The 72,089-nt window shown below is 44.4% G+C and overlaps 1 long non-coding RNA gene across 1 annotated transcript; it reads right to left on the bottom strand.

The window, feature by feature from the left end:
* Nucleotides 1-19,545: 19,545 nt before the first annotated feature.
* On the bottom strand, nucleotides 19,546-58,772 carry LOC117310557 (uncharacterized). Its single transcript, XR_004524708.2, has 4 exons — nucleotides 57,803-58,772; nucleotides 53,470-56,520; nucleotides 53,157-53,254; nucleotides 19,546-23,960 (listed from the first exon to the last, which is right to left on the bottom strand). It is a non-coding gene; the product is annotated as an uncharacterized lncRNA (long non-coding RNA).
* Nucleotides 58,773-72,089: the final 13,317 nt, after the last annotated feature.

The following is a 72,089-nucleotide window of genomic DNA, read 5'->3' as shown; positions in this document are numbered from 1 at the left end:
TTTCTCCTTGTACAGATCCTAAAGTCTACCCTCGGGTCAATTCAAACCATTGAAAAGTTTTGGAGTTTAAGAGAAGGGAGACGTCACAGCTGGAGTTCAAAGTGCTGGCTTCTCGGGCTTCCCTGGTGGCGCAGTGGTTGAGAGTCCGCCTGCCGATGCAGGGAACATGGGTTCGTGCCCCGGTCCGGGAAGATCGCACATGCCGCGGAGCAACTGGGCCCGTGAGCCATGGCCGCTGAGCCTGCTGGCTTCTCACAGGAAAGCTTTCCCGATATTGCTTCCGCTCCATGACGGTGGTTTATATTAGGCCCATAAAAACTGGGACCTTTTTTTTTTTTTTTTTTTGCAGTACGCGAATGTCTTGACTTGAGATGGTCAATGAACTCTTAACACTGGCTAAAACATTTTCTTCACGAGCGTGTGTGCAAATGCCTGTAAAGTGGTAAAGATCTTTTTGTCTTATATTTTACGATCTTGAAGTGAAAGTCACTTTAGTGCTCCATAAATTGTAAGAAAATTAAGAACAGTGGTAAAAGATAGGCAATTGAGGAAAAACATATAATACTAGATACACCTGTTTTCCAGAAGGGAGTAATTCTGCTTCCTCCACATTTCGGTAATATTTCCAAAAGGATAATATCCCCTAAGAATGAAAATGCATATGGACTTTCTCTATTTCTTGGAGTCCTGTCTAGCAGGTTAAATCTGGAAAAGGAATTCTCTGCCTGTTCAACAAATTATTGTGAGGGATATATAAACAGAGCCGTGCATATGTGCCTCTCATTCCATCCACATTTCGGAAGACAATCCTTGTTTCTGAACATAACTTTAACCCAAATGTTGCCACGAACTCAATATTCAAGTTTTAAAAGAAACTGTAACTATGTTTTGAGTGCATACCATTGCTAACTATTTCCATTTTCAATATGATGACAAAGATACAGGGCTTAGGTGCTTGCCAATTTTGAACAGTTCCTTGGGATCCAGCTAAGTCTTTAATTTAGGATCAATTACTCTACCAGGGCACAAGATTGTTCTGATTCCCCATTATAATTCCCAGATAGCTTGGATAGGAACCATTAGCCGTGAGTGCTTGTGTCTGGAACACCCTTTATTTTGCATTTGAGCTGTGTCCTATCCATGAGCTAATATGAGGTCGTTTGCAAATTACTGCAATTTTCATTTTTAAAACCAGTGTTTTCAAGAAAAATAAGATAACCTTACATAACTCAATAGAAAACAAAACAAATGATCTGACTAAAGATGGGCAGAGGAACTGATGAGACATTTCTGCAAAAAGGACATATAGATGGCCAACAGGTTCATGAATAGAGGCTCAACGTCACTAATTATTAGAGAAATCAAAGCAAAATCACAATGAGGTATCACCTCACACCGGTCAGAACGGCCATCATCAAAAAGTCTATAAATAATAAATGCTGGAGAGGGTGTGGAGAAGAGAGAACCCTCCTACACTGTTGGTGGGAATGTAAACTGGTGCAGTCACTGTGGAAAGCAGTATGGAGGTTCCTCAAAATATTAATAGAGCTACCATATGATCCAGCAATCCCACTCCTGGGCATATATCTGGACAAAACACTAATTCCAAAAAGTACATGCACCCCTATGTTCATTGCAGCACTATGTACACTAGCCAAGACATGGAAGCAACCTAAGTGTCCATCAACAGATGAATGGATAAAGAAGATGTGCTATGTGTAGATGTATGGTATGTACGTATATATATATATGTGGTATGTATATATATATATATGTGGTATGTGTGTATGTGTATATATATACGTGGTATGTATGTGTGTATATATATATGTGGTATGTATGTGTCTGTGTACATATATATATGCAATGGAAAATTATTCAGTCATAAGAAGAAAATCCTGCCATTTGGGACAATATGGATGAATCTTGAGGGCAATGTGGTTAGTGAAATAAGTCAAATAGAGAAAGACAAGTACTGTACGCTTTCATTTATATGTGGAATACAAATAAAAGTCAAACCCATAGAAACAGAGAGTAGAAAAGTGGTTGTCAGGGGGTAGGGAGGTTGGGGGGGGGAAGATTGACAGGTGTCCAGCTCCTAGTTCTATGCCTCAAGAAAAGACTTTCCCAGCCTTTCTGTGTTGAGGTGAACCTTTTCTTCCTCTCAGAGGAGTGGTGAGGGTTTTTGTTCTCCGTGATGGAAAAGGAGGCATTCCCTGTGGAGGTGGATGTCTTAGGTTGGGGTTCCATCAAAAACAGAGCCTGAGCCAGGGACCTGGGTGAGGTCGTTTATTTGGGATGTTGTCCTAAGAAGCTGGTGTTAAGTGAGCCAGGAAGAAAGGGAAAGGAACAAAGGTGACTCTGGTCCCACTGGCAACTCTCTCAGCATCCTTGTAGAATGAGTTATCAGTTGGGATTAACATACACACACTACTGTATATGAAATAGGTAAGTAACAAGGACCTACTGTAGAGCACAGGGAACTCTACTCAGTATTCTGTAATCTTGGGAAAAGAATCTGAAATATTATAATAAGGGAGAAGAATAATAACCTATATGGGAAAAGAATCCAACAAAGAATAGATGTATGTATAACTGATTCACTTTGCTGTACACCTGAAACTAACACAACGTTGTAAATCAACGCTACTCCAATAAAAGTTTTTTAAAAAAGAATGAGTTATCAGGACCGTGTCCCCCACAAGGATGGGACATCTATGCCCCAAACCCATCCTTGTTTGTTGTGGATAATACAGGGGGCATTCACGATCACCCCCCACCCCCAAAAGTTTGAGTTTCCACAAGCCCTGAGACAGAACATCCAAGGCAGCAGGCGATGAAGATGGACATGACCCAGGAGAGGGTCCATGGACAGTACACCAACCCTTTGTGACTGTGGGTGTTACCTCGGGTTGCCAAGAGCAGGGAAGGAAAATATAGGCGTTTCAACATTAATACGCTCAGATACTTCTTCGCGTGAGTTGCAGGTAACAGAGAAAAGGCGGGTGGATTTGATGGAAGGGAGGTGAGGTCGATCTCAGCTGAGAGAATTTCTGTTCCTCTGTAAGACTGAAGTCGAGATCGTTCGCATAGGATCATTGAGGTTTTAAGAAAACGGGGAGACGTGGAAAACAATGACTTTAAAAAGTGGGGAAAGAACTGTACTGGGAGGAAGAGGATACAACAGACAACTGGGCACACTGGTGTGATGTTTCTCCAGCCCACAGCTGTTACTGACCACAGTTCTAGGCCTCCAGAGGCCAGATGAGAAATTCAGGCAAGGCTTTATTGGGACCCCTGCTACAGCATGGAAAAGGTAACAGGCTCCCTTGCTCGCTTCCCAAGGCGGGACGAGCGGATTCCTTATGCGGGGTGTGGGTAGGTGTCCAGGGGTCCGGCTGGAGGGTCTGCCCACCCCTCTGTGGTCTTGTGTGCAGGGGGCATGTGCAGTGCCCTGCTTTTGCTCCCGACCCTCTGCTTTTGCTCCCGGCTCTTCAGAAGTGGCAGTTGGGTTTTTCTGGGTCTCTTTGTATCTTTTTGTCTATAATTTGCCCCAACTGCGCATGCATGCAGTTATTTTTAGTCCCTTCTAGTTTCTTTGTATCTTGCTGCTGGAGGAGAGGTGTGTCCAGGTGCAAGCCCTGCAGCAAAGGGTCCCAGGTCCCAGTCTGTCTCACACCCGGCTCATGGGGAACTGGCAGTCCGGATCTTAGCACGCTTGGTGTTGAATTCTGCTGTCTAAGAGCTTTGGGTGTTTGCAAGGCAGTGATTACGGCTCTCAGCCATGAAGTGGACCGTAAGTCGTGGAAATACAACCAGACTGGTCCACGTATCGGTGCCCTAGAGATGTGGGAGGACCCTGGAGATGGTGACCCAAGTCGGGGTTAGAAAGTGGAGTTCTGGGAACCATTATTTCCGACATGGTGCTGGTGATGACCATCCTATGTGTGACCCAGAAAAGAAGCAGTGGGAGAGGCCAAGGGAAAGATGGCTTGGGGCTCATGAGATCAAAGACAACATAGGGGTAGCAGGCGTGAGTTTTACAAACTTCGCAAACATTAGAATTCTAACGACCCAACTTGAATACCACTTGCATTTTAAGTTGGCTCAAAGAAGCCATAAAAATAACTGAGCGCATTTCTAAGGTTACCGGAGAGAGAAGAATCTGTTTTCTTCATCCCTCTGGCATGTGGAGTAGGTGTACTTTATTATGATGATGACTGTTACGCATATCTTCGTTGCCAGTAAGAGCATATATTTTTTCTTTGTGGAAATATATAAACTTAAAAGGAAGGCACTGACACTTTAGATTATGAAAATACTTTAGGAACAGAAAACGTTAAATTATTTTCTGTGTGTGCTTTTTGGCTGTGCCTTCGGAACTGAAAAGGAAAAAAAAAAAAGGTGACGCGAAGGCAAAAGCTGAAAGAAGTAGGAGGGAATGCTGAAAATTCAATGTTTGGATTCCGTTCACAATAAACGAATGCACATGCATTTCGACAAATTTAATTCTCAGAGAAATACTTTGTTTTTTTAGAGTATCTTTTTTAATCCAGGAAGAGAAAACAGCAGGGGAATCGCAGCCTGGTTTAATTCTTCTTCCTCTGTAAATAGACCCCAAGGTTATGATAACAGCTAGGTCTTTGGCAGCCAAGTTGCTTCAGATGGTATAATCTTAATGAAGTGTTATTAAAAGTTTAATCGCGGTAAATGTTTCCTCCTGGTACATAGTAGCTAAATCTCATCGGGACCAGAAAGTCTGTTTGTGGAGGCAGAGATGTGTCCCTCACGGACAAAGCCTTGGGGTGCTCAGGGAGGTTTAATGGGGAGTCCAGCCCATATGAGGAACTCCACGTAGACCCCACCAGAATCTTCCTCTTCTGCCCACCCTCCATCTACCCACCCATACACCGATGGACGCACACCTAGAACCAGCCCAGTAAAAACAGCATCGTGGGTCATTACCCAAATCGGACTCGCGTCTCCAGAGATTTACCACCCGTGGGACTGAGACATGGACCCAGTGAGTCCAGTGGGAGCCTGAGGCTCTCATCCACATCCAAGTATAGAACTTGTTCTCTCTTGTTCTACGCAAGCGAAGCCATCAGACGGAATCCCTGCTGGACCACACACGATGGACCGACGGACAGTGTAGCCGTCTACTCAAACTGCCATGACAAAGCCGCACCTCTCGCAAATGCGGATGATAACAAAAGTACTTCCTGGCGTAGTGATAAATGGCAAGCGGTTAACGGCGCTTTCGGAACGTAATAAATATTCATTTCAGGTTTGACGACACTTGGTCAAACAATAGTGTTATTTTCTGTACATAATCTCAAAAAAGACCCGGTCAGACTGCTACACGGAAGCTGGGATAAGGGATTTTTTTTTCTCAATACACAGTTTAGTCTGGGGTTTCTGCGATGCTAAGTTTTGCCATTGTCTGTGGGTGGATGTGGCCTGGAGTTGAGAAGCCAAGTGGTGTCAGATAAGAAAAAAAGAGCCATTGTGTTCGTGGAACCTTAAAGCACGCTTTTCATTGGGTGACAAGAGAGAACAATGGCAGATCCTACCCAAACTGCTAACTGACACTGAGTCTTAGACTTTCCAGTTTTTACAGGTCCCGTGTGGGGAGGATATGAAATATAGGGCACCAGTTAGTTCTGCATCATGTCAGCAGGAATTCGTGCAATGAAGGGAAATCTATGAAAATATCCCTTGTTAAACTCTGCTTGTCAGGGACATGTTGGGACTGGGCCCTCAGAGCATCTGAATGGAAATGGATTTTCTTTCAGTTTTAACATGTCTTTAAGAGCACCAAAGATATCTAGATAAAGCTACAACGATAATCACTGTTTGGTAAGAAAGAAATTTGCCACACACTTTTTACTTTATTTTGTTACAAGTATTTTTTTTTTTTTTTTTTTTTTTTGCGGTACGCGGGCCTCTCGCTGCTGTGGCCTCTCCCGTTGCGGAGCACAGCCTCCGGACATGCAAGCTCAGCGGCCATGGCTCACGGGCCCAGCCGCTCCGCAGCATGTGGGATCTTCCCGGACCGGGGCACGAACCCGTGTCCCCTGCATCGGCAGGCGGACCGTCAACCACTGCGCCACCAGGGAAGCCCACCTCTTGATCTTTAAAACATACTCAACGACAGAGGATGTCATACCTCATGCACCGACTACTATTTACAATAAAATCCTATTTCGTAATTTCCATTGAAACATTTTCCAGATATTCTGAATAAATATGTTATTGTAGACACTCCACAGCTGGTAAAAACGTTATTTTAAAAAATGTCTTCAGGTATAAACAGAAATAGTTTTACCTATTCAAGAATCAGAACAAATGTATGCATGGGTTATGGTAATAAAATGAGTCATTTCTTGGAGAAAAAACGTAATTCCTAGGCAGGCAGTACACGGATTTTATAAACGGTGGGATTCTGTTGCTGGACGTGAGACCCAAGGCATGCTGTCTTGCATTCCCATTTCTTCTCAGGTGATGCTCTAGATGACTCTGGTAAGACGGATATGGCAATTCTGTTATCTTCCTCTTCCTGTCTTTCCTCTTCCGGCATGTGTATTTTTCTCCCCTTATTGTATTCTGTACAAAATATATGGGAAGGGATAGCTAGATGAAAGACTTGGGAAGTCAAAGCCAAGATGCCAGAGGTTATGACTCCAATGAAGACGGCAATGGACCAAACAAAAAATAAAGCACTAAGGGTCACCATACTTTTAGTTGGTCTTCTTTCTTTAAGACATCTAGCAGACTTTTATGATAGGTAGCTCTTCTTTTTCTAAGTATATACTTCTAGCAGAGGCAACAGGATTTCACAGTTTTTGTACTGTGAACAACAGAAGCACACTTTTACATATGATCAGCATGTAAAAATAACTGTAACTTTTCCCGAGGTAGAATGTGAATGTATAGGAATCTCTATTCGTTTATGGTCAAGTACAGACTTACAATCCACCCACTTCCTGATGCTAAGTGGAAATCTTACACGTGGGCTTATTTTAGAGTAACACCTGGATCCTGTCTTATGAGGAAAAAAAAGGGGAATCAAAGATACCGCGTCATACACTTGAAGCATCCTTGTAATTTCCCTAGATGACTGGAGAAATACATTGCTAAACGAATGAGTTCAAGCAGATATGGGCCTATCTAGTTAACGTCAAGAATCCACTAAAGAAAAAAAAAACCACAAAAGAGATTGACAGTTTAAGGTACGCCTATGTCTCTATTTTATGTAAATATATTGAATGCGTAAGTTATATATATATGCAAGATTGGTAAATGATAATCTGTAATTTAATATATAACTATGTTATCTATTTAGCTTATGCTTACATTTTATATTTGTGTTTTTAATAAAGCATTAAAATGTAAAGGGTAAAATGAGCAGAACTTTGAAAAAAAAAATCTGCTCTTAGCAGAAGACAGGAACAACGTAAAATGATAGTTAGAAGGCATTTTCCGCCCTTACCTTGGCACTGACACTGGACTTCATGAAAGACATCTATTGGCGTCAACAGCCACCCACAGCATCATTTGAGTTGTATATTTCCACTCAAATGTCAGTGCTCCTTGGTAATATAATTTGTGTTGGGAAATTATACCATAAACACTATAACCCGTGGTTCTGGAAAACCACAAGCAACTCCAGACTGCATGCATAAGACCCAAGGAACCCAGAGACAAAACAGGGTTAGCGTTATTTTGTGAAAAGGTGATCTTCAGACTTTCATTCACAAGCCTTCGTGCCTCCGTGAAAGTTCCGTATCAGAGCTGTTTTCATCTTGACTCAGCAGAGATTTAAGGGAGCCCTGTAATTCCTCGGGGCCGAGTGTTCCTGTGAAGTAGAAAGCCGAAGTCTTCGGGAGGGGAGATGGGTTTCCCGCGTTTGTGGTGAACAGCTGTAGGGACCAAATTCACGGGAAGGACCATCGCCTCTTCAAGGTGCCCCAAATCAGACAGACTTGGACGGGGACAGGCTGCTACAGTCTCCCTCCAGGGCAAAGTGCCAGATAGAACAATGGAAGGAATTTTCAGGAGGAAGAGAAAAAAACAGAAGCAAAAAACTCAACCCAGGGGGCTTTTGTGTTTCAACATAAATGGAAAACAAATTTGGCCCTGATGACAGGCAACCCTCCAGTGAGGGGCCCCTTGGGGATCAGAAAGGACCAGACCCTTGTGTTCTTTTCTTGCCATCTGAGTTTTCTCTATCTGTACAAGTTTGGAGGGTTGCTCCAGCCCAGCTGGGATGAAGCCAACGTGAGCACACAGGAAAAAAGGGAACCCAGAGTCTGGGGAAGTCAAGACAGCTTGGCTCTGAAAAAGAGTATTTCTAGCTGTCTTTAAGACCGCAAGCAACTGATAAGGTCAGACTTAGGGAAGAGAGCATCATTAACATTTCTAGCATTGAATCCTATAGAATCAAAGTAGGTGGTATCTTTATTTTAAATTTTAACTTTTTAATTAGAGACAGACAAAAGTTAGCATGCCTAAAATATTACAGATATAAGAACAAATGTGAACACATTTAAATGACATCTTGCTTCAGAAGGATTACGCTGATTTCAGGTTTATTATAACTTAAACCAATATTTTCAATTTTAAATGGCAAGCTTTAAAAGGTTTCAACTGTACAATTAAAGCACTGAAAGTATACTCGTATAGTGGTGAGGATAAAAAAGCAGGCTGGGGACTTCCCTGGTGGCACAGTGGTTAGGAATCTGCCTGCCAATGCAGGGGACACGGGTTCAAGCCCTGGTACGGGAAGATGCCACATGCCGCGGAGCAACTAAGCCCGTGCGCCACAACTACTGAACCTGCGCTCTAGAGCCCGCGAGCCACAGCTTCTGAGCCCACGAGCCACAACTACTGAAGCCCTCGGGCCACAACTACTGAAGCCCGTGTGCCTAGAGCCCGTGCTCCGCAACAAGAGAAGCCACTGCGGTGAGAAGCCCGCGCACCGCAACAAAGAACAGCCCCCGCTCGCCGCAACTAGAGAAAGCCCGCGCGCAGCAACGAAGACCCAACGCAGCCAACAATAAAAACAAATTTTGAAAAAGTAGGTTGTATTAAATACTTTAAAGTGCAATTAAGTAAATCGTAGACTTTACTTTTCGAATCTAATCGCGATTTTATCCTATTATTTTCTTGCTTTAGCAGGTTTTTGGTTTAGATAAGTGAAATGATGAGTTGAATAAATTCCTATGCTCATATGTTTGTATAGAAACACAGAAAATGTTTGCAATAATAAGATGAATGCACGTGATTGATATTTTAGCGGCTGCTTTATGGTAAAATACACTTTATAGTGTATTTTGTTCTGAAGTAGCTTTGTAAAGCATGAATTAAGCTCACTGTGGTGTGCCCACTATAGGCATGCAGTTGTATGAACTTCCATCTCTGCCCTTCTCTGATGTTTTGCAGATATTTCCCAAGTTCTTGGACCTCCACTGAGGGTGTGTGTGTGTGATGAAAGAATTCATCTTATCAATAAAACTGGGAGAAAAAGAAAGAAGAAGAAAGCATTCCATCCTTCCACCATGTATATCAAATCATCCCAGTATACACTTTAAATATCTTACAGTTTTATTTGTCAATTATACCTCGAGAAAGCTGGGGGAAAATGAATCTTTTCCACCCTAGGCCAAGGTTTAAATATGATTTTTTTAAAGTTTTACATGAGATGTTTCATTAGAAAAAAATGGCAATCCATATCTAAAACATTGAGGTGTAAACTTTGTAAAGGCAGTGAGAATTTCTGGGAGATCTGAGGATGCTATAAGGTCAAAAGACTCACCCCGGGTGCTTACCTATTTTTGCCCACATTCTCCTACCCGCATGGGCAAAAATGCAACAGCAACTCCAGGCGGGCGTCTGGCATGACCCAAGCTGGGGTTTACTAAGTGCTTCACAGCAAGTATAGATAATTCTCATCGCCCTTGACAAGGTGGGTCTTAGTTCCCATTTTGCAACTGATAAAACTTACCCACAAAAGAGACAAGGAGTGTCCTGTAGGAGCAGGTCAGGGTTTCAAACCCAACTCAGATGGATTTAAATCTCAAGTTGCCATTTTCCTATGAGACATGCCCCTCTCAGCAGAAGGCATGACCGTGTTCTCCTAGAACATGGAAATACAGCTCCAATCTCCCAGACCCATGCCGGAGTAGGTGTTTTTGACGTTTTGCCTTTTGCCTTAAAGATACACGTGCAGGGCTTCCCTGGTGGCGCAGTGGTTAAGAATCCACCTGCCAATGCAGGGGACACGGGTTCGATCCCTGGTCCGGGAAGATCCCAGATGCCACAGAGCCACTAAGCCTGTGTGCCACAACTACTGAGCCTGTGCTCTAGAGCCTGCAAGCCACAACTACTGAAGCCTGCACGCCTAGAGCCCGTGCTCCGCCACAAGAGAAGCCACCACAGTGAGAAGCCCGCATGCAGCAACAAAGACAAATGCAGCCAAAAATAAATAAATAAATATATATTAAAAAAAAAAAAAGATACACGTGCAAACTATGTCCGCCTACCATTTATCTGTTTGGTGAACTAGTTATTGATGCGAAATGAGACATGTAGCCAAGTCCCTCCAACTGGGAGACAAGAGATGCTCACTGAGCTTTCAATGGACGGTAACCACGGGAGGAGATGGATCCCTGAGCGAGGAGCGTAAGTGAGTTCTCCCCCCTGACGTTTCTCTCCTTCCCTCCCTTTACTGGGACTGACAGAGACTCAAGGACACTCTCTTGGAAGTGCAAAGAATAAAACATGTGAGCATGTTTTCGGTTTCCTTTGGCATCTGTCAAATAATTCTTCTACGCCCCCGTAATGATATTAAGAGGGAAGGGTTGCATTCTTTGATGGAGACAAAAATAAAAAGTGTTTATTTCAGTGTGTCTGTACAAACCTAAATTCCCCACGCAGATGGGCAGCTTTGCGGAGGGAAAAATCTGTGCCGTACCCTGATCTCCTGTTATGGACTGAATTGTGTTCCCCCTAAATTCATACGGTGAAGTCCAAACTCCTAGGACCTCAGAATGTGGCTGGATTGGGAAGTGGGGTCTTTAAGGAGGGGACGAAGGTAAAATGAGGTCATTAGGGTGGGTCCTGATCCCAAAGGACTGGTGTCCTTATAAGGAGAGATCAGGACCCAGACGCACACAGAGGGATGACCCTGTGAGGACACAGGGAGGAGACGGCCGTCTACACGCCCAGGAGAGAGGCCTCGGGAGGGACGAGCCCTGCCCACGCCTGGATCTCAGATTCCAGCCTCCAGGACCAGGGGAAATAAATGTCTAATGTTTAAGCCGCCCCATCTGTAGTATTTACCCTAGCAAATTAGTACCTTTGCCTTATCAATAGTGATGTTCTAGATACATCCTGCTCCTGTGTCCATCAACCCTGCCTGCACATGCGTCTAATCGACGGGACTGTTAAGGATTTCTGGGATCAATATTTCACCCTCGGGCCAGGCATCCTTGGCCAACCACAGTACACCCCGGGGCTCTCAACTCTGGGTAGAAACAGACCATGATGGTCCCAAGGAGTTCACATTCTCCAAGGTTCTCTGGGTCCAAAGTTTTCTGTCCTCTCCCCATTTTCCACTCAGCTTTCTCATTTAAATTCCCAACATACAAATGAACTTATCTACAAAACTGAAATAGAGTTACAAATGCAGAAAATAAACTTATGGTTACCGGGGGTAAGGGCGGGGGAGGGATAAATTGGGAGATTGGGACTGACACACACACACACTACTGTACATAAAACAGATAACCAACAAGGACCTACTGTACGGCAAGGGAACTCTACTCAGTACTCTGTAACGGCCTATACGGGAAAAAATCTGAAAAAGAGTGGATAGATGTGTTTGTATAACAGATTCACTTGCTGTACATCTGAAACTAATACAACATTGCAGTTCAATTAAACCCTAATAAAATTTTTTTAAAAAGTAAAGGACCTAAAAACCAAAAAGTCCCAACGCATCTCCCACTTCCTGGCCCTGTCTGTGTCCCTGGGGAGATGGAATTAGCCACATCCAAAGAAAGCAGAGTGGGTGGGACTTCCTGACATCACCGTCAAGTGCATTTTCACCCCGCCGCTATCCCATAATCATCGCACGTCTGCAAATGCCGTGAGTGCGCTTTGAATGAAGTCTGCGTAAAAATGTACGGATAATGATCAAGATGAAGTGATAAAGGTGTAAGTGATAGAAAGAATCAGAAGAGGAATGTCTCCTCTCCCTGGGGAAAAAATGTGTGTGAGTTTGTGTGTGTGTGTGCACGCGTGTGTTTGCAGAGTTTGTGTGTGTGTGTATGCACGCGTGTGTGTTTGCAGACGAATTCTAGCAAGGATTGCATGGCTTGGTCAGGGCTCTGACTGAGCATCATGTGTTCAGGGTTCAGCCACGATGTAGCCTGTGTCAGTGCTTCCCTCCTTTTCAGGGCTGAGTCATACTGTGTGGAAAGACCACCTTTTTTATCCATTCATCTGTCGATGGACACTTGGGTTGCTTTTGCCTTTCGGTTTTTGTGAATAGTGCCGCTATGAACATGACTATTTGAGTCCTTGTTATCAATTCTTTGGGGTATATGTACCCAGCATCGGCTGGGTCGTATGGGAATTCTGTTTCACTTTTTTGAGGAACTGCCAGACTGTTCTCCATAGTGGTTGCACCATTTTACACGCCCACCAGCAACGCACAAGGTTGCGATTTCTCCACATTACTGACAGCTCTTATTTTCCACGTTTGTGTTTTGCTTTGTGTGAAGTGGTATCTCATTGCGGATTTTATCTGCCTTTCTCTAATGACTATGACTGTTGAACATCTTATCATGTGCTCATTGGCCCATCTTCTTTGGAGAAACATCTATTCAAGTCCTTGGCCCATTTTAAAAATTGTGTTGTTTGTGTTTTGTTGTTGTTGCCTTGGAGGAGTTCATATTCTGGACACGAATCCCTTATTAGATACATGATTTGCAAATATTTTCTCCCACTCTGGGGGTGGTCTTTTCACTCCCTTGAGAGTATCTTTTCTTTTTTTTAACATCTTTATTGGAGTATAACTGCTTTATAATGGTGTGTTAGTTTCTGCTCTATAACAAAGTGAATTGGCTATACGTATACATAGGTCCCCATATCCCCTCCCTCTTGCATCTCCCTCCCACCCTCCCTATCTCACCCATCTAGGTGGTCACAAAGCACCGAGCTGATCTCCCTGTGCTATGCGGCTGCTTCCCACTAGCTGTCTATCTTACGTTTGGTAGTGTATCTAGGTCCGGGCCACCTGAGAGTGTCTTTTGATGCACAGAAGTTTTTAGTTTGGGTGAAGTCCCATTTAATTATTTCTTTACTTCTTCTGTTGCCTGTGCTTTTGGTGTGAGCCAGAAAATTATCGTAACTTTTTGGAAACGCTTTTTTTCAAGATAAGCTGATGTGCGTCCAGAGTGGAAAAAGTGAGATCTCGTTGGACGTCTCTCTCCCCAGGAGTTCCTGGGTACGACCAGCTGTCCAGACTTCCGAGTTGAGGGGCACTTTTGTCCCTTCTTTACCTCTGCTGCCTGTCACAGCCCAGAAGACGGCAGATTCCCCAGGAGGCGGCAAGAGAAGCCGGTTTTGGCAACTGCGCAAATGGTCACTGTGGGCTCTTCCTTTACCATCAGGAAGTGACTTGACAGGAGACGGTTTAACGATAGCCCCACTGCACTTACCATCGGCCAAGCATGCCAAAGGCTCCACGGGTCACTTTGGGAAAGTTCCCTGAGTGGTTTTTTTTTTTTTTTCCTCCAGAGAGATGAGTAAGTCTGGACTGCTGACGAGACCCTCTTTGTGGCCCCAAGAGGTTATCTTAAAAAAGGATGCATTTGCAAAAACAACATTTTCCAACAGGCTACATCTTCTCCCCTGGAGAAGCTGCGACATTTGGAGATGTTACAAGGGCAATGCAAACGCCCCGGGGGAGGGCTTTTGGAAAGGAAGGTGATAGATAAAGCCGAAAAAGGGGCTGAGGTCTCCTCCCAGCTTTCTGCAGACACCACTCAGCCCTCGCCTGCCTTTTCCAGGACCCATTACATCACCTCCCCTGGAAGGGCTAAGGCGCAGCTGTCTGCCCAGAGGTACGGAGCTGAGCAGAAACCTCCTCCAACATGATAAATCTTGGCACTGCCGTGTCTAATACCTGAGCTGTCTGCCTCCACCATCCGCCCCGGGCAAGGGCGCATTCCTGTCTTGTGATTTTTAGGGATGGTTTTTCTGTTCCCACATCCTCTGTAGCTCTCACTGACTAGGTGCTACGCTCACAATAATTGTCACCATGATGCGTTTTTTTTTTTCTTTCTTCTGCTCCTGTAGACCTGACCTGCATTACCCCAAAATCTATCTCTGCAAGGAGAGCATGATTCAAAGTTATATTATCCGTGGGACAAAGCTATCCACGTATCTCCTGGCTCTGAGTTTAACCATATGTAAAATTTGGAAGTGCCTAGTATGTGTTTCTTATCTTTCTCAGAGGTCACCATGAGCTGGATGATGGATAGAAGTGATGAATTTGGGCTTCAGGACGCTTCTGTGTGTGTGTGTGTGTGTGTGTGTGTGTGTTTATGAGACAGTGTACACTTTAGACTAGATTAACCAGGGTGCACATGGAGATATCCAACGGAATCTTAATGTCCTGCAGGGAAATCCATTACCAACACCCATCCGTGATATTTATACATGAACACATTACTGTGGGTGTGTTTGTTACATGAAGTTTGAGATACGGTCTCTAGGCATTGAAGTAAGTTCTCATTTATCTGTCAGACATTTCTTTGGGTAAACGTTTTTTTTTTTCCTGTTGGAAATATGTTTGAAGGTGTGGTGGAACTCAGGATTTATCTTAACATAAACCTCTCAAACTGTCCTGGGAGATGGATTCAAAAGTCTCTGTTCCCAACCTAATAACAAATGCCATTGAGATGTGCAGTTCACTCCACAAACGAGGGACATTTTAATGAGCTTGTTCTTTTCCTTGTTATTTGGAACGGCATTTAGGGAGTGAGACAGAATGCAGGAAAAAATGGAGATGGGAAGGAGAAGACTGCTTTTGATGATACACACAGACAGGTAAATACACCCGCCCATGCGTACATACATGCATACATAAAGTCATGCAGAAACGCATGCGTACACATACACCCAAACGCAGGTACAAACACAGATGCGTACACGCAAACCTAAACACATGCCTGCATACGAACACATATGCACACAAATACATGTGCATACACAAACACACAGATACAGACTCATGCAGAAACATACACATTCAGACACCCAGACACACAAAGGTTAAAGACGGTAACCCAGGCCAGAGCCACGTGTGGGATGTGGCTGAGACAGGGGAGGGTTCTCGTGGCTGGCCTTTCGGCCCTGACCAGGACATCCAGGAGGCAGGCAGACTGCAGGATGCAGCCCCCAGTGCTAGCCACGTGCAGGTGGACGAGGCTGGCCTCGGCTCCAACAGGAGCTCAGGGCAGCTACTCCTCAACCCAACCCCAGCCCCAGATTCACGGCTTCATCCTGTGGTCGGAAGGACAGCTCTGTGCACCTAATCTCTCGGCCACACATCAGCTTGGAGAACTCCTGGAGATGGATAAAGGACCACCACGCATGTATTCAAAAGACACCCAGGACCCCTGAAGAGAATCACCTGTTTACCCTAAATCTACACCTACCATCCTCCCAGCTTGGCAGGAGGCTGGCAAGCCCATCAGAGTAGCTGACAGATAAAAACACAGCACAAGCGGTGCTGAGTATGTCTAAAAGTGAGTCTGGTAATCTGGGCATCTGACCCCATCATAACCGAGCTCCTACTGTGGTCCTGGAAAGAACACTAGTGTCCACTACTTATTGGTGACCGATGGTTACCATGGATACCTCTGTCCAGCACATGTGCAGACTCAACTTTTCTCCCACGGTCAGGCACATACACCGCTGTGAACAATCATGTTACAACCCAATCAAATGGGCACCAATTGTTTTGGATCTTAGTTCCCCGACCAGGGATAGAACCCATGCCCCCTGCAGGGGAAGCGTAGAGTCTTAACCACGGAGGTCCCAGCAACAATTTTTTAAATTTGAACTCCTACTGGGTTCAAACTGCTACGCTGACCCACATGCCATGCCTGGAAAGACACTAACACCTGAAAAGAAAATAAAACCATGTACAGGACTGCCTTCTGCATTGAACTCACATACGAAAGAAACTGAAAATAAAATTTGCAAAAGAAATTTGAGGTGGGCGACCTGATGTGGATGATTTTTCTTTTTTTTTACTTCTGACAAAAACTTTACAAAGTGTTTTATTAGGCTAATGAAGGGGTTGGTGGGGGGGAAATCTCACTTTCAACACACAGAAGGTGTACCGTGGTATATTTCCATCTATTATGGACTGAGTGTTGGAGTTCCTCCGAAATACATAGGTTGAAGCCCTAACTCCCAGCACAGGTGTATTTGGAGAAAGGAAGCAATTAAGGTGAAATGAAGTCATGAGGGTGAGGCCCTGATCCAATAGGATTAGTGTCCTTAGAAGAAGAGATACCTTCACTCTCTCTCTTTCTCCACAATATGAAGACACAACAGGAAGGCAGCCATCTACAAACCGAGGAGAGAGTCCCCACCGGAAACCAACCACTGTGGCCCTTTGATCTCAGACTTCCAGCCTCTAAGACTGAGTAAATACATGTCTGCTGTTTAAGGGCCCCCCATATGTGGTACTACATTATGGCAGCCTGAGCTGAGTAACATACCATCTCTGGGTGTTTAGCACTATAATTTTCTATCACTGGGGCAAATGGATTTTGTAGACCACCATACCCTTGTGTTATAGGCCCCTCAAAAAACTGAGTGAGCACTGGCTGGACACGGAGGCTTTGCAAAGACCCTGACTGTCCCTGACTATGGTGTTTGGAGTGGGTTTCTGCCCTCAGGAGCAAGGGAAAGCACATAGGGACACGTGTAGGCTGTGTTTTACATTCTTCAGCATTTGTTTTTGCCCAGATGACCCATGAGTTTGTTTCTCACTGGTTTTCTCTGGGTGGGTGCTGGGGTGGGTAACATTCTCTAATTAATTACACCTGCCTGGACCCTGGCAGCCCTTGACTTGCTGCTCTCACGGGTGGGAGGGCTGTGCTTTGTTCATCGTGGTGGGTGATTCTCTAATAAAATGCTCCTTGAATTGACACTGACAGATCAATGATGCAGGAGGACAGAGTCATAGACAGAGGGGTTGGGGGACACTTGGGTGCTGCCATTTTGTGGTGGACTTTTAGTTCTGGACGAAAGTAACCCTCCATATAATGTACCTCCTAGGACTCTGCATGACCCTTTGTGCTCTCACGTCTCGAATTTTAATAAGCATGGTTTGAATATAAGTGCGACCATGGTTCCAAAGTAATTAACACAACAGCACAGTGGAGACCTAGAAAATCTCTATCTATCTATCTATCATCTATTTACTTATCTCTATCATCTTTCTATTTATCTGTTTAGCTATCCCTGTCATGTCTCTATAAACTATCTATCTCTACCTATTTCTCTATTTCATCTATCATTATCTGTATCTATCATCTATCTATTTATCTATTATCTATCTCTATCATCTTTTTATCATCATTTTTCTATCTACCTATCATTTATCTATCATCCATCCCTCCATCTATTACCTAAGTATCTATCTATCTATCCTCTATCTACCTATCTATCCTCTATCTCTCTATATAATCTATCTATACATCCATCCATCCATCTATCCATCTCTTTTCATCCATTTGTCTATCTGTCCATCCATCCATATCTATGCATCTATATATCTCTCCACACATCATCTCTCTCTCTCCACCCATTCATCCACCCATCTATTCATCTACCTATTCATCCATCTATCCTTCCATATCTATCTATCATCTATCTAGTTATCATCCCTATCATCTTCTATTTATCTATCCCTGTCATGTATCTATAAACAATCTATCTATACCTACCTCTCTATTTCATCTATCTATATCTATCATCTATCTATCATCTCCTTGTTTATCTATCATCTATCTCTATCATCTTCTCATTATCTGTCATCAATCATTTATCATTTATTTATCTATCATCTATCCATCTAGCTATCATCTATCAGTCATACATCTATTCACACCTACTATGGAAACTGCTTCAGTATGTAGTCAGTTAGAGCTTCCACATGCACAGATTTCATTTGGGTTAAGCACTCTGAAGTGTGAGTTATGGATGATTTCAAAGAATGGTGGGGGTCAACCCTAAAGCATCTCCCAGGTGTGCAGGAAGAGGGCTGGACACTCCAGCCCACAGCCCTACTTTTCTGAAGGGGGACACTAAATGGCTACGCCCCCCAGGATGTGTCCTACGAGCTTTCTGAAAGTGCAGTAACTGACGTTCAAGGTAATGCCCCCTTGAACCCTCTGGTCACTGCTATGCATCAAGCTGATTATGACCCAACATATCTGAGGAGCAGACGCCTCCCTGAATCTCCAACTGTTTTCTCTGTTCCATCGGCTCTGTCCCTGACACACACCTGGAGTACCGTTCAGGACCGAGTGCCAGGAAAAGGATGACCTTCTCTGTGCATGCAGGGGAGGACTGCTTCCCATGCCGGATGCAGCAAGTCTGTGAGTTACCTTCAAGCTACCACCAACTTTAGAACAAACAACTATATTTAAACCAACACATGGAGGGGAAAAAAAATACATGTTAAAATATACATCTAACGGTTACAGAGAAACAATGCCTGAATTGTCATGACTTCCAGTTTATACCCACCAAATATAATTTCTCTAACAATCAGAGGAAGGAAACTCAGCTTCAGAATTTCCCTGGGACCAGAGGAGTGACTTTCAAATAAGAGTGCTTTAAACTCCTCCGACGGGGCTGAGTTGAAAACCATGCCTTTTACTCTCTAGGAAAATCATGGAGCATGCTTCTGACTCAGGATACACAAAAGGACCTAGTTTGACGTTTGATGAATCGACATCTGACTGCCCTCCTAACAGAAACATTTCCAGGGAATCCATCTCCTCCAATGTGCATTTTCTTCCCCCACGGGAAACTTTTCTTGGAAGTTCCTCATCTGCTACTTGAAAATCTTTGCACTTACATTGAGCTATTGGGGTTGGTGTGGGGATCTTGGGCTCCCAATGCACAGGAGTCTCCAGGCTTTCATGAGAAAAACCTCTCTGCCAGACCTTAACTCTAGATCTACTCCCAATTTTGTCCCTATCATGTCATTTTGGGTAATTTGAGTAACCTCTGAATGTGAGATCATCACAGCAATTTACTTCCTAATTTCTCTCTGTCCAGTTGCATCCGAAGAGTTGTGATGCACTTGGCCGCAACTGGAATTCAAATCTTCCACCTCTAGAGTTTTCCCTTGACATTCATCAGATTCCCTATTCTCTTCCTTTCCCTGATGGCACTGATGACAGGTAAGGAGCTGTTCCTGCTCAAAAATCACAATCTGTACAGTCTCCATGGGCAGAACCAACTGGGATATCTGGTCTACCACCTAACTTTTATGAGTCCTTGCAGGATTTTGCCTGCGAAAATGAATCACTGTCTCACCTTAAAGCTATCTCCTTTCTCGAAGTAGGAGGCATCACACTCTCAATACGATTTAGGCATCCATGGACTCCTTCCCGTTCCTACAGGTCACATTTCCATTTTTACTAAACTTCTGCCCACACTGACGTATACGCACTAGGTGGTCAAACCGTATTTGTGCAATAGATGTGTTGAATTCCAAGCCCTGTCTTCATCTGATGAAGAAATGCATTTCACAGTCACCCAAAGACCTGACATCATAACTGATGAGAGTTCTTGGTTTGATTATTATTTTTTTTGGCATCTTTTCTTTCAGCCCTCCAAGAAGATTACCTTTAAAGTATTTTCCTTGGACGGTTTCTCTCTTATTTTCTTCGTTGTCAATGACCAACATATTCTGTTCTCTTAAATATTCACAGCTCCTTTCCCCTTTGGGGGTGGAGGGGTATAATCATAGCTACGTTCCCAGGTTCATTGTTTTTCCTGTTTCAGCATCCTTTTTGGTTAATGAACACAGCTTAGGAACACTTATAAGTTTGGTTCAACATTCCAATCTGTTTCAATAATCCTTTCTGACTTTTCTCAAGGAAGCAAGGGATGGTTAAGTGTTTCCAGGCCTGTGGAGGCTCTCCCGGGCATATCCTAAGAGAAATGTGGACTCTTCTTGGGCTTTTCCTGAAATCCAGCTCATGGTCTCTCCATGCAGGTTGAGTCTGCTTATCTGAAAATAACATTAGACACACTCAAGCAGAACGGTTCGCTCCCTGAGCTGTTTCCTCCTCACCTTTGACAAAAGGACAGGTGATTCAAGCCAAGGTGCCTTCTAACCAGCCACTGGCAAGATGCAATCTCTCTAGTCCATTGTGGGACTCCCCCAGTTTTCTTGCCTTAAACCCTTGTAAATCAAGTGAATTTTTTCTTCCACCTTTTCTCTCCTCTCTGTTTCTTCTGTTCCGTAACCCTGCCCCTTCTTGGGGAAGCAATTTTTTTTTCAGTTCTAATTAATTAGCCTTAGACATAATAATAAAGTTAAACCATATCCATTTTCTGCTAAGTTTAGTAAAACAAGGTTTCCTTCTTTTACTATTCTGCTAAATTGTCTCATAGTTACATACAGAACGTACAATTTAAAAAACAACTGGGGCTTCCCTGGTGGCCCAGTGGTTGAGAGTCCGCCTGCCGATGCAGGGGACACGGGTTTGTGCCCCGGTCCGGGAGGATCCCACATGCCGTGGAGCGGCTGTATCCGTGAGCCATGGCCGCTGAGCCTGCGTGTCCGGAGCCTGTGCTCCGCAACGGGAGAGGCCACAGCGGTGAGAGGCCCGCGTACCGCAAAAAAAAAACAAAAACAAAAACAACTGTACTTGAATAGGATATGAGAGTGCTCAGAAGCTCCTTCTTTTAGCTAAAAACAAAAATATCTCTTATGTAAAATTCATGCTGTTAAATTAGGACCAAGTTTCATATTATTTTGGTTGATTCTAAATCAGTGGTCTTAAGCAAATTTTGAAACCTTATATCCCTTCTCATAAATTTTTGTTGACCTCTAAAATTCCTCATCATTCTCAATAGTTGTAAAATATACAGTTTATAGAAAATTGTGAACATTGACATGAAAATTTCATCAGTCTTTGAAATGGATCCATTTGGATTCCCACCGTAATGCATATGAAAATACTTGAACAAGCTCATTTTAACATGTCAGAAGTTCTTCATTTTTTTTTTCTCTGAAATTCTATTTTCATATCACTTTTCTTGGGGAAGCAGTTTAATGATTTACACTTCCCTGTAAGAAAAATCTACTCCAATTAGCATTTTTTTCTTCTTCCTGTTTTATTGAGATATAACTGACACACAGCACTGTATAAGTGTAAGGTGTACAGCACAATGATTTCACTTACATACATCGTGAAATAATTATCACAAGTTTAGTGAACACCCATCATCTCCTATAGATACGAAATTAAAGATATAGAAAAAAATTCCGTTTTGTGATGAGAACTCTTAGGATCGACTATCTTTACACCTTTCATACAGAAGACCCAGCAGGTGTTCATTCTACTTTTCATGTTGTACATCACAACCACAGTACTTATTTATCTTCTCTTATAACTTATTTATCTTATAACTGTACCTTTTGACTTCCTTCATCCGATTTTTTTCTATGGGTTTTTGAAGTATAATTGACTTACGACACTATGTTATTCCTGGTACACAACACAGTGATTCAATATTTCTAAACATTTCAAAATGGTCACCATGCTAAGTCTTGTTACGATGTCACCATACAAAGTTATCACATAGTCATTGACTACATTCGCCACCCTGCACTTTTCACACTCTTGACTCATTTATTTTGTAACTGAAATGTCTTTCAGGCACAGGGTTTTGCACGCATTTGCCCTTGGTTACATATTGAGGCAACATCATGTTCATGACCATAAACTACAGAGTATCCTAATTTTGTTGGCTATTTGAGAGTGCAGTGTATTACTGTAGGAGCACTAATGCATTTTAACAAGTCCTGATGTGAACATGAGCACACTGCCAGGATTATTCTAATGTGTACGAGCCAATATGTTTATATATATACACCTTCTAACACATATCACATTAAATCCATGCATACAGTTTAGGACAAAACCAAAAAAGGACCCTGTGTTTCCTGTATCGTATAACACGGCGGCATCTGGTACGAGTTTCAGCCAGGCCAGGTCACGTCCCTGACCACATGTGTTATTTAAATAAGACTTCCCTTCTCTCCACTGCTCTGTGAGGTACAGCAGCTGATACCACTTTGACATTGAGCTTCTGATTGCAACAAGGAAATTATAGAAGATTCAGTCCTAGGGAATTCCCGGTGGTCCAGCGGTTAGGACTCGGCACTTTCACTGCCGTGCGCCCAGGTTTGGTCAGGGAATTAAGATCCCGCAAGCTACACGGCGCCCTCCGCCCCCCACCCCAGCCCCCCGATAAAAGATCTGGTTCTGAAAATAAAGTCTTTGGGGAGGAAATATTGCCTGAATGTCGTGGGATGGTTTCTGTCTTTCGCACAGATGTCTGTGTTTTCTGTGGACACCCAGATTCCCAGCTAACTGAAGGGAATTTTGTCTCTCCCTTTTCCAAAGGGAGCCAAAGGCATCCCTGCAAAATATGCAATACACACAGGAGGGCTGGCATCCCAGAAATGCCACAGCAGCCCAATCAAAGATTCTTTCCACTGCAGCCTTTCCGTTAGCTTGGTTGCAGTGACTGATTTCATGGAAGAGGATGAGCGACCTCTTCTTCAGCCAGCTGCATGGAGCTGAACATTTGCAAAGCTGTGATGGCCTTAAAGATGGATCTCTACCTCTGATAAAATGACGCACGCACCCATCTTACGGCAGAAAGATTGAGTTGCACCTTTCTGCTTCTAAGATCTCTCAGCCGATCCTTCTGGTCCACAGAGGTGGTTTGAGAGAAAACATCCGGCTTCCAACAGCTAGTATTTCATTTCCCACTGGTTGGCGCAAGTGGACATCATTGCTGGTGGATGGGATGTTTCCTACTGAAGCCGAATCTGGCCTCCGTGCCCTGACACCAAATTAATTTTTGGAGACCAAGTTTGGGGTGAAGCAGAAGAGAAGAGCTTTATTGCTTTGCCAGGCAAAGGGGGCCACAGTGGGCTAATGCCCTCAAAACTGTGTGTCCCAGGGACTTCCCTGGGGGCACAGCGGTTAAGAATCCGCCTGCCAATCCAGGGGACGTGGGTTCGAGCCCTGGTCCGGGAAGATCCCACATGCCGCGGAGCCACTAAGCCCATGCGTCACAACTACTGAGCCTGCGCTGCAGAGCCTGTGAGCCGCAACTACTGAAGCCCACGTGCCACAACTACCTAGCCTGCGCTCTAGAGCCTGCAAGATGCAACTACTGAGCCAATGTACCACAACTACTGAGCCCGTGAGCCACAACTACTGAAGCCCGCGTGCCTAGAGCCCATGCTCCGCAACAAGAGAAGCCACCGCAATGAGAAGCCCGCGCACCGCAACGAAGAGTAGCCACAGCTCGCCACAACTAGAGAAAGCCCGCGCGCAGCAACAAAGACCCAATGCAGCCAAAAATAAATAAATAAATATTAAACAAAACACAGAAAACTGTGTGTCCCAACCTGGAGGTGGTTGTGAGGAGTTTTACAGCGATGGTTCAAAGAGGGCGTGGTCAGCTCATGGGCACTCTTCTCATTGGTTGGTGGTGAGGTCATCGAAGTCAGCATCATTGACCTTCTGGTTCCAACGGGTCTGGGTCTGCGTGCTGGTGGGCAGCATGCAGTTAACTTCTCCCACCTGCTGGGGTTTCAGTACCTGCAGAAGAACTCAAAGATGTTGTCATGTGTATCTCTTGAGGGGGAACCAGAACCCTGCCCCCAGGCTGCACCATTGTTTCTCTTGACTGTTCCTCCCTTGTCTCTGCATCCCCTCCCTTCCCTGATTAGCAACTGTTTGAACCTGCCCGTTGGAACGCAGGGAAGGTCACGGGGGCTGAAGGAAGCCTATTTCCTGTAATCAAGAAGTGCGGGACACAGAAAAGCTTTTGTGCCCAGGAGCCCCACAGGGTCTTGCTCGGTATCACTACCAGGGATTGTATGCAAATTTTACATTTTTGGGGTCAACGTCAGGATTTCCTCATTTCAGTTCAATTCAAGTGACCACATGTGTCTTGAGGCCCTGCTGTGTGAGACCCCCCCCCCCCACCTCCGGGCTGGCAGCTCTAAAGAGCTTCAGCCCGATAGGGGGGTGGAAAGGAAAGAACAGGCGTTCGGGATGGGGAGGGTCTCCTTGAGCTGCAGCATTGACAGAGGGATGGGTGTTTCTGCTGGGTGATGGTGATGGGTGGGATGTTGCCAGCAGAGGTGAAATGAGGCAAAAATCACTTGTGGGTGCACACAGATCCCCTCGGAAGATATAACGGCAAAAAAGGAGCCGCGTTGATGATGTGTGCAATGATTATCACCTTAAACTCTTCCTGATGACACAGTAGAATAAGGGTTATGGGGACACCTTAAAGTGATATTGCATTTTTGAACTCACGACGGCCGGCAAGAGAATCTCGCCATGGCTTCCTTTCCTTTTTATTTTTATGGAGGTGAAATTCACACAACCCCAAATCAATCAACCGAAGAGAACAATTCGATGCCATTTGGGACATTCACCATGTGGTTCAGCCGTCACCATGATGGTTCCACAACATTTTCATCACCCCAGAAGGAAACCCTACACCCATCCCCAGTCAATCCCCCCTCTCCCCAGCCCTAGGCAGCCAGGTATCTTTCTGCTTCTTTGGAATGAACTATTCAGAACATGTCCTACAAATGGAATCCTATAACGTGTGGTCTTTCGTGTCTGGTTTCTTTCCCTTAACGTCTTGTTTCTGGGGTTCACCCACATTGTAGCTGGTATCAGAATTTCGTTCCACGTTATGGCTGGATAATATTCCAATGTATATGTGTGTGTAGGTATATGGACATATACTTCATTTCCTTTTCGACTCTGGTGAGGTGACGAAACTTTGCTGTACAGCAGAGACTGGAACATACTGTAAATCAACTATACTTCAATTCAATGAATTAATTAAAAATCAATCACTACATCACAAGCATCCTACTACTGAAGACTCAGGCTCCTTGTTTGAGCCACCTTTCCTACCTTGTCGATTCCCTGGGTGACCAATGAAGCCTCCTTCTATCTTGAAAGCCCGTCATCTGCCAACAACCCTCAAATGTATCTCAGTACCTTTGCTCCAGACTTACGTTATCCAACTGGCTACCGGGATGCTTAACGGATACGAGGTTCATACCCACGTTCATGAGATTTCCGATTCAGCAAGTCCAACGCTGTATGTTTGACCCTCCTTTGAAACCTTCTCCCTGCCACCCTTCTCCGTCTCTGCCCAAATGTTTCGAGTCCATACGTACTGTTCTCTTGTGTGTCCCGCATCCACCAAGAAGTCTCATTCGCTGTCCTGTCTGTATGACTTTCCTAAGACTGTCGAAATGTATACTCTCAGATTGCTAAAGGCCAGACATCCGAGGTCAAGGTGTGAGCAGGACCAGGTTCCCTTCAGAGGCTCTACATGAGGGTCCCTCGTTCCGCCGTCCAGCTTCTGACAGCTCCAGGTGTCCCCTGATTTGTAATGCATCACTCCAATCTCCTTATCCTCGGGGGATACATTCCAAGACCCCTGGAACCGCGAATAATACCAAACCTTATGTACACGCTGTATTTTTCTATACATATATACCTAGGATAAAGCTTAATGTATAAATTAGGTACATTAAAAGGATGCCCGAGTTGCCAGCATCACCACTCCTGTGCTTTGGGGTCATTATTAAGTAAAATAAGGGTTCTCTGAACTCGAGCACTGAGATACCGGAGAGAGTTGATCTGATAACCAAGATGGCTGTGAAGTGAGGAAAGGGTGAAACTTGCTGGACAAAGGGAGGATTCACGTCACGGGCAGGACAGAGCTGATCGCGCAAGATTTTCTCACACGATGCTACACAATTTAAAACTTACGAATTGTTTATTTCTTCAATTTTTCCATTTAATATTTTCTGACTGAGGTGGACCATGGGTAACTGAAACCATGGAAAGTGAAACCACAGATAAGGGGGGGGAGTATTGTATCTGCCTTTCATCTCATATGGCCTTCTCCACCTGTGTCTGTCTGTGTCCAAATTTCCCTGTTCTTTTTTACTTTTGGATTTTAAAAATCTTTTTAAATTAAAATAATTTGTAAATATTATTATTTTTAATTGAAGTATAGTTGAAGTACAGCATTGTGTTGGTTTCAGGTGTACAGCAAAGTGATTCAGTTATACACATGTATTCTTTTTCAGCTTCTTTTCCCTATAGGTTATTACAAAATATTGAGTATAGTTCTCTGAGGAGGTCCTCGGTGGTTATCATTTTAGAGATAGTAGTGTGCATATGTTAATCCCAAGCTTCTAATTAAGGACACCAGTCACGTTTTGTGAGGGCCCACCCAAATGACCTCATGTTAATTTGATGGTGTCTGCAAAGCACTTATTTCCAGATAAGGTCACATTCACAGGTACTCGCAGTTGAGACGTCAAACATCGTTTTTTTTTTGGTGGGGGACCAATTCAACCCCTAGCACCATTCAAGTGTATCAGCTCTCAGAGCACTTCTCACCATCTTCACTGCAATCACCCTGATCCAAAATACCACCAACTCTTTTCCAGCAAACAATCAGAGTGCCATGGATTATTAGGGAAGTTCCCAAAGGCACACGTGATTTCATCATTCTCCAGGGCTCGCTTCACCCCTTAGCATCTTGTCTGGACAACCTGCTCCTCACTCACTCTTCCCCACCTGTGCTGTTCCATGAACATACTAGGTGACCCTTACCACAGGGCCTTTGCACAACCTGTTCCCACTACCTGGGAAACTCTCCCTCCGGCCGTCTGCTTGAGATCAGCCCTCATGGCCCCCATGCCTTAGCTGAAATGCCACCTTCTCCATGAAAGCAAGCTGGACAGTCCTGCACAGAAAATTTCAACTTCTCTTCTGCTCTCAGCTGAGGGCTCCCATTCCCCATCTACTCTTCTGCTCTTTAAACTTTCCATAGCATTTATCACCTTCTAGCATTTTCTGTGATTCGCAGATGCCTGATGTTTATGCTATAATAGAGGCTTCAGCAGAATGCAAGACATGTTTTCTTCCCTGACGTAGCCCAGTAGCCCCATGAGTCCCTCTGAACAAAGGTGAGACTCGGTAGATGTCTACTGAATGAATGAAAGTTAAATGCCTCTCCCGAGATCTCACTAATAAGAATCAGAAACAGGGCTCAAACTCACATTTCCATGTGGAATCCAACCTTCTTTCCACAACAGCAAAATCTAGTAGAAATACATTCACTCATGGCTACTAGCCCATTTTCAAGATGTAACCATAAGGAAAAACCGTTAAGACTCATGTTAAAATAATCTATATAATGATATTTGGAGGATAAAAGGGAAACAAAACATGACCCTGAAGTACCCCTAAACATTTCATTCTCTGCTTACAGAATACAAATTTTCATCAGGACAATTTTAACTGAATCAGCTGAGACTGACCCTATGGAAATTCCTGGAGCTGTAATATGTTAAAATGGCCCCGCTCACATTTTTAGTAAAAATACAGTCTCATTTTCTTTCTTATAGTACAAGGGAGAACCAAATAATGTCAACAAACCTCAGGAGAAATAGACAAATTATACCATCAAGGCAAAAACAAATTATTGAGGAAACAAGAAGTCGGACTCAATTCCACAACAAAGCATTTGCATGCTTTTAATGCTATTGAGGAGCAGAGCATAAATCGGGTTTTCTAAAAACACTTAATTCCCCTCAATTCCAATTCTTGCTTTGCTGTTTGTAGTGGTTTGTTTGCTGTTCTATCGTCCTAAATTGCTTCCGAGAACTAGAATGTAGTCTTGATGCTAATCCAATTCAGCTATATTCATTTCCTTATTATTTTCTCAATAAGTAAATATTTTCATTTTGGAGAATGGTTCCAAAACATAATTATACCTCCCAGTAAGGGTTGTCATGCGAATTCGTAAGTCACTACTACTTTATTTTTATTTTATTTAATTAATTAATTAATTTTTTTGCGGTACGCGGGCCTCTCACTGCCGTGGCCTCTCCCGTTGCGGAGCACAGGCTCCGGACGCGCAGGCTCAGCGGCCATGGCTCACGGGCCCAGCCGCTCCGCGGCATGTGGGATCTTCTCGGACCGGGGCACGAACCCGCGTCCCCTGCCTCGGCAGGCGGGCTCTCAACCACTGCGCCACCAGGGAAGCCCGGCAGTCCTATTTTTATGTAAGCAAACTCCGTATTATGCTCCATAGTGGCTGCACCAGTTTACATCCCCAGCAACAGGGCACGAGGGTCTCCTTTCCTCCACAGCCTCTCCAACACTTGTGTCTTGCCTCTTTGAGTCACTCCTATTTTAAGCATAAATGGTTTGGGGTGTAACATCCTTAAAGGAAAATTTAGGGGAGAAAATGTCACGTCATCTTCAGGGATCCAATCACTTACCAAACACTTGTTGGACGCTTCTTAATTCTAGGGCACTGGGTGAGTGTTTTTTTTTTTTTTTTGACAGAACGTAAAGCCTTAACATTTTTTATTTTTTAACTTTTTAGTTTATATTGGAGTATAGTTGATTAACAATGTTGTGATAGTTTCAGGGGAACAGCGAAGTGACTCAGTTATACATAGACATGTATCTATTCTTTTTCAAATGCTTTTCCCATTTTGCTTGTTACATAATATTGAGCAGAGTTCCCTGTGCTCTACAGCAGGTCCTTGTTGGTGATCCATTTTGAATATAGCCGTGTGGACCTGTCAACCCAAACCTCCCGAACTATCCCTCCTCCCATTTCCCCCCTGGTAACCGTAAATTTATTCACTCATTCGTTCGCTTAATTATTCAAGAATTTTTGTTGGGTGCTGATTTGGGCTAGTCTCTGTCTTAACACCTAGAAGACGAATGGGGACAAAATAGATGTGGCTCCTACTTTTGGGGAAGTGTTGACCTTTTAGAGGAAGTTGTTTGAATACTTAGGAGTTGACGTGAATGTCTAAGAAGGGAAAACGGGTGCTGAGGGGCACAACGCCAGGGATTGTGAGGTCTGTCCATTCGAACTCCAGGCTTTCTCTTTCTCTTGGTCATTTTCCGGTCCAGGTTTCCCCAGTTTGCCTACTGCCACGTCCTCCTACGTCCTCCAAGAGGGCGCCTGTCCCTCAGCTCCACGCTTGCCCAAAACCCTCCTGGAGGTCAGGACTCTGCTCTGCCCAGCTGGTTTTCTTTGCATCAGAGGAGATGCTGACAGGCAGACTGAGCATCCTCGGTCAGGTGTAAAGTCATCCACCTGGAAGGACCCTCCCCAGGGAGCTCACCTTGAGTTCTTCATAGATGTGGAGAGCACCCCTGGGATTTCCCTGGGGGGAAAAAAAAACCCTTCCTGACCCAAGAACCACGCAACGTCCGTGAACTCTGGGGCCAAAGGGATCTTTCTGCTGTACCGACTGGAGGGTTTGGGACAGTTCAGTAAATCGCTCGTCACAAGAGCCTGATTCCTTGGAAATTCATCTGCATGTGTGATTTTCTTTTATTTACTTTATGTCTCTGTGCTTTTAGGTCACAACAACTTTCCAAGCCTGTCATTCTGAGGCATATCTTACATCCTGATAACCTGTCCTTCTTATGGTGGTTAAAATACCCCTAATATACATTGCACCACCTGTATTAATTTCCTAGGGCCGCCATAACGAAGTGCCCCCCGCTGGGGGGCTCCACGCAACAGAAAAATCACTCTGAAGAGCAGAGCGTGAAGGCGAGGTGTAGGCACGACTGATTTCTTCCGGAGGTTCTGGGGGAAACTCACGCCTCTCTCCCAGCTTCTGGTAGCTGCTCACAATCCTTGCGTTCCTTGGTTTACAGAGGCATCATCCCAATTTCTGTCTTTACGTTCCTACGCTGTTCTCCCCGCCTGTGTGGATCTGTGTCCAGATTTCCAGTCCTGTTGGATTAGGGTCCCTCCCTCCTCCGGCATGACTTCATTATTTCACAATGACCCTAATTCCAAATAAGGTCACATTCGGAGGGACAGAGAGTCGGGACTTTAACATATGAATCTGAGGGGCACACAGTCAACTCATAACGCCGTTGTAAGCATTTTAAAATACCCGACTGGGTGGCATTGAGCACAGCCACAGTGTTGTGCGATCACCCCCTTTATGTAGTTCCAAACGGTTTTCATCACCCCAAGGGGAAACTCTGTACCCGTGAAAGCAGTCACTCCCCAGTTTTCCCTCCCTGTGGCCCCTGGCAAACACTAACCTGTTTTCTGTCCCGTGTTTAAACGCTGGCTAACGCAGGCATTTATAAATACGTCGAACGGAAGCCCGGTCTTACCTAGAGAGTTCAGATGCCTTGTGGCGCTTGGAATGGCATGCTCTCTCTGGTTCTGTCTGCAGACGGGGGCACAGGAGAACTTACATGACCGCACTCTTGGATCAGGAAATACTTTTCACCAGTGATTCGGATAACCCCATTCCAAGAGCAGGCTTTTTCAGCTCCCACGATTAAAACCAGCTGAAGAAAAGCCAACTCACTCCCTAGACAAGAACGAGATTACCGTATCTAGAAACAGAGATGAGGCTCAGGCGTGGCAAAATAAGAATAAAAAGCCCCAGGGTGATCAGGTCAGGGAGAAAAAAAAAAAAAGATATGGCCGGAGGGTGGGTGAAAGTCAGGGTCGGTCTGAGTGTTCGCAAAACTGAAATGGCAAGATTGTCATTTGTAACTGTCCGCCCTGCTCTTGCGGGCAGATAAAGTGGCGAGATGGCTGGTGTGTCAATCTTGTTTGGAATGCTGAGTCCTAGGGAGACTGGGGCGGGGTAGCACGCCCAGTGGGCTCCCGAAGCCTTTTCTTGTCCCCCCGTTTCTTGTAGGCAAGACTGCAGCCTCCGAGACCTTCCCAGAGTTCCCAAGGGCGGATGTGGAACAGTTGCTAATCAAGTCCCTGCTGACCGGAGACCGTGCACACGCCCTGATCTTATCAGCAACCCCACCCTTGAACTATTGCTATAAACGCATCAAATCCTCCCAAGGTGGGATACCTAGTTTTTCGAGGGCAGGAGCCCGCTGTGCCCCCCTCTGTCTGGCAAAGCAATAACGCTCTCCTTTACTACTTCGCCCCAAACTCTGTCTCTGAGATTCGATCTGGCGCCGGTGCAGACAAGCTCAGTGTTTGACATCACTTAGCAGGCTCCGACACGTGTGTCCAGTGAGCAAATCAACTCAACAAAACATGTCAGACTAGATAAGACTGGCCATTTCCCCAAAACCTTTAGATTCCAAAACATTTCATCATGAGCTCAAAATATGCCTTACATTATGCTATGAGGCTATATATATATACCCAACAAACACAAGCATTGGATTTCCCTGAGCGCCAAATGAAAACTGGGGAGCTGTGCATAGGAGGAGTTCATTCTTCTATTACTTTCTTCTCTTTTGTTGCTGCGGTTCATGGCGAGAACACTGGTGTTTGGTTTTGTTTTGGTTTTCTCTGCGTTGGAGCTGCCGATGGAATCAGACGGACATGCAAAGGTCAGCGAGTTCTGAGAGGCGACCATGGGATTTATTTTGTGTTTTGGTTTACATCGATGGGTTGCACAGCGTGGGAAGGGAAATAGCATTTACGGAGGAACTGCTAGATGGGAGGCACAGGGAAGGTCGGGCAGCTAGGATCAAAGCAACATCCTCAAGGTTGTGACAACCCCTTGGCCATGTTTTGGGGAAGCTCAGCTTTGCTCAGCAGCGTGTCAGGCTGCTGCGGTCACACAGCTCAAGGGAACATCTAAGCTTCTATAAACAAAACACAGTGAAACAACACACTGCAGATGTTAAAATACAATAGGAAAAAAAATGGATGACCATAAAATCATCTTAGATCCCTTTCAAGAACAAGTTCTTGCAAAACAGACTTCTACTCTTTATAAAAGAAGCCACAGAATTATCCGAATAGATGTTCCCCTTTACGATTTGCTTTAAACTTAAAAATAGATGTATATTTGGATGGTATCCTGTAAAATTAAACTCCATTTCTGTAAACCTAGTGTCCTTTTCATCCAGTGACTGAAAATAGCTGGAAGACAGCCAGTGTTTGAAACGCTCTGAACAACCACAAGGTAATCCGTAATTTGGGACTATTAACTGATCTCTTTCTACATTAGGTTCACTGACAAAGTCTGGTCAGGCTGTTGAAACAAACTGTTTGGCTGCAAGTTTACTATGTCTGTCCTTCATCATCGTTTTCTTTCAACGTGGTTTTCTTTTCCTTCATAAATGGAAGAACCACTGGTAAGGTCACATGGGGTAAAATAAATATGGGGGTCGGAGTCTTCTAGCGTAACCAACCAAGAAATGTTTCTTTTTTACAAGGGCTGTGGCTACATGAAATCTCTCTCCAGAGACAGGCAAAACCAACGCTATCCATTTAGCATCTGTAGTTTCTCTTCATCACTTTATGATACAGTTAAAATAATTTTCATTGTCCTGAAAAGAGGACCACCCCGGACAATAGATTTTTACCAAGAGTAAAAAAAAAAAAATTCCAAGAAATGCCATTAAAACAAGTCCTATTCTCCTCCCAGCTGCCTTTTCTGTGAAGCAATGTTAAAACGCAGTAGCTGTGTGAATGCATCGTTTGATGGACTTACTTTGTTTTTTAACAGAAAATGTCTTATAAATCACACGTCAACCTTTTCTTTTCTGAGCTAAGAAAATTTGAGAGCATAAGGCATATAGTAATATGCAGAGTGTGTGAAGGGACTTCCCTGGTGGCACAGTGGTTAAGAATCCACCTGCGGACCTAGAGTCTGTCATACAGAGTGAAGTAAGTCAGAAAAACAAATGCCGAATACTAACACATATATAGGGGATCTAAGAAAAAAAAAAAAAGGTCATGAAGAACCTAGGGGTAAGACGGGAATAAAGACACAGACCTACTAGAGAATGGACTTGAGGACACGTGGAGGGGGAAGGGTAAGCTGGGATGAAGTGAGAGAGTGGCATGGACATATATACACTACCAGATGTAAAACAGATAGCTAGTGGGAAGCAGCCGCATAGCACGGGGGGATCAGCTCGGTGCTTTGTGACCACCTAGAGGGGTGGGATAGGGAGGGTGGGAGGGAGAGGCAAGAGGGAGGAGATATGGGGATATATGTATATGTGTAGCTGATTCACTTTGTTATACAGCAGAAACTAACACACCATTGTAAAGCAATTATACTCCAATAAAGATGTGAAAATTTTTTTTAAAAAAATTATACAATTTTTAAAGGTTACTTTCCATTTACAGCTATTACAAAATATTGGTACAAAACAAAGTTATGGTTACCAATGGGGAAAGGGGGGGAGGGATAAACTGGGAGATTGGGATTGACACATACACACTACTATATATAAAATAGACAACTAGTAAGGACCTACTGTACAGCACAGGGAACTCTACTCAATACTCTGTAATGACCTCTATGGGGAAAGAATCTGAAAAAAAGTGGATACATGTGTATGTATAACTGATTCACTTTGCTGTACAGCAAAAACGAACACAACATTGTTAATCAGCTATACTCCAATAAAAATTAATTTAAAAAATATTGGCTATATTCCTCGTGCTGTACAAAACTGGGGGATTTATACCTCATGCTTTCTCGTGGTAACCTCACAGTGTTGTCTTCTGTGCGTTCTCTTTCTTGCTTTTGCTCTTACAGGTGAGAAAGCTCAAATTCAGACAGCTCAGTGTGAAAGCCCAGAGTTGAATCTGATGCGCCTGGTTATAACGTCAGGGTTTGCCCACTGCCTCCAGACACTGTGGAATGCCGTTATTCAACTTGGTTTTCAAAGAAATGTCATACGTGTAGCCATACCCTGAAGTGTGTGTCAAAACCAAGGGAGCATGAAAAGCCCCTTGCACGTTTCCAGTCCTACTCGTGCATTTCACAGAGTGAACGTATTCTTTTTTGTCCAGTAAGCCATCGTTTTAGAAAAGCAGAAAGACAAGATGTGCAGTATCTCAAAAAAGTGTCAAATGCATAAAAGTCAAGGTCTTGTCGACAGGATGAAAAATTTGCACTGGGTGTGGCCATCCTAAGCAGGAGGATTGCGGGGAGAGGGGATATATAAATTACTTTTAAGCTACTGTCTGGGTTGGTATTTAGAAACAAGTAAATGGGCCTGATTTGTTCCAGACGTGTCCTCGGATGTACAATAGACATTCTATCTCCCTTAGCTGAGTCAGAACTGGGGAATCTCTCTATTTGTCTATCTAAAGATGTTGCCCCAAACAAATGGGAGATCTCACTGTGCAAAGTAATTTCCAGAAGTTGCATCCATTTTAGAAGGAATGTAACATAAGATGGAGAGGAAACCAAACACAGAGAGATCGTCAGAGCCGCATGCATCTGGTTTTCATTTGGGCTGTATGTTTATTTTCGTCGTGTAACTTTCATTTTCCAAGTGGCTGGCGGGTAAAAGGTTTTAACTGATGCAACTCTTTTTCCAACTGGCAACTTTCTGGCTGTCATCCCGAGACTGTGTCCCATGGTTCCATGAAAATACATTGCCGACAGAAAACCTCCGCCTCCAGGTTTATTCAGAACCTTGCAAAAATCCTTCTTAATGGATCACACATGTTCTAGGGTGGCTAAGGTATCAGGCTCTCCCAGGAGCGAGAAGGAGCTTGGAGGAATCCCATTTCCCCCTCTACCACCTACTCAGTACACCAAGTCCCTTGGATTCCACGGAGTGGTCAAAAGGCCAATTAAGTAGAAATAAAGGCAAGCTTTATTCAGTTTATACTTTATCTCTAATCATTCATTTCTACATGAATCAGACTTGGTATATCTCTCTTTCCTTTGAAAGCAGGATTCTCTCTAAGCAAAGACTTGTAGGTGGCTGGGCTGTAGGTTGGACACCTTATTCTTCTAATTCCCCCAAATCTTGCTTTGTGTATTTAAGTGCTTTGCTACCAGGTCCAAAGAACGTTAGCATGTTTGTAACTTTTTGGCGAAAATTGATCGCTTCATACTAGCTTTCTTTATCCATAGCTTTCTTTTTTTTTAACTTCCTGAAGTCTTTTTTACTTGACTTGAATAGGGCTCCAGAAAGTTCTTCTTCACTTACTCACCATTTTAGTGTTTTCATATCTTTATCTTAGCCTTTCTTGGTTTCAGACCCTTTCAAACTAGCAAGAACCTAGATTTTTTTTTTTAAACCCGATCTGAGAGTTCATATCTGTCAAGAGAGACTTCATCCGTTTATACGTACTGCAATTGCTAATATTTATAAATTTCATTTTGGGTGCTTATTTTACAATTTCTAGGAACCGTTTCCTTTCTTCGCTTCTATTATTTCTCTTCTATGATACCTAAATAAAAAAAAAATATTTCTCCCATGTTTTTAAGAGGAAGCTGTTTTCAGTCTTCATTATTTAGTGATTAAATTTAATACGCCTAATAACTTCAGCAGAAAAATAATGAAGCTCAGGTTTACTGTCTTCTCAAAGAGGTGACTTGCTTTAACTCTGTTCCATTTTCATTCTGCAAGTTATATCACTGCTAACTTCGGCCCTACCTTTGCTTGTATGCCTTCATGGAGTCGTAATTTTATTATTGGTGCTGGCTTTGATGGGGTCAGTGTTAGATCGGTTTCACACTCTGGTCCTTTTCTCCTTTTGCTCACAGTGTTTCTTGCATCCTTTTCCTTCATCTGACTCCAACATTGTCCTTCCTGTGAGTTTCCTTTTGAAGTCCCAACAATGAGGGTCCGTGAGAGGGAAACACTCTGGCTTTGGGGAAACACCCGGGCTCTGCACTATGTCTTTATTTCCTCTGTACTCAGAATAGACTCGACTCAGCATAGAATCTTAGACATCCAGAAATTTCTCTTTCATGCTTAAAAGACATACTTCTAGCTTCCAGCCTTCCTGATGGTGTAGAGATGTCTTCTCTGGGTCTTACCGGATACTTTGAGGTCACCTGGCTATTTTAAGTTTTCCCCTCTGTTTCTGAATGTCCACCATGTTCCTGCTATGTGTTTGATGGTATGTTTATTTTTCCATACCATGATTTTTCAACTGGGGAATTAAAGTTGTTCACACATGTACACACTGCTGTATTTATTTTTTATTTATTTATTTATTTTTAAATTATGGTCATATCTCATTTAAAAATTTATTTTTATTTTTGGCTGCGTTGGGTCTTCGTTGCTGCGCGTGGGCTTTCTCTAGTTGCGGCGAGCGGGGTCTCCTCTTTGTTGCAGTGCATGGGCTTCTCATTGCAGTGGCTTCTCTTGTTGCGGAGCATGGGCTCTAGGCGTGCAGGCTTCAGTAGTTGTGGCACATGGGCTCAGTAGTTGTGACTCACAGGCTCTAGAGCTCAGGCACAGTAGTTGTGGCGCACGGGCTTAGCTGCTCCGCGGCATGTGGGATCTTCCCAGACCAGGGCTCGAACATGTGTCCCCTGAACTGGCGGTTAGATTCTTAACCAATGCGCCACCAGGGAAGTCTCGACAATGCTATATTTAAAATGGATAACCAGGGCTTCCCTGGTGGCGCAGTGGTTGAAAGTCCGCCTGCCGATGCAGGGGACGTGGGTTCGTGCCCCAGTGCAGGAAGATCCCACGTGCCGCGGAGCGGCTGGGCCCGTGAGCCATGGCCGCTGAGCCTGCGCGTCCGGAGCCTGTGCTCCGCAACGGGAGAGGCCACAACAGTGAGAGGCCCGCGTACCGCAAAAAAAATAAATAAATAAAATGGATAACCAATAACATCCCAATACGCAGGCGTCTTTAGTTTTTTTTGTTACCTTAACCATCAGCTTTCTATTTTTCAGAATTGTGTTGCAAACTGTGTTCTGCTGTCTCCCTTTCTCTTTGTGCGTGATTATGCAGTTTAATCATGTCCTCTCCTTTCTGTAGGGTTTGCCTCCATATTTATTACAAATGCTTCTTTTCAGGAACGGCCTCAGGCTGTCACCTGGGAAATCATGAGTTCTGCACCATTAGAACAGTCTGTCTGAGAAGAACATTTCTGTATGCTTGACATTTGGGGCCACGTGGTACAAACCCGATTAAATAGTTTATTCTTAAATTGTGCTGTTTGATGAATGCAAGTCTTTGCTCTAGGGGTCTGGAATCTGAAGAGCTGAAATTGTGATGTAGGTACTTCAGCCTTCATGACAGATCCCCAGTAAAATTCCTGGACACCGAGGCTCGGGGGGGCTAATCTGACTGGCCCGAGTTCAGATGTGTCGTTACATACCACTGCTGGGACCATTAGCCACGTAACTCCACCGGGAGAGGATGCCTGGAAGTATGTGCCTTGCTTCTCCTGGACTTTGTCCCACAGACCTTCAGGCTTTGCTAATTTTAAGGAAGGAGGATGAGAGGATGCTCTGGGCTAATGGTAACGTCTACCTCAATAGGGTTGGTCGCATAGACATATTTATTTGTCGAAACTTATCATAGGGTACACTTAATATTTATGCCTTTCATTGTATGTAAACTTTACCTAGAAATAATTTTAAACAAATAGTAAAACCTAGTTAATGATACGTATACTGAAAGTTTCAGGGTAGCCTGTGTGGATGTCTGTACGTATTTTAAAATGGCTCAAAAAGAAGCGTACGATAATGGATGGAAATTGGGATAGATAAATGGACAGATAGGCCTACAAAGCAAGTCTAGTAAAATGTCAATGCTTCACTCTGGGTGATGAGTACATGAGTGTTCAGTGTAAAATCTTTTCAAATTATATGTTGAAAATTTTTCCTAATAAAATATTTGAAAAAATCAAAATTGGAACATTACAACAAACTCTCCATTTTTACTGTGATTTTGAAACGGAAGTATTGTTCTCAATAAAGTTTCCTCAAGAAAAAATAAATAAATAAAATGGATAACCAAGAAGGACCTACTGTATAGCACAGGGAACTCTATTCAATATTCTGTAATAACCTAAATGGGAAAAGAATCTGAAAAAAAAGAGGTACATGTATACGTATAAGTGAATCACGTTACTGTACACCTGAAACGAACACAACATTGTTAATCACCTATACTCCAATATAAAATAGAAAGTTAAAAAAACAGTCATGCCCAGATCTGCTAAAATGAGCAACCACTGTTTCTTCAAGTATGACTCGGCCCCTTCTTTCTTTTTTTTTTTAAATTTTCTTACCAATTGCGTGACCTTAAAATTAAAAAAAAAAAAAAAGTCCACAACTATTCTGGTTCTTAATTTTCTCCTCTGGGTCAGATAATCTCCAAAGATCCTTCCAACTTTAGAGACACAAGACTACAATTCTATCACTTAAAAGGAGAACATGACAGAAACTCTAAGTGGACACATTTTCTTTGTCTCCTTGTTTTTCTCCCCTTGAAAAATTTTTAAACTTTTAATGCTTATGAGATTATAGATTCAAAAAGTGTTGCAAAAATAGGACAGGGAGGCCCCTCTCTCTCTCTCTCTCGTATGTTTTTAATATTTTAATATTTACAAGGGAAACATGTACTAATACACAAATTATTCAGATTAGCTGACTTTGCAGTTTAAATGTCCTTGGAATCATTTCACTGTTTCCTTTATATTTTTTTCTCCCAAATTCCTGTCACTGTTTTTTTTAAAAATTAAAGTATAGTTGATTTAAAATATTATATTAGTTTCGGGTATAAACAGAGTGATTCAAAACTTTTATAGTCTGTACTCCATTTCCAGTTATTACAAAATCTTGGCTATATTCCCTGTGCTGTACAATGTGCCTTTGTTTTATACACAGTAGTTTATAACTCTTACTCTCCTCCCCCTATGTTGCCCCTCCCCGCTTCCCTCTCCCCACGGGGAACCACTAGTCTGTTCTCTATATGAGTGAGTCTATTTCTTTTTTGTTGTATTCACACCAAAGAGTGCTTCTGTATTATTCATCTATCTTCCTTATTCCTGCTACATTAAAACCAATTTCTTAAAAATTGAGGTATAGTTGATTGACAATATTATATTAGTTTAAAGTGTACAAAGTAGTGATTCCAAATTCTTATAGATTATACTCCATTTATAGTTATTACAAAATACTGGCAATACTCCCTGTGTTGTACAATATATCCTCATAGCTTATTTATTTTATACCCAGTAGTTTGTTCCTCTTAATCCCCTCCCCCTATCTTGCCCCTCCCCGCTTCCCTCTCCTCACTGGGAACCACTAGTTTCTTCTCTGTATCTGTGAGTCTGCTTCTGTTTTGTTATATTCACTAGTTTGTTGTACTTTTGTTGAGATTCCACATATAAGTGATATCATACAGTGTTTGTCTTTCTCCGTCTGACTGACTTCCCTTAGTATGATAACCTCTAGGTCCATCCATGTTGCTGCAAATGACATGATTTCATTCTTTTTCATGGCTGAGTAGTGTTCCATTGTGTACACGTACCCCATCTTCTTTATCCATTCCTCTGTCGATGGACATTTAGGTGGCTTCCACGTCCTGGCTATTGTAAATAGTGCTGCTGTGAACACTGGGGTGCGTACATCTTTTCTAATTCGAGTCTCGTCTGGACCCATGCCCAGGAGTGGGATTGCTGGATCAAGTAACCCTCACTCTTAGCTTAACACAAGTCCCACCGTTATTCTGCTCTGGGGTTGCCTTCCTGCATCCTGTCGCTCCCTTTCCACCCACTATTCCAGTGTATGAATCCTTCCCATTCTGCCCCCCGCATTCTGCTCTAACGATATTTTCTTATTCAGCTTCTCAGCGGCAGCAGAATGTGTTCCCCTCTCTCCTCTAGGGCAGCACCTTCCCACGGTCTCTCTGGACAGCAGCCGCTCATTCACGTCCTCTCCATCAATCGCGAGGCCAGCGGAGGCGGTCGAGCCTTGCAGATTCTGTACTTCATTGGAGATTTGCATCCCGCAATCACGTCTGCTTTCCGCCTCCCGAACTTCTCACCAGGCGCCAACTCTCGGAGGACCATTCCATCCGCGGGGGTGATGGGGGCCTCTGTGGGTGTTTCCCTTCATCTTGAGCAATGAACTCTGCGTTCCGAGCCGTGCACACCTGGCATCCCATCGCCTCTCAGGAGAACCTTCTCCAAAGCGACTACATCTGAACAGAAAGGCAAACTGGGACAGCACACCTCGTTTCGTGTGAGTGGAAAGCTGGAAACCCGTCGACGTTTCCAATGAGAATACACTTGGCTCAGGTCCGGGGGGCTGGCTTTTCGCGCGGAGCCGGCAGAACATTCTTTTTGCCTTCCACCTTCTCCGCGGCAGATTCCGGAAGTAGTTTTCCCATGGAGTGAATAAGAACAATAAATGAGAGACTCACCAAACAGATAAATCAGCAATTTTATTGCTTAAAGACTGATCACGCAAACACAGTGCAGTGTTTTGTCACTGTGACGCAGTCTAGCGGATAAACAGAAGCGTTGCTTAGGGGGGAAAAAGTCGAGGGAGCTGGAAAAATACTCAGAAATAATGTCTTGTGTCAAATCTCACAGAAGCTGGGTTTAAATGCTTCCTGTCACTCATTAGCATTTGTAGCAGCCGTCCTCAAGCCCATTCATGAGGAAGTCTAAGAAATATGATCTGAAGACTGCACTGAAAAGTTTGTGCCCAGGAAGCAACGTGGCATTTCAAATGCTCTCTGTATTTCTAGTGGCAAATTTACTAACACACCAACTCAAATATTTAACTTCATGTAATATGTGACTTGCTGTACAAATGCTCTTCCGGAGCAGCGAAAAAGGTTATTTTACAGAGAAATGATGCTAAAGGAATTTACTGTTTGTTTTTTTCATTTGCCCTTATTCTCATGTATCAGAAAGTCTGCAAGCAAACACAGCAATGGCATTACCAGACTTACTTATCTTCTCTGTTGCAGGTAACGTGGGTTATGAAACTTCGTATCTTCCGAAGCAACTGTTCCTCTGCACTTTTTTTATGACGGAAATTTCTAAATGCTACGCAAAGGGGCAAAGACACGAAACACGCAGTGTTTACCTAAATGCTATAGTCATTCCTTATTTTTCCATTTGTCACATGTTCCTGAAACTGTAAATTCATACGCCCGAAATAGTTCTTCAGAATTCAACGTCATCTAAATGATCAGATACGTCAGGGAATGTGAATCTGAATTTTGAAATATAGGCTATAGTTCTTAAAAACAGGAAATTTATTCGGACTGTTCTAGCAATACACTGACCCTGATGAAAAAGCAGACATAGCCTATCTGGGTACAGCACTGACTTTGAATCCCAGTCTAATGTAATATTTAGAACCGCTGTGATTTTTTTTTAATAAGAAGGAAGACGGTTATATGTACATAAGCTGAGAATAGAGCTTGTTGATCAAAACACGAAATCTTGCAGGGCTATGAAGGTAGAGATGACCAGGCATTTGGGGGAAGTTTACAGAAATGATCCTTTATCCCCCAGGGAACACAGCAAGACCACACCCTACCTGCACCCCACCCCAATACTGGTACGTTGGACAATGTTAACGGATGCTGACCAACGGCAATTGGGCAGAAGACGGGTCCCATTAAAAACAAAAATCTCCCACAGCAGCGTCCCAAGGGATCAGTCTGTTCTACATACAAGAAAGAAGAGAACACGTATCTGTAGGAACCTTAAACGTAACAGTAAGACTAATCTCTTTTCTAATGTACTTGTAGACGTGACGTCACCATCGCCTTTGTCACATCGGTTGCACCGAACAAAGCTGGTCCGTGGTGGAAAAGGTCTACACAAGAGTGTGAGTGTTAGGAGGGGAAGACCACGGGGATCCCTCCTAGGGGCTGCTCACCCCAGAGAATGGCTCAAGAGAATCCCCCCATGGGGAACAACCCCGTTGGGCTTTGCAGGAACTAGACGTAACTATTTCTGTCCTAACCCACTGAGATTTGGAGACTGTTTTTACTACTCTTAGCACAAGCTGCCCTGCACCAGATTCCTTTCTGAAACTCTCGAGTGGGAGCTTCAAGGTGACAGATCTGAGCCTTCGGAAGGCAAAGTGTTCCTACGATGTGTGTCCTTCCTGGATGTCAGGTTACAGCTTTACGGACCTGGTCCCTGCCTTTGTCCACGTAAATGACCAAGGGGACACGCCTGCAGCCAGGCCTTGGAGCTTGGCTGTCACAAAAGTCCAAAGACGTTTCACAAGAGCAAAACCACAGTCACATTCTATGAAAGGTTGATTTCTTTTTTTTTTTTTACCGCATGGATACAGATACTGTTACTTCAATGGTCTTCCTACTTCCCCTTACATCTGCAAAAGTGAAAATGAAGGCAGGTTGTGGTTTCTGAGTTTACACTTCACGGGACGTTTTGAACAATCTAATCCAGGACATGAAGATAGTCTTAGGCTCTTTGTCTCTTTAAAAATACGATTTCCTCATCCTCCTACACTGTTGGCGGGAATGCGAACCGGTGCAGCCACTATGAGAACAGTATGGAGGTTCCTTAACAAAATCAGTATAGAGCTACCATATGATCCAGCAATCCCACTCCTGGGCATATGTCCAGACAAAAGCATAATTCAAAAAGATCCGTGCACCCCAATGCTCACAGCAGCACTATTCACAATAGCCAAGACACAGAAGCCACTTAAGTGTCCAACAACAGAGGAATGGATAAAGAAGATGCGGTGCATATATACAGTGGAATACTACTTAGCCATAAAAAAGAATGAAACAATGCCATTTGCAGCAACATGGACAGACCTGGAGATGATCATATGAGTGAAGTAAGTCAAAGACAAATACCATATGATGTTGCTTATATGTGGAATCTAAGAAAATGAAACAAATGAATTCATTTACAAAACAGAAATAGACTGACAGACAGAAAAAAAAAAAAAAAACTTACGGTTACCAAAGGGGAAAGGGAGGGATAAATTAGGAGTTTGGGATTAACATATACACACGACTATATATAAAACAGATAAATAACAAGGACCTACTGTATAACACAGGGAACTCTATTCAGTATCTTTTAATAACCTAAAATCGAAAAGAATCTGAAAATATATATATATGTGAAACTGAATCACTTTGCTGTACACCTGAAACACTGCAAATCAACTGTACTTCAGTTAAAAACAAGAAAACAATGACACACCACAGTGATCTCTTTCTGCAGAAGGTCCATTAATCTACACGTTGAAATCCCTCCTGGCCACGTCACAAAGGATGCCCTGTTCCAGCAGAGCTCCTCTCCCTCAAAAGCATGAAGTGGTATCCTCTGCTCTCGGTCTGGAAAGCGTCCTTGAGGTCTCCTCCCGAGAACGGTCACTGGGGGAACGCATCTTTAATTGCTACCAAAAAAACCCCAAAAACAAAAAAAGCATTTGGCCACACAGGATGTGAAAGATAAAGTTTAATTTGCTGATGATTGCATGTGGGCTCCGAAGACGGATGATTTATCTCTGACACTTGGCGGCAAACTTGAGGACGCTGAGCCTCTTGTTTACATGCTTTGGAGTTTGTGCAACTGTACGGTACGGAGAGGCTCTGGAGGGATGTTTAGCTTTCTTTCTGAGCTTATGATTACCATGGACGTGGAAGCATGAGGCTCAGAGGAATGTGCAGGGGTCATTTAGAGAAAGCAACTCCAGACTCGTTCCAAGGATTGCAATCCTGGAGCAGCTGTGATTTGGGGGTGCTTCTCACACTCTTTGTGACACCTACGAACTCCCCTTGGGAGGCTCCAGTACAAAATGTGTCGGAAAGGCTGTCAAACATCGAAAGCTTATACTCTCTCCAGAACCCAGGTTGTCAACAAAGCTTGGCGTATTACTTTCCTATGGCTGCCATAATGAAATACCATAAATTGGGTTGGCAAGACAGTGAGAAGTTACTCTCTTCCAGCTCTGGAGGTCAGAAGTCTGAGACCAAGGTGTCAGCAGGCCTGGTTTCTCCTAGAGGCTCCTGGGGAGAATCTGCTCCACCCACCATCCCTCAGCAGCTGACGGCGGCTGTCGGTAATGCTTGGTGTTCTTCGGTTTGTAGACACATCACTCCCATCTCTGTTTCCAGAGTTACACCCCATTCTCTGAGCCGTCCTCGTTTTTAAGGACACCCTGATGGGATTTCCTGTTCGGCCTGCTGCAGGATGACCTCATCGTAATTAGTTACACCTGCAAAGACCCTCTTTCCAAAGACAATCACATTCAGAGATCCAACAGGAACATAAATTCGGGGAGAAGCTGGTCACCCTATTCAAGGCTCCTTCTCTTTCCTTAAACAGATGATGGGGGCCTCGAGTTTCTCCTTTTCATCCTTCCACAGAAAAATAAATGTTTCTTTTGCATTGGAAAACCTGTGTGCCAAACCCCAGCCCAGAGGGACCGGAGGGGACCGTTACTTCTCAACTATAGGTTTCAAGGAAAGCCTCTCCCCAAATATTTTATTGCATTTCCAAATGAGATCCGGGCAAACATCACAACGGTGTTGACGGGTCTTGGGTCTCGGCCTGTGCACACATTCACTCTGAAAGAAGTTTAAAAGACTCTTCCCCCCATACAGAGAAAAGGTCGGCTTAAGTGCAACCATCTTTGCATTATTCATATTCATACCTTGTCAGTTTTCACTAACCCTGCAAGTTAAGAATATCCAAAGAGCGATTTATGTCTCTGGGTTTTATAGCTGTTTCCCTTCTCCCTGGCGCCAGGGTGGCCCCAAGACAAGCTCCACGTCAAACAGTTTAAATCCTTCCATGTTTATTGACTGCAGTGAAAGGAGATCTCTGGACGGGCAGCATATCTACAGAAACTACCGATTAACAACGGCTGAGGGATATTGCCGTATATATATACACACACACACCACATCTTCTTTTCCCACTCATCTACTGATGGACACTTAGGTTGCTTCTCAGCCGTAAAAAAGAATAAAATACTGCCATTTGCAGCAACATGGATGGACCTAGAGACGATCAGACTGAGTGAAGTCAGACAGACAGAGACAACTATCCTAGGGTATCACTTGTATGTGGAATCTAAAAAAATAATACACATGAATTTATTTACAAAACGGAAACAGACTCACAGACGCAGAAAGTAAACTTATGGTTACCAAAGGGGAAAGGGAGGGGAAGCATCAACTAGGAGTTTGGGGTTAGCAGATACAAACTCCTATGTACAAAACAGATATACAACAAGGATTTACTGTAGAGCACAAGAAACTCTGTTCAGTATCTTGTTGTCACCTATAATGGAAAAGAATATCTATCCATCTATCTATAACTGAATATATATATATAACTGAATCACTTTGTTGTACACCTGAAACTATTCCAATATTATAAATCAACTATCGTTCAGTAAAAATAATATAAAAACGGCAATGAACTTGCATTTATCAACGGTCAATAGGTTATTGACAACGTAGCTTGTGCACAGACTTATGAGGTAGCTGTGCTGATCACATTGCAGCACCTGTCTTTTAAGTGACCTCATTCCACCCAGACAAGGGAAGAGGAGGGGGTGTAGGGAAGAGAGATGGGAAAACAGGTTGGAGAGACAGATGGGTCCAAAAAATGCATGGCCAGGTACTGTATGTGAAGGAGTGTGAATGTCGTCCTCCGTGTGACGGGAAGTCAGCGGACAGTTTTAGGTAAGGAAGATGGTGGAAGGTTTACGCTTCTGAACATCCTTCGGCTGGGGCGCAGAAAAGACTATGTGGGGTGACGGTGTATGCAGACGCTCAGCCGTGGGGCTATCGCAGGCGTGCAGGTAAGAGAGGGGGATGGATTTAAGGAGCAGCTCTCTTAGAGATGAAGGAAAGGGACCGGTTCGGGATAGGCTCTGGAGGCAGAAACACCATCCTATGAACTGGATGCTGTTCTAGGGGACGTGGAGGGGAGGACAGATGTCAGGAACGGACCATGGGTTTTGCTCTTGGCCGTGGAACCAAGACTGATGGAGGAGGTATAACGGGAAGTGACCGAGAGCTCCCTTGCTGATATAACTTTTGAGATTTGTAGTGGATAATCCCAACGTGAAGAGGAAGGGGGGTATCCTAGGAGGTTCTTGGCTTCCGTGACAAATATATGAAGATCAAAGCGACGTCAGTTATGCTCAGGAACGAGAATGGATTCTAAATTCTGAGTCGCACGAGGAGCATACGCCTGAATTAGAAAACGCTGAAAATCCAGTGCTACTGTTCCCTTGATATTCACAGATGGCCCTTCCGAGAGATTTCATTTTGCACACGCGTGTTTGCAAAGGCCTCTTTGGAGCCACACTCTTCTTTGCCCCCCATACAAATACTTCTCTGTGTGTAAAGCCCTCGTCTTTGCTGGAAGGGTCGCTGTCTCTCTGCCTCTGGGTTTTGGAAGCAGTAGCTCCCTATTGTTCCTGGAGAAGCTCCTGACCCGCACGGAACGGAAATCAAACCATCTACTGACGTCTTGGGTAGCAAGGCTGTGAGGACAGGCTACATATTCAGATCGAGATATTCAAGGACCTGACTGTCTTCTCCCCTTTTTCTTATCTGTGGGAAGCTAGGGTGCAGCTGCCGTGGCTGAAATTGGGGAAAATGTAGGCACTGCAGAATCTCTTTATGTTTCAGAAACTACGACAGTAGATGTCAAAAACACGTATCCCCTGTGACTCACTCGCCCGCGTTTCCTAGGAATTTCACGGCTTTGTATTAGACAAACATTCACTGAGCGGCTGAAAGAGGACCAGTACTGCATGTGGGTTTATCCACACAAGGTAAATAGGCTTCATTCTTATCTTGAAGAAGAGGTTTCCCATGTAGTTTGGAGGAAAGAAATCCTTTCAGCTCAGGGCACTCTGTTAAAAAAAAAAAAAGGCACATACAGTGCACTGCAAGGGGACAGGGAGAACCCGTATAAAAAGGACTATGGAGAAATGAAAACCAGAAATGCTCACTGGCTTTCTCCGTGTCACTTGGCAACACTTCTTTCCATCCGAGAGAGTGGAAGATGAAGCAGAAAGTACACAAATGATCCAACAGATGCTCAGACCCTTACACACAAATGCCTGTTAAATGGCTCATAACCTCCTTGGGCCAGCCCTGCCCCATGCCATCCGCCATGATGTTCTGCTATCTTGGCAACACCGATATGCACTGAGATTCCTCACGGAAAATGTTAGTTTAGAAAACGCAGAGTGTCATCAAATTCAAGCAGTGACCTCTGTTAGGAAAGGTCTTGCCCACGGAGACTAACATATGAATACTCATCAATATTAATGGATTAATGAGTGACCATCTTCTGAAACACTGGGGCCAATTCTTCCTCAGAACTGGACTGGCTACCAAAAGGTCTTGTAGGATGAGAGAATCTAGCTCATTATCCCGAAGTCTAGTTAGTGGTCAAGAAAAAGCCTAAATGGTATGCCTCACACTTTGTTTAAAAATTTCACTCCGGTCCTGAATCTTCACTGCCAAGTTTTAAGTATGAAATGCCATAAAGAGATGTTAAATGTTGGCTGCCTCACAGGAGAGGTGAGACAACTGTGGTGATTCATCCAGTGGTCTACCTTACTACAGAATTGCTTACAAGGATAACATTACATCAGCTCTAATTAGGCATTTATCAAGGGTAAATAGGCCTCCTTAGGGTTTCCAGACAATGAGGCAGTCCCTGTATGCCTGCTGCGTGGAATTCTGGCTGACAAGATGCCTGGGAGACCCCACCAGACACAGTGTCTGCCGCGGTTTGAAATATTTGTCAAGGCGAAGCTAGCTTCGCATAAATAGAGACAGTCCTAAGGCATAGCTTGACAGACTGTCGCAGTATTTGCGTTCTCTTATATATTGCTTAAAGATTCTCGGGCATGTGCGCCTTTTGTCTGAACTGACTACTTCTGGCATCTTCTGCAAAAACAGGTTATCTGGTCGTTTTTATTACTTTATACACAATTACACACCGTCCGCCTTCCAAAGTGAAAAGAACTTCTGGGTAAAGCGTAATAAGCCTGGGATGCGAGGGACGGTTCCAACAGCTGCTTCATGAAACAAAATGAGACCACATCCTTCTCCACATTTAGGTCGTGGCACCAGATTGTGAGACTGGAAGTTTTGTTTCTGATGCAGAGGAAAGAAGTGAGGAATTCACTTTCGTCCCAGGGTGGTTGCCTTTGTCATTTTAAAATTAAACTGAGTTTGAACCTGCCCTGCAATGTTTTTTCTTATTTTATTTTTTAATTGAGTAGAGTCGATTTACAATGTTGTGTTAGTTTCAGGTGTACGGCAAAGTGATTCATTTATATATATATATATATATAAAAAACATATATATATTCTTATATATAATATATATTCTTACATATATATTCCTATATATAACATATATCTACTCTTTTTCATACTCTCTTCCATTATAGGTTATTACAAATATTGACTATAGTTCCCTGTGCTATAGTAGGTCCTTGTTGTTTATTTTACGTATAGTGGTTTGTATCTGCTTAATCCCATACTGCTAATTTATCTGTCCCCCCACTGTCCCCTTTGGTAACTCTAAGTTTGTTTTCTACGTCTGTGAGTCTGTTTCGGTTTTGTAAGTAAGTTGCTTTGTATTACTTTTTTAGATTCCACACATAAGTGATATCATATGACATTTGTCTTTCTCTGACTCACTTCACTGAGTCTGATCATCTCTAGGTCCACCCATGTGGCTGCAAATGGCATGATTTCACTCTTTTTTATGGCTGCGAAGCAACCCAAGTGTCCATCCATGTATGAATGGATAAAGAAGATGTGGTCTATAGATACAGCGGAACATTACTCCTCCGTAACAAAGCATGAAATAATGCCCTGCATTCTTTAAATGAACTGGGAACACAGATTTTCTAGAGAGGAATGTAAGGGAGAAAGAAACACCCTGCAGACCTCATAGCTGCAGGGCTGCCAGCAGCCAGTTCCTTCAAATGCCATGACCGTAACAGGGTGACCGGATGGGTGTCTTCTCCTCTGCAGTGGGGAGCTCAGAACACATGGAAACGTTCTGGAGTTACTGGAATTTTTATGTGGCATCACAGCTGTCTGAAAGCTGTGTGCCTGGCCAACTGGCTACGTTCCCTCTTTTACTTTTTCAGATCCTTCCCTTAATTTGTATTTGGACGTTGCAAATGATGTTTCAGAATGACTTTAGAATACTGTTACAGCGCCCATATGTTCCAGCGAAAATTCCATCCTTCATTCGGCCCAGTGCTGAATGCATCCTAAGATGCACACACACACACACACACACACACACACACACACACACACACACACACACACACACACACACACACACACACAGACATTATGACGGTTAATTTTAAGTGTCTTGACTGAGCCACAAAGGGCCCAGATATTTGGTGAGACATGATTCTGGGTGTGTCTGGGAGGGCGTTTCTTGATGAGATTAACATTTTTTAAAAACTGAAGTACCTTTGATTTACCACGTTGTGTTAGTTTTAGGTGTAAAGAGAAGTGATCCAGTTACACACATATATATATATATGTTCCTTTTCAGATTCTTTTCCATTATGGTTTATTACAAGATACTGAATATAGTTCCCCAGGCTATATACAGTAGGACCTTGTTGGATGAGGTGAACATTTGAATCAGGAGACAGAATAAAGCAGGCTGCCCTTCACCATGTGGGTGGGCCTCATCCAGTCGACTGAAGGCCTGAGCAGAACAAAAGGATCTACTCTCCCACAGAAAGGAAGGAACTTCTCTCTGTCTAACTGTCTTCAAACAGGGACATCTGTCTTCCGCATTCAGACCCAGAGTGGAGTTGACACTATCAACCCTTCTGAGCCTGCACCTTGCTGACTATAGATCTTGTGGCTTCTCAGTTTCCATAACTGCAGGAGCCTCTTCCCTACAGCAAATCTCCTTATATATACATCACTAGGGTCTGCATGTTTCTGTTCTCCAAACTCCGTATGTTGGAGCCCTAACCCCCAAGGTGATGGTATGAAGAGGTGATGAGGTTAGGAGAGCGGTGCCCCCGTGGATGGGATTAGTGTCCTTATAAGAGACCCCAGAGAGCTCTCTCACCCCTTCCTCCGTGTGAGGACACAGCAAGAAGATGTCCGTCTACGAACCAGGAATCAGGCTCTCAGTAGACACCAGATCTGCCAGCAGATCTTGAAATCCCACCCTCCAGAACTGGAAGAATAAATGTCTGTTGTTTCTAAACCACCCAGTCTGTGGTACTTTGTTATAACAGCCCAAATGGGCTATACATATATGTATCAAATATGCAATATTAATATTATATATAATATTATTTTATGTATGTTAATATATCTACTTATATATAGACACATATAATATATGTTATATATATTACATATATATGCCTTATATATTATCATATATAATATGTCCATCTTAAATCTAATATTGAATATAATATATGTTCTCTGGGGAATATACATATATATTCACAAATTCACACACATAGATCTATATGTGTATACAGATGCAAACATATATTCATTTCCATTTCCAGCTGATATATTACAACCTAAAAGCACGGGCAGGCTAAGACCCCACGTGGAAGGCTGGAGTCTGTGAACAACGGCAGACAGGCATCTACCAGCCGGTAATTTCTTCTCCCTCCCTCTGTTTGAGGGTCAGTTCCTTCTGTCCACTGGGAAGAGGGTGCCTAAGATGGAGCAGTCAGCCTGGCTCATACCCAGAAGCGGTAACCCCGCCTTGCGCTGTCTCTCCCTGCTTCCCTGCCCCGGCCCCTGTTCCCTCTCTGCCACTTGCTTGGACCAGCGCAGCCTCATTGCTTTCTCCCTGCTTTCTGGGGGATCCCACCTAAGACATGGACCCTTGAGCTCACTGAGGCACCGGCATCCACAGTTCATCACTGAGCTGCACTTCTCATGCCTTGGTATTTCTTGAAAATGCTCAGTGGTAATTGGCGGAGGGCAGGCACGGTGCTGGGGCAGGACTGATAAAAATGAGAAGCTGCACCCCCTACCTTCACATCGCTCAGAGACCACAGGGCAAACGGGGGATGAGTAGGGAAGTGAGACCAGGGCTATCATGAAATGACAGACAGTGCAAAGAGACCATCTAGGGAGTGTGCCTGGCTCTGTTGCGGGGATGCTGGGGAAGTAGTAGGGAGGGAGGGGGTGAATCTCTGGGGCTGATTCCAAAAGCAGAGGCATGTGTGTCTCAGGGGGAGATGTTAGGGGAGCATTTCTCAGGGCAGAAAGCCGCAGAGGGATGCTGTAAATGAGATTCAGGGCAGGGTAACATCCACGGTGCAGATGTGGCAATGGGTCCTGCAGTGCAGGGGAGACACACATAGCTGCTGATATGGGGCCACGGACAGAGACAGAGGTGACACAGGGCGCCGGGACTTGCAGGCTTCCTGGGCAACTCTCTCAGTAAGGGACTGATCTTTGGGAACTGAACAAGCTTCTAAGGCACCCTGTATCAGGGTCTTTCCCAAGTCATCTATTCGAACACCCTTAGTCTCCTCAAGAGAGAGGCAAGGAGACTCGGGGTGGCAGGACGTAGCGATGGGAAGCAGACGCATTGAGTTCAGGCTCCAAACAGCCCAGTCGGGGGCCAAGCAGCAAAGACGGCGGAGCAAAGACCCCGAGGTCACCTCGCCTCACGGACACACCAAAATCACAACCCTGCAGAACAGCCATGGATGAAAAAGACTGGAACCTTCCAGAAAAGATCCTCTACAAACTAAAGACAAAACAGCCAAGTCTGCTTGTTTTCTGCCCTGAATCTGAAAGGGTTCCAGGAGCTTCCTCCCTCCGGGATCAATCGTATGGACCTAGTTTGGGTTGGGTCACCACCTCTTGATCAATAAGCCCCGCAAATGATGGTGACAGCAGAAGACGGTTGTAGAGAAGCTACCTGTGAATCAAAAAGATCCTTTCAACGATGGGGAATTAACCAGGGGGTGGGAAGCCACCCAGGACTGGCTAAAACTAGTTTATTGCACCTAAAACGAACTTATTTCTTGTGTGAACTGTTGGCGATCTTCAAAAGAAGATATGCAGTGATGTGAAGGTAACGAATAGACAAAGGAATGAACAAAACAAGCATGGATCCACCAGCCGCTTCAAACATCGGGAACACTTCCGAATCGTTATTACTCTCTGGGATCCCCTTTCCTTTCAATGCTCCTCGAGAACCACTCCCCCCAGAGTTAAGTATTTTCCCAAATTTTATGCGCAATAAGAAGATAGTAATGCCTTTGCCGAAGGTCCCTGTATTTCTCAACAACATATTAGTATTCCACTCTGCTTTCTTTATTCACTGATAGCACACTGTCTGGTCTCCTGTACTCTTTTCTCTCAACTGTGCATTTCTAAAATGCATGAGGACGTTGCCTATGTATTCAGTCAACTTGCTTCACTTTTGTACAATATTCCAGTGTCGATCACTTCACACTCTATACATCGGCTCTCCTGCCAGCAGACACGTGGGTCGCCTGCAGGTTGCGGTAGGAGAGGCGTTACTCCCGAGAGCATGCTTATACACGGACACACATGCAAGACATTCTCTAGAGTTTCTACCAATGAGGGGAACTTCTGAGTCACCCTCAGCTTTTCAAGATGGCGCTAAATGGACTTCCAAAGCGATTGTACCAACGTACAGTCCCGGCAGCAAGGGATGAGTCTTGTCACTGCTTGCGTACGCATCAACAGAGGGTTTTATCCATGGGCAGAGGCTACTAACTGATCCCAAACCAAATTATCCCTCTTCTCAGCTTGGCATCGCCTCCCAGCTGGTCTCAGCGTTTGATGTGTCTGTGTGGTTGAGTTCTGGCTAAAGGAATGTGAGTAGAAGGATGTGCACCATGGAAACCTCCCATGGGTAAGCATGTACGTGTTTTCTCTCTTCCAGCCGTGCGGCACTGAAGCGACGGCAACAAAAAACACCAACAGCAACCAACCAACAAATGAAAACTGGGGTACCTTGGGAGGCAGGTGTTGATGATGGCAGAGGACCAGTTTGGCCAGGAACCTGGATCTCTCACTCATCGCTGGGAAGAAATCGCCTCAAGTAGGAACACCTGCAAAGGACGAGTCCTTTAAAATAAACAAACTGTGGCTGCGTTAAGTCTACGAAATTCTCCGAGGTCTTTGTCAAGGCAGTTCGCGTTACTCTCAGCAACACAGCCCCCGACGTCTCAACGGGATCAGCCTCCCGCATCTCCAGTGACAGCGCAGCCAGCGTGAGTTTCTCATTTTCAAACACGATTGGTTGACTTTTCAGCTGTTTACTCACCTGCGTGATTCCGCTTCCGGGAAGCCCGAATCTTCTTGTCTTTCGCTCACCTAGAGAATGTAAAATAATTGTAAGAAAAGATGAGACTATGCAGATACGTGTAAATAAATAGCTGTAGACTTCTACAGCTACCCTGCATGGGGGGTACAGGAGTATGTGTAACAGACATATTTAGACATTTGGGACATTTTTCAGGATTTAGCTCTTCAATATCAGGGCTTTTTAGAATATCTAGGGAGCCCCATGTTCTGAGGGACGTATATTTGTGCCCTGATTAGGAAGGGCTTTACGCTGCTATACAGAATTTTATGTGGGTATTCACTCATGCCCCTTCGAATCTTCAAATCCAAAAAAATTTCCAAAGGTTAAAAACCCATTAGCCTTATTGTAACTAGATGTTCCTGGGTGACAGCCGGCCTCTAGACGAACACAGTCCTGCAGAAGTTTCTGCAGTGCTGGAATAACGTTCTACGCTGTGTCATCCAACATGGCGGCTACCCAGCACTTGCTTGAAACGTGGCTCGTATGACCAAGGAAGTAAGGTTTGAAGTTGTCTTTTATTTTAAATCATTTACATTTAGTTAGGCAGGGATGACTACTGGCTACTATGTTGGGCCACTGGGATACGTCTCTAGACCCTTCCCGCTCAACACGTGGGCCACCGGCATCTGCATCACCTGGGCGCCAGCCATGAATGGATGCTCTCAAGTCTCGCCTCGGACCTACCACATCAGACTCACATGCGAGCACGTTAAAGTCTGAGAACACCACGTTAGAGCTGTTTCACACAGATATCCCATTTTTCTTCTCTTTCCCGAATCTGTCCCAAACAAAGCACGGTGGTGTCCTCCCATCACCCAATGACAATGACACCACCCACGCCTCCACCTGCGACTCCTTCAAATTCAGCTGGTCAGTGCTCAAGATAATCAAGCTATTCCTCATTTTGTTTCTAAAATGAAAGCCAAACAGGCTGCACAATTTTTGCACTGTATAGCACCACGTGGTACCTAACATAGAATGGGGAGACGCTTAGTATTGTTTCTATAAGAAAATGACACCCAGTGAATAACTGGTTTAAGCGAGCACCCATATGCTACAGATTTCCAACACCAAGCACACTGTTAATGAAAACAAACACATCGCAGCGTGGTCCTTTCAGATGAACCCTTGCCGAGCCTTCTCCCATGACGGCGTGTATCTGATACCTAAGGCACAAGCATCTCCTATAAAAATTCCACCACCCACCTTATCACAGTTTTCATAGTCACACACGGTTGAACTTGACTGCACCTGACATGGAATTATCCTTCTGCCCAGAAAGGCCTTTAATACATGATGTTTGATCACTATAAAGGCCAGGTTGCTTTTATGTCGGTAGCAATTTGGAGGAAAACCATTCAATGGAAGAATAACTGGGAGGTAGGGTGGGCAATTACTCTCAGAATAATCATGGACAACAATGCTGTAGCACCTACTGCGTGCCAACATCAGACTAAAAGTCTGACGTGCATTAACACCTTGGATCCAGCATGACCAGCGGATTCAGCACCAGGAGGGAGAAACCCAAGTGTCACAGTGGGTTTGGGGAGAAGTGGCTGGGCTGGGTATTGCTTTGTTGGTAGATTCTCTAAGGTTTACCATTATTCGGACCAGGACAGAAAGAAAGGAATCAATAAGCACCCACTTCCAGATTTTGACTTGAATAATTATGCACATATACAGTTGACCCTTGAGCAACACAGGTTTGAACGGCGTGGGTCCACTTCTAAGCACATTTTTTCCACTAAGTAGGTACGACAGTACCACACGATCCAAAGTTAGATGAACCCTCGTATATGGAGGAACCATGGACACTGAGTGCTGACTCTAAGTTATACTCGAATTTTTGGTGCTCTGAACCTCCACGTGGTTCAAGGTTCAACTACAGTGGGACCATTCTCAGAAGGGGAAAACTGGAGGGTAAGAAGAGATTTGGAGGATTTTTTTTTTTTGGAACGGGGTCGGGGGGTGGAGAGTGTAAGCCCAAGTTCTCAAATGATTAGAACAAAGCCGTCCTATCCCCGAGCTGCTCTAAATGATCAGAAGGTGGAAAATACCACAAATAAGGTAATGTGCCCAGGTCGGGCGTTCTCTTTTAGAGAGAGGTCGACCACCATGTTCGTCCTGGATTTATCCTTTGTCAACGGCTGTGAGAATCTTTCATGCATTTCTCAGTGGTTCACCTGTTCCCCATGCAGCCCATCTGTTCTCAGAAGACAAGGTGGGTTCCATGATGCCAGAACTAGTGGCCAAGGAGGGTGGTCCCTGCTGCTCCCCTAAATCTCCACAGAGACAGTGATGTCTGGCAACAGGCTCTTATCCCAGCAAGTTCAACTCTGGCTTGTCATGATTCAGCTCCAATCAGACACGCCTGGGAGCTTCTGGTAGAAGGAGCCGTCTAAGCCGTGGACAACCCACCCTGTTTGATGTATCCGCTGTAGGTGTCATCAGATGCCTACAGGTGTTGGCTGTCCAGTCTGCATACCCCACGGCCATGCTACCACGGGGGTCCTGCCACCCGCTAGCCAAGCTTCCATTTCTTCCGAACCCAGGCTATTTAGAGAGAATCACAGAGTATATATGTCAACCCCAACCTCCCATATATCCGCCATTGGCACTATGTATAAAATAGATCACGAATGAGAACCTACTGTGTAGCACAGGGAACTCTACTCACCGCTGTGTGGTGACTTAAATGGGAAGGGGACCCAAAAAAGAGGGGATATACGTGTACGTAGAGCTGATTCACTTTGCTGTACAGCAGAAACTAACACAGTATGGTAAAGCAACTCTACTCCCATAAAAATTAAAAAAAAAAAAAACACAAGAGAGAGAGACTCATGGCGATTTCCTCTCCAGATGGTTCCAATCTTCCTCATGCCTCGCTGGGTTGGCTCATTGCCCGTGGGCATCGCTTCAGTCCATTGGGGGTTGGGGGCGGGTCCCCCTGGGTACCGTGGAGGCCCAGAGAAGCGATGTATGCCGGCGGGGCGAGTCTAGGGCAGGATCCTGGAAGAGGGGATGGGTTTTTGTGAGCTGCGCATAGCAGGATGGATGTCGGCAGGACACATTCTAACATTTATAGACCATTTCCAAAATGGTAAATCGGGTGAGTCCTCACTCCTATGTGTTCTGTGAAGAGGCTAGACATTAAGAAATGGTTGTAGAATGAAGTGAGTGTTTACGGATGACAACTGTGCAGAGATAGTGGTCCACGTGCATGCCTGCCCAGCTGCCACATCTGGAATAAATGACTGGTGAGGAATACAACCAGAAAAGTGATTGTCAGTTGATGACAGCAGAGGGGGAGGTGATGCTGGGGAAAGAGAAATCCCCCTGATGGATCCTGAAAGGCTTATAGATATTACTATAAATAGGTACATAGACAATTTTTTTTCTGAACTCTATATACGCCGCTGGGTATGAAATACATATCTAGCGAGAACCTGCTGTACAGCACAGGGAACTCTACTCGGTCCTCTGTGGTGACCTGGATGGGAGGGAAATCCAAAAGGGAGGGGACACGTGTATACATACCTACAGTGGGGCCACTTTGCTGTGCAGCAGGAGCGAGCACAACATTGTAAAGCAACTGTACCCCAATAAAAAAATAAATATTAAAAAAATAAGTACAGAAAAGAAAAAAAAAGTACCTGGGAAAGGAAACTTAAACGCATATGACTAAACGAAAGAAGCTAATCTGAAAAGACTACCTACTGTGTGATTCCAGCTCTATGACATGATAAAAAAAAAGAGACAAAATATGGAGACAGAAAAAAAGATCAGTGGTTGCCAGGGTCTAGGGGAAAAAGGGAAATGAACAGACAGAGCACAGAAGATTTTTTAGGGCAGTGAAACTTCTCTGTATGATGATAAAATGATGGATACGTGTCATTATACACTTGCCCAAAGCCACAGAATGTACAAGACCAGGAGTGAACCCTAATGTAAACTACAGACTTGGGGTGATAACGTGTCAATGGGTTCATACACCTATTTGAATTTTACAAATGTACCACTGGGTACATCCGTCACATCTATCTATCTATCTATCTATCCATCCATCCATCACTTCTATCTACCTATCTATCTATCTATCTAACTATCCACCCATCCATCCATCACTTCTATCTATCTATCTATCTATCTATCTATCTATCTATCTAACTATCCACCCATCCATCCATCACTTCTATCTATCTATCTATCTATCTATCTATCTATCTATCTATCTATCTATCTATCTATCTATCAGGAGAGGGACAGACGTTATTTTAAGGAATTGGCTCACATGATTTTAGGGCTGGCAAGTCCAAAATCCCCAGGGCAGGCCAGCAGCCTGCAAATTCAGTAAGAGTTGATGTTTCAGTCGTACGTCCAAGTGTCATCAGGGCAGCAAGCTGGAAACTCAGGCAGAATTCCTTCTTCTCTGGAGGACCTCAAATTCCTTTTTCTCTTATGTTCTTCACCTGATTAGATAAGGCCCACCCACGTTACAGCAGGTCATCTGCTTTACTCAAAGGCTACTGATGCACAGGTTCATTCCAGGTATAAAATATCTTCCCAGAAACATCTAAACCGTTTGACTGGTCCCTGTGGCCCGGCCAAGTCGACAGATAAAATTATCCATCGCAGGCTGTATTTAAACAAAGCCACTTACACAGGCATGTCTGATGGTCTGACCCAACTCCAGCAGGTGATTTCAGCTCACCAATCTAACGTTCTAATTAAGTCCAGTTGCAGACAGTTAAAAGCAAGTCCTTGTTTGGACATTACGAGGGCAGAGTCAGCATGTGTTTTCTCCATCTGCCCCCTTCCTTGTCCGCAAGGCCATGGACCACAGTAGCTGCACTAGCAGCGGAAGCAGACTGAATGGGCGAATTGCCTTGTGATTCATTGTATTAACGGCACCACCGTTAGCCACCAGCTTCTCAAACCTCTTCACCTCCCTAAATCTATCAGCCTCCACACACAGAGGCACTTAGAGTTTCAAAGGTTCTGCTTTTAGAACAACGTCTGGGGTACTGGAGGACCAGGCTGGATGGCCCACAGACAGGAACGACAGCACCAGGCTCCACCCAGAGCCCCTCGGACCTCTGCGTGGAAGCAGCACACTGTCACCCCTCTGCAGTCTCCGCGACACCAAGGCTGGAGAGCGGACCCTGCCCCAGCATCTCCGGAGGACCCCACCGCACGGTGCTAGCCAGGAGATGTGTACTTCACGGCGAGCCTTTCTAGCGCATCTCTGGGACTCCTGCAATGACGCTGGACGCACCTGGAGGAATCTGGCGCAGGGGACAACCCCAGCTGCGAAGTATCCTGGGACACGGATCAGTCACTTTCAGTTCTCTCTTCTGCAGGTGAGCAGGTAGGAAGGGGTTTCCAGCTTGTAGATGGCAGACGGTGGGACTTCTGGGTCTCCATTATCACGGGAGCCAATTACTCGTAAACAATTCTCTCTCTCTCTCTGTAGATAGATAGATACATAGATAATAGATAAGTAGAGAGATGATAGATACAGACATACACAGATGAATAGATATTGATAGATAATAGACAGAGATAGAGGTCCATAGCTAAATAGATAGATAGATGGATAGCTGGCTAGCTAGATAGGATCCATGATAAGCAGATAGATGACAGATAGATAGGTCAACAGGTGATTGACAGAGGATTGGATTAGATAGATATTAGATAGACTGAGATGGATAGATGATAGACAGACATACAGACTAGATAGACAGGTGATATAGATATACATATATACATGTAGATAGATATCCGATGGGTTCTGTTTCCCTGCAGAATGCTAAAACAGGTCATCTATACTAGCAGATGGAGAACAATAACCCGTAGATTAATAACCCAACAAATAACCCGGCAGATCGTGCCAGCTGCCTGTTTCTGTGGACGAGCTAAGAATAAGTATGTACTTTTTAAATGGTTGGGGGAAAAAGTCAAAAGAAATGAAAAAAGTCAATAGTCTGTGAGACTTGAAAATTATGTGACGTTCAAATCAATAAAGCTTTATTGGAACACAACCAGGAGCATACGTTCAGGCACCGCGGGTATCTGTGTACCCGTTGCAAGGCCGAGCTGAGTAGTCGAGACGACGTGTAGGGCCGAGAAAGCCCCCAGTAGTTCCTCCCTGGCTCTGCACAGACCACGGGTGCCAAGTCGCGCTCTACCTCTTTGAGGAGAAGCCAAGCAAAAACCTTAAGAAACCATTAGCTGTGCCGTCGCTGTGATGGGATGACACCTTATTCTGCAGAAGTCTCCTATGGAAGATTCCGCAGACATCATCTCCCGATGCTTTTCTGAGGGTTTTCCACCTTTGAGGACACGTTGTCTGTAAGGCCCATGCCGCCCTTGACAGCCCCAGCTGTCGCCAGTAATGGGTGTGTCCCGAAAGAGATCCCATTTCCCCTCTAACGAGCCCCGCACAGCCCTGCTCCGCACAGCTTTCAAGGCGCTGAGTCATCTCCTTCTGGAAAACTCAGTCCATTATCTTTCCTTCTGCAAAGCAGCCAGGCCATGTCAGCTCCTTGCCAAGCTCCCACAAACTGAGATAATCAGAATTGCTAAATGGATTACCATAAGTACCAGTTTTGCAAGAGCAGAAACCCAACGGCAGCTGTTACCCCGAAGCGCATTCCAGAGGACGGCGTCGTGGGTGATTTCATAGTGCATTAGGTGGTGGTTTATGTGGAAACGACTCCGAGAAGCGAGCTGAAAGGATGAAGGCAGGCGGGATCATGGAAGCAGTCATGGCGTTTTGAAGAAAAGAAAAGCTGGAGAGCAAGTGTCGTCTCTCTGGCTTTTGGGCTTCTCGGCTCCCAGACGAGGGGAGAAGTACTGAGAAGCACTGGACTCACGTCACCTCTTGATCTTAGCAGGTGGCACACGTGCAGTGTCATCTCATGCTAGGATAGGATGGGTTCTCCTCCCAGAATCCCGAGGATGACAGCATCGTCTGCTTGGTAAATGCAGTCCTTGGTAGTGACTCCAGATACGAGAGGGTGAGGGAAGAAAAGAATTATTGGTTTCCTCCAACGGGAGATATACTTTTATTTTTATATTGCATCTTTCCACTCTGGAAGATGCCATTGGGGTCCAAGGCAAGGAACAATTTCGGGTAAGAGCCATCAACACCATACAGACCTGGCAACCGGACACCCTCTCACCAGCAAGGGGTGGTCTCGGGCCAGTTTCCAAGGCTGAGAGTGAGTGCAAACCCAAGCACGGCTGCAGAAGTTGAGTGACTCATGGGAAAAACACGTGAGTTTGTGCAAATATGCACGTGTCTGCCTGCCTCCCCACCACATGCCTTACATGTACTGTGTCTATTGCTTAAGAATATGCAGGACAAAATGAGATAACATTAAATAACTGAATGCAATTGTCTGACGCCTGTGACTAGCCTCAAGGAGAGTCTGGAGGTCCAAGGAGGGGAGTGGGTGCGGCTATAGGTTCAGCAAGATTACCCAGGGGGTGGTAATCGCTCAGTGCAATGGGTATACGAGGGATACAATAGACTCTTCTCCCTGCTTTTGTATATGTCTGCAATTCTCCAAACAAATATAAATTGAATCTGACCATCACAAAGATTTTAGAAGGCAGAGTATGTATTTATTTATTTTTAAGCGGTTTGTTGGCGTGCAGTTGATTTACAATGTTCTGTCAGTTTCAGGTGTACCGCAAAGTGGATCACTTATACGTACACATGTATCTTTTCTTTTCCAGAGTCTTTCCCCATATAGGTCATTACAGAGTACTGAGTAGAGTTCCCTGTGCTCTACAGTAGGTCCTTATTGGTTGTCTATTTTGTATATAGTAGTGTGTATGTGTCAATCCCAATCTCCCAATTTATCCCTGTCCCTCAGAAGACAGAATATTTTAAAAAGTACTCTTCCCTCAACCCCTTCACCTGCAATGTCTTTAGGTCCCTGTCCACCACAATGACAAGATTTTTAAAAATAATTGAGTTCTGAGCTTCTTGACAGCCAAAGGAAAAAGTGATACCTCTTCTGTTCTGTGAATAACCATTTCCCAACAATTCTCCCTGGGAAGAAAATCTGTTCCAGTCATATCTCTGAGGCATTAATCCCCAAAATGTTTTCAATAGTTCCCCCACAGGGAACACAGTGACATAATTTGGAAATGCACTCTGCTACAAATATTTTCATTTTAACACCCAGTGCGTACTAACAAAGTGCTGTGCAGAGGTAGCAATTCTGTGGAGAACTACAACAGCAGTGGTCTAAGAACTCAGCTTTGGGGTGGTCCAGGGTGAGTTGAAAGTAACAGCTACGCTATCTACGAGCCATGGTCCTTCAAGCCAACCTCCCCAAACATCGCATCTTTCAGGTGGTTGCTTGACCCAAATGAATGGCTTTTAACGTCGTATCGTCTGGCAAAGGCATGGAAAAATCCACATTTTCTGTGCCTGGGTAAGGGCTGATGCACAATTGGCCTAATAACTGGCCATGGAAACAGGATGGTTATACATCTGTCATGGGGGCTCATGGCAGACTGGGTGGTGAGCGTCCCTCAGTACAGCTGATATCGTCCCTATAAATGAAAGTTCTCTCCACATCATGCTAAGTGAAATAAGACAGACAGAGACAAATACTGTATGATATCACTTATATGTGGAATCTAAAAAATACAACTAGTATTAGGGAATAAAACAGAAACAGAAGCAGACTCACAGATACAGAGAATAAACTAGTGGTTCCAAGTGGGGAGAAGGAAGCGGGGGAGGGGCAGGATAGGGGGAGGGGATTAAGAGGAACAAACTATGATGTAGAAAATAAGCTACAGGGATATATTGTACGGCACAGGGAATATACCCACCATTCTACAATAACTATAAATGGAGTATAACTTTGAAAAATGGTGAATGACTACATTGTACAACCTGTGACTTATATAATATTGTACATTAACTACAGTTCAATAAAATAATAAAGTTAAAATTTAAAAAGTCCTCAAACATTTGAGCGAAGGAAATGCTTCAAATTCAGACTTAGAATTCAGCCATACAAATATTTCCATCACTCTCCCATAAAACATCTGGATTTGAGCAAGGCACTCTCTTTGTGAAGTATCAAGACGTCTTTCATGCAAAGATAATTTGAAGCAATGAGAACCGCTGTGTGGCATTTCCTTACTTACCTCTACCTGCCATGGAAACAGGGCTCTGGTGCCTGGGCTGCTTCCCACGGTAAAACGGATCCCTTTGAGTCCGGTCTCCTGGGGGCGGGGTGAGAACATTAAGTGAGATGTGTTTAAACTACATCCGGAATAGGTCCAAGAGCTTAATAGTAATCAGATAGTAACTGATTATTACATCAACAGTAAAACAAAGAACCCAATTTAGCCATGACCGTAAGCGCTGGTCCAAGGTAGCAGGGCACTGATATGGGCTCCCATGGGCTTCTCTAGAAGCCGACTGTATTGTAAATTCCCACTCCCTTGGAATCCTTGTGATTGAGAAGCTCACACAAGTGAAATTCACCGTCTGTCCCCTGTCAGAGAGACCTCTTTCACACACTGAAAAAACTGGGTTCAAAGATGTATTCCAGGGACTCTGAACAGTAACAGTAAGGTGGAATAAAATGAAATACCCAGTGGGTATTTGTAATGCTGACTGAATTACTGCAAGGTATTCTACAGAACAATAACAAAACTGAACACAGCTGTGTACACAAATGAATACGGGTCACCATGACCCTGGAGCAGGTCAAATGTAAGTGTGATTGTGAATCACACACCTTGAATGAAAAGGGTAGGTGAGGCCACGTCTCAGCTCCATCTCCTATGGCTGTGTCCCCTTCCTCAGGTAGATGGTGACTGCATCAGGTGCGTTTTCACCTGAAGAATGAGAACAATGGCAGAATCACTGAGGGTATCATGTGTGAACGATTTACTGGGGAGATGGGAGATAGACAGATAGATAGACAGACATATAGAAGGGTGGACAGAGAGATAGGTAGGTAGATAGACAGACATATAGAAGGATGGATGGATACATAGGTAGACAGACAGACACAGACATATAGAGGATGGATGGATAGATAGGTAGACAGACAGACAGACAATCAGACATACAGAAGGATGGATGGGTAGATACATAGATAGATACATGGATGGATGGATAGATAAACAGATAGAAGGATGGATGGAGAGAGAGACAGACAGACAAATAGAGGATGGATGGATAGATAGATACATAGATACATGGATGGATGGATGGAAAGAAAGATATATCAGATAAATGACAGGTGATAGGTGGAGAGATAGATATGAACAGATGAAGGATTTATAGATTCGATAGATGGTAGATAGATGATAGAACAGATAAATGATGGGTGGATGGATAGATAGATAACAGATACATAGATATGGATAGAGGAAAGATTGATAGATTTGATAGATGACAGTAGATAGACGATTGATAGATATGAAACACTGGTAGATGACAGAGAGCTACAATAATATGTGTTGCATGTTACATGCATTTATGCTCATACCCACACCCATGCAGTTGAATGTCTCATGTAGAGTAACCCAGCAATTAGAGAATAGCCATTTCACGTGAGTTAAAAATTGCAATTTCTGGGCTTCCCTGGTGGCACAGTGCTTAAGAATCTGCCTGCCAACGCAGGGGACACGGGTTCGAGCCCTGGTCCGGGAAGATCCCACATGCCGCGCAGCAACTAGGCCCGCGAGCCACAACTACTGAGCCCGTGAGCCACAACTACTGAGCCTGCGCTCTAGAGCCCGTGAGCTACAACTACTGAGTCCGTGCGCCACAACTACTGAAGCCCGCGTGCCTACAGCCTGTGCTCCGCAACAAAAGATGCCACCGCAATGAGAAGCCTGCACACCGCAACGAAGAGTAGCCCCCACTCGCTGCAACTAGAGAAAGCCCGCGCACAGCAACGAAGACCCAATGCAGCCAAAAATAAATAAATCAGTTAATTAAAGAAAAATTGCAATTTCTACATGTAAGTGTCATATATCAAATTTAAAAACCCTTCTTCCTTTAACATTCTCGGTTTGCTAGCACACTCACTTCAGAAAAACTGATGACCTTCCCCATAAATAGTAACAACACCTTTGCAAGGAACCCACAGCCTCTCTGCGAGAGGGGACTTCTTTCCACCTCCTTTTGTGTCGCGCTTGCCTAGAGCAGATGACCACGTTCTTCTCATTTGCTCCTCAGGAGACATGCACGTACGCTGTTAATAAATGAACTCTAGCTTTCCACACTGAAAGCATCGGGAGGTCCAACGTGTTTGGAGAATTATTTTCGAGGCTGACCTCCCCCACGGCTGACAGCTTTGGCGGAGGCTGTGGTCAGCTGCCAGGCATTGCTCAACTGATACGCCAGATGGATGATGAACGGTGCGTGCTTTCCACCACGGGGAGAAGCAGTGACCTACATCTAAAGACGGAGCACTTGTTTCCAGTTTCTGCTGGTGACCTGCCTCGATCTCTCAGGCTTTTTAGAGCTTCCTGGTTCCGAGGCAGGGGCCAGGCAGGGCGGGGGTCCGGATGGGCAAGCATGGCCTGGGTGCTCAGGATTCGGGAATCCCAGGGACAACTTCACGGCTCTACCCCTAGCACGTGTTAGGAAAGGATTTCCCTCTTCATGTTCTGCTGTGGACCTTCATCCCCCCTTTTCAAACCTGCTGTGTATCTGAAGAAAATGAAAACACTAATTCAAAAAGATCCATGCACCCCCATGTTCACAGCAGTGCTATTTACAGTAGCCAAGGTGTGGAAGCAAGCTAAGGGTCCATCGACAGAGGAACGGATAAAGAAGATGTGGTACCTGTATACAATGGAATATTACTCAGTCATGAAAAGGAATGAAATCATGCCATTTGCAGCAACATGGATGGACCCAGAGATGATCATACTAGGTGAAATAACTCAGACACAGAAAGACAAATATTCCATGTTACCACTTATATGTGGAATCTAAAAAGAAAATAAAACAAATGAATGACTATAACAAAACAGAAGCAGACTCACAGATACGGAGAACAAACTAGTGGTTCCCAGTGCAGAGAGAGAATGGGAGGAGGGGCCATAGAGGGGTAGGGGATTAAGAGGTAGAAACTACTATGTGTAAAACAGATAAGCCATGAGGATATATTGTAGAACGTGGGGAATAAAGCCAATATTCTATAACTACAAACCTTTAAAATAGTGACTGCACTGTACACCCGAAACGAATATAATACTGTAAATCAACTATATCTCAATAAAAAAATTAAATATTAAATAAATAAAAGCAAAAAAAAAAATCTAACCTTGACTGGATGGATTTTCAGACAAGGCTGAGTTCTGAAGGTGACAGTCTGCAAAGACGACTTCTCCAAATCAGGTCACGTTCCCCAGTTCTAGAGACAGAGACCTGCTGTCTCTGCAGACACTGATTCAGGCTATGACAGGAAGAAGCTGTCACAACTTTGAGGGGTGATTTTTTTTTTAATGATTACTCTGGAAGAGTGGGAATGCGGATGCATCGTGACCACCCGGTGAATGCCATTTCTTTGCTGGAAGGGAAACAAGCAGTGTTTGCTAGAATGAAAACGAACCTTGGGAGTTTTCCCTTTCAGAGTTTATAGATATCTCAGAGAGGTCCCAAGAGGTTAGAGGGACAAACTGGGGCCAGATGCCCAGCCACCGTTTCCCCCATTCGTGGTGCCTCTCCAAGAGAAAATGAAGTTATCTTTCACAGTGGACGATTCCCCTCCGTTATCCTGAGCCCGGGCGCATCCACCCTCTTCCGTTTCTGTTCCGCTCTGCTCTCTCCTGGAAGGCAAGATGCAAGGGACCTTGGGACAAGCGCATGGGTCCAAAATGTTAGTTGGTCAGAAAAGCCAAGCAAATATCAACTCTCCCAGAAAGAAGAGAAAATCTTTCACGGCCACTGAAACATGGCGGCGGAGATGCCTTCGAGATAACTAGCTTCTCCCAGAGTAGTATTTCTCCCGTAGTAGTGTTAGTAAACATTCCTACTAGAGTAAGAAATATGAACCAGTCCTAAGGGATTCTGACAGAACTTCGGGGGATGAACTGTATTTTCTTTTCTTTTTAATTTTCACATCTGGAACTTCCAGAATCTGTCCATCTAGCACATTTGGACACATGTGCAGCCTCTCCACATGAATTCAAGATGCTGTGATTAAGCGTCATACGCTTTGCTCTCGTAACTTGACAAAAGACATTACATTACAGAGGATGGAACATGTGATGGAAACAGTGCAGAATTCCTTTTTATTAACTTTCCTATATGTTTTCATATCTCCAGATAATTTTCCCAAAGACACAGGTAATTTTCTTTTCTTTTCTTTTTTTTTTTTAGTAATAAAGTGTTTCACTTATACCCTTAGGCCTCTCATAAACTCCTTTGGTGATGAGAAAGAAACTTTCCATCATTAACGAAAAGCATATGCCGAGGTTTAGATGACATCAATCTGATGCCTGTAGAAAGATGGGACATCGGGAGTTCTGTGAAGTTAAAAAAAAAAAAAAGAAAAAAGAAAGAAAAGAGAAGAAGCCGTACAGCTTACTCAGCATTGCGTTTCACACCAAGGGAAATGCATGGAAGAGGGTAAAAAGCCATCAATGAGAATGTCCTGTCATTCTATCAAGGGACGTGAAGAAATGCTAATAAGAATGGGGACAGCTTTCGGGGACGTTGTCATCTTTACGGCATCAGCTTCACTCAAGGCGCACTCCGTCCATCTTAGATGCAGCACTGGTGGCATATCTTCACGAGAAGCGGCATCTCCAGCGTGAGTGTCCAGTTGTCCCTCCCAAACTCCATCCTCTTCACTCTTTCCAGTCTCCCCATCTGGCCCCTTCATAATTCACGTCTTGACCGCAGACATCTCCTGCCTCTCCCACCACGGCTGTCCACCCACTCCTCTCTGCGTGAGGCATCTCCCTGACATTCTCTTCCGCCCTTTCTTCTCCTTTGCTTCCACAAACGCGACAGAAATGCCAGATGTCAGATGGGGCTGGGCATTTTTCAAAGGAAAAAAGAACTGGCAGGCATCCTCAGACATTCCCGAGACCTCCCTCCTCCTTCCCTGAAGCTACTGTCCCCATCTTTCCCCTTCCTGTCCCCACCGAATGTTCTCGAACATGGACCACACTCTCATTTCTCTCCCGTTACGTTGACTGCTCAGCCCAACCCACCACTGCTGTGATGCTGCCCCGGGAAATACGGCACGACCTCCTTTCCAACCCAAGAACCCATTTTCAAGAACCCATCTTCTTGGAGCTGTTCACTGCTGTTTCTCCCCAGAAACCATTCCTCTCTGATCTCCACAACACCGTATCCTCTTCTGCTCTCCGTACCTCTCGCACGGTGCTTCATCAATCATCATTTTGGATAATTTCCTCTCCTCCATATTCCCCTACGGGTAAGAGCTCAGACCTCACCAGTATCATTTTTTTTTTCATGGGGATGGGGTTTCCTGTGCTTCAGAATATAGTTTAAATGGACTTTTCAAGTTAATTTTCATGGGAGTACAGTTGATTTACAATGTTGTGTTAGTTTCAGGGGGTACAGCAAAGTGAATCAGTTATACGTACACATATATTCATTCTTTTTCAGATCCTTTTCCCGTATAGGTCATTACAGAGCACTGAGTAGAGCTCCCTGTGCTCTATAGCAGGCTCTCATTAGTTATCTATTTTATATGTAGTCGTGTGTGTGTGTCAGTTATTTGCAAATGAAGCAACTGATAAGGGGTTAATCTCCAAAATATACAAAGAGCTCATGCAGCTCAATATCAAAAAAACAAACCACCCAATCCAAACACGGGCAGAAGACCTAAAAAGACACAGTGTAAAGAAGAAGAGAACGTAAAAAAAGAAGATGTGTAATACATATGTGTATAAGTGAATTATTTTACTGTACACCGGAAACGAATACAACATTGTAAAACAAATACATCCCGCTAAAAATTTTTTAAAAATTAAAAAAACCCATAAATTTCCACTTGACCATGGCTCACGACTCCGTGAATGACAAAAGGACACATCTGGGGAGCAACGGACAAGCGGAAGAAAGGATAATTTCATTTTGAATATCCATCAGTGGGTTGGGACCATTTAACTGTCCTCCCAGCCAACTCTTGTAGAAGCTGGAGTGGGAGGCTGCGCCTTGCCTGCAGCTGATCTAAGCGGCACTATCTCTACTGGGTGGAAATTACACTGGCTCCTCTGTGGTTTGTGAAAACAGGATGTGAGAGCATTTGCTAAGTCTTGGGATGCAGCTTCAGGGAGCTCTGGGGCCTCCAGCATCTACTCTGCACGCTGTCTATGGATGACAATTCACGCATTTCAATCTATTTCATTGACGTCTACCGATGCCTGGGCGTCCGGTTGGCAGTCATGGGTGAAGCAGCATCAAATGACAAGTCACGGGACTTGCCTGGTGGCGCAGTGGTTGAGAGTCTGCGTGCCGATGCGGGGGACACGGGTTCGAGACCTGGTCGGGGAAGATCCCACATGCCACGGAGCAACTAAGCCCGTGCGCCACAACTACTGAGCCTGCGCTCTAGCGCCCGCGAGCCACAACTACTGAGCCCACGAGCCACAACTACTGAGCCCGCGTGCCACAACTACTGAGCCTGCGCTCTAGAGCCCATGAGCCACAACTACTGAGCCCACGAGCCACAACTACTGAGCCCGCACGCCACAACTACTGAAGCCCGCGTGCCTAGAGCCCGTGCTCCACAACAAGAGAAGCCACCGCAATGAGAGGCCCGCGCACCACAACGAAGAGTAGCCCCCGCTCGCCGCAACTAGAGAAAGCCTGCGCGCAGCAACGAAGACCCAACGCAGCCAAACATAAATAAATAAAGTTAAACCTTAAAAAAAACAACGAAACAAAACATGGGTGCTTCCATTCTTCCCAGACTGACCCTTCCGTGCAAGATCACCTCACACCCTAAGATGCTACGGGGAGATCTCCCTTCAGCTTTGTCTCAATCTCTTTACTTCTTATTCTTTTTAAAAGCCCTTGGGAGGGGAGTTCCCTGGTGGCCCAGAGGTTAGGATTCTGGGCTTTCACTGCCAAGGCTCGGGTTCCATCCGTGGTCAGGAAACCAAGATCCCGCAAGCTGAGCAATGCAGACAAAAAAATTTTTTTAAATAAATAAAAACCCTTGGGAGAGACTGAAACTTAAGCAGGAAGTTAAGTTTCCCACTTAACCGTTCCTACTTTGCACACTGGGAATAGCTCATTTCTGTGTCCAAAGAAACAAAAGGAGCCAATGGTTGTGTATGTGTGTGTGTGTGTGTGTGTGTGTGTGTGTGTGTGTGTGTAAATGTATGTGGCGTGTGCATGAGTGCATGGAGAGACACTGGTGCACGGGGGAGACCACAGTACACAGCTATGCGTGAGGACTAACATGTAAACGGCAGCTCTGCCGTTGGTTCTGGAGTACATTAATTACGCTTTTTCAAAACGTTCCCTCTTCCTCTATAAAATGGAGATAAGACCTGTCACCAGTATTTGTTGTGAGATTTAAAAATAAAGCGTCAAGTCCTGGAAGAGACACATGGATTGCTGCTGGGGGAGTCTCGTGTGGCAGAGGCGTGGGGAAGAAGGACTGAGTTCTCCAGATATCAGGGCTCCCTCTTGCAAGTGGATGGCAGACAGTGAGATCCGAACCCAATTTGGGAAGGTCGTTCTGTACAGGATGCCACCACGATAACTGCCGGGAGTCCTCCCGCAAATGCAACGGCAGTCAATACAAATATCACAATATCCCTGAAACGTAAGTCCCCCATGAATTTCTTCAACGCAGCTAAATCCAGGTGGAAACAGAGACCACTCTCCTAACATGTGGGTTCATGAGAGGTTAACGAGCAAAAAAGAGAAAGAAAGGGAAAGAAAACCTGAATTTGGAAACTGGACATTATAACTTCTACCGTCCTTTGCCATGGTCCCAGCTTGTGGAAAATTTTAAAACTTGTGATAAGTAAAGGAATTCCCTGGCAGTCCAGTGGCTAGGATGCGGTGCTTTCCCTGTCGTGGCCCAGGTTCAATCTCTGGTCAGGGAACTAAGAGCCCACAAGCCACACAGTGGTCAAAAATAAATAAGGGCTTCCCTGGTGGCGCAGTGGTTGAGAGTCCGCCTGCCGATGCAGGGGACACGGGTTCGTGCCCCGGTCCGGGAAGATCCCACATGCCGTGGAGCGGCTGGGCCCGTGAGCCATGGCCGCTGAGCCTGCGCGTCCGGAGCCTGTGCTCCGCAACGGGAGAGGCCACGGCAGTGAGAGGCCCGCGTACCGCAAAATAAATAAATTAAAAATTGTGATAAATAATTCAACATGTGAGGTAACTATACAGTGTCCTTTACTTAGGGAATTGTTGAACCAATAATACAACTGAGAAGATGCTCCTCTAAGAAGCCTTTCAAAAGGCATCTAGAAGGTCATAAAAGTCCAGCGAAACTCCAATGACTGCCCCAGACAGAAAGAAGAGAAAGAATGGAAGAGAAGGAGAAAGAATATTTGGACAACTAACAGTTGAAAATCCCCCCCGAACTGAAGAAACACAGAAAAGGTTAGATCCAACCAACCCAAGAGGGTCTAGCCATCCTTCAGTCCCATATGGCTCATCTAATCAACTCCTAACCAGGAGGCTATCCAGCGAATATAACCAGAAGCAATGTTGCTAGAAAGACAGAGTCATGAAAGGAAGGACGCTTTGTCACCTCCCGCTCTCAGATGTTCAGAATCTAGGGGAGGGCTCTGTTCCGCCGTGTGGCCCTGACACGGGATGCTGAGAGCCCAGAGTATGCCATGTAAACGGCGACCATCGCTATCAAGACAATCCAAGTTGTGCCCTGAAGAGTGGGACCCAGGCAACTCCACAAAGAGACAGGAAGCACATTCTAGGGACGGGGAAGTCCGCATTCGTCTGGACTGCTCTTCAGGATGGAGCTGAATTTATAACAAAGTCTACAAGACGTAAACTTTACAACAACCCCAACCGTAGCCCAACCCCAGAGTAGGATGTCTCACCATGTGTATCATCACACCAGATGGGCTGCCTCGGAGATAAGTGATTCTGGAAATTTTCACACAGAGCTGGACAACCCTTGCTCTGACCCTTGGAAACTGACTACGGGATGCTTGGACCATGAGTTGGTGTCCATTTGGAGGAAACTCTGAGTGACCGGCTAAGGGGAGCTGGGCTGTTTTCTATGTCACGCAGAACCTTGGCCCAGCTCACGTACTCAGATTTACAACTCATTTTTAAATATTTCCTTTTAACAAATTATAGACTATGCAATATTTCAACAAGAAAATACAAACACATTTAGGTAGGCAAGGAAAAAAAAAAACCTCTTGGAAAGATAAATCCCACACCCAGCATTTTATGTATGAGTAATTCACTTCCAACAGTGCCAGTCAAGTGGGAAACTAGGGATATTCTGAGATCATCTGAGGATACAGCATGCTTGGCTTTTACGATGTTGGGTTGTTTTGAAAGAAAGAAGAGGGTTTTGTTTAAAACATCCGGATAATTA

Source organism: Tursiops truncatus, chromosome Y (assembly GCF_011762595.2).
Source record: "Tursiops truncatus isolate mTurTru1 chromosome Y, mTurTru1.mat.Y, whole genome shotgun sequence".
In the NCBI taxonomy this organism is placed as follows: domain Eukaryota; kingdom Metazoa; phylum Chordata; class Mammalia; order Artiodactyla; family Delphinidae; genus Tursiops; species Tursiops truncatus.
This window is presented reverse-complemented; position numbering and strand designations above follow the sequence as displayed.